Source organism: Macaca thibetana, chromosome 1 (assembly GCF_024542745.1).
Source record: "Macaca thibetana thibetana isolate TM-01 chromosome 1, ASM2454274v1, whole genome shotgun sequence".
In the NCBI taxonomy this organism is placed as follows: Eukaryota; Metazoa; Chordata; class Mammalia; order Primates; family Cercopithecidae; genus Macaca; species Macaca thibetana.
Window position 1 is genome coordinate 176,578,577 of NC_065578.1, and position 72,089 is coordinate 176,650,665.

Sequence of the window (72,089 nt, forward strand, 5' to 3'; positions counted from 1 at the left end):
TCAGCAGTTGAGAAATGAGTTATTTAGTCTCGAAGGGCGATCAGGGCAGTTCTCTACAGCATCTACCACAAACAGCAAGAGTGCCCCAAACAAGCCTTGGCTAAGAGCAGAGATGAACAAATGCATAAAAATTCTTTTCTAAACGCATGCGTGCATGCATGCATGTGTGTGTGTGTGTGTGTGTGTGTGTGTGTGTGTGTGCGCTTTGTCATTCACGTCTGTTTAGTGTTTGGTCTTAGACTTGTATTTTGTTTACTGCTATATTCTTGTAGATACTTACACAGAACAAACCTTTAGACTCAGTATATGACCAATTAATAGATGTTGAATGAATAAATGCATAAATAAATGACAATTAAATTTTAACTTTCTTAAAATATAAAGAATTATTTCAACTATTTGGCCAATATCTGTCAATATTTTTAATGTGTAAATCCTTTGGCTTTATAATTGTATATCTAGAAATTTTGCTATAGTTGTATTCACATAGATGAGCAAAAAAGTGTGACAGAATATTGCTTGCTGCATTACTTATGATATTAAGACTATAAACAATATAAAGTCTATAAAGAGGGAACTAACTAAAGGTTAATCCCTAACTAAAGACTATCTCAAACATATATTTTACAGCGCTAAAAGGACGATACAAAACAGTGGCTATAGTGTCCCCACATTTGATACAAACAGAAAGGATACAAAGATAAAAATAAAAATCAAGTAAGAACATGATAAAAAACAAAGTGAGGATTTCCTGCTAAATTTCTTTGGGTTTATCAAGGATATTGTCATGTTTTTTACCTCACCTATTAAAAGGGTTTCTGATTTTTCACCCTCCCAAAAATCATAGAGCTACATCATATTTACTTCGAGTATGCACTTGCAGTAATCCTTGCTGGTTTTAGGCACTCTTTTAGATATGAGGAAACTTAGGCACACAGAAATTACAGACATTGTCCAAGACATAGCTGTAGTTATACCAGAAACGTGCTAGAATGCCACATATCTGACAGCAATCAGGTATTCCTTCTGGTACAAAATGATCATTTCAGATTTCATCTAGCATGAGTTTTTTTGGTTAGGTGAGACAGCTGAAAAATAAATTTTGACTTGTGAGAATACAACTATTAATAACCTAGTATGAATTTATTTTCAGACACAAAGCAGCTGAAATAATCATCCATTAGGTAAAAGTTTGTTCCTTGGCTAAGTAGGGTGATTTTTTTCAGTGTGAATCTGTATAGTACAAACCTCCTGAGAAAAATTAAGAAAACTTTTCTAATGGAATTCTGTTACATAAATCCTTATTTAAATATTTTTGAACTTTTTTTTCTTAAAATAGCTTATATTTCTGTTTAAAGAGGGTGTTTGAAAGTATATATCTATAAAGCTTTCTCTAAAAATCGATTGCGATCCAAAGCTTATTTTGTAGCAACAAGCTTTTGCCCTTTGCTTTTAGCATGATGGTGAAGCACACAGACTGGTGTTAGACTTCCCTTGCTCAAATCTCAGTTCTTCCACTTAATATATGTGTGACCTTAGTCAATTGCATGATATTTCTGTGCCTCAGTGTCCTTATCTGTAAAATGTGTATGATAATACTACTTATCTCTATTAGTTGTTTTAGAAATTAAACTAGTGAATTGTGGAATATTATAATAGAACCAGTTAGATACCAAGCCTGTGTAAGAGTTATCTATTATTATGCAGAGATATGGCCATGCTCTTAAAGTTTTGCAATAATAGGAGAAATAAATGGTGGTCCAGATCCTTCCTTCCTTCTTTAGTAAAGATTTACTAACTAGTCATTTGGCCGGGCGCAGTGGCTCATGCCTGTAATCCTAGCACTTTGGGAGGCCACGGTGGGAGGATCACCTGCAGTCAGGAGTTCAAGACCAACCTGGTCAACATGGTGAAACCCCGTCTCTACTAAAAAAATACAAAAATTAGCTGGGTGTGGTGGCGGGCACCTGTAATCCCAGCTATTGGGGAGGCTAAAGCAAGGAGAATTGCTTGAACCTGGAGGTGGAGGTTGCCATGAGTGGAGATCCTACCACCGCACTCCAGTTGGCGACTGAGAGAGACTCCACCTCAAAAAAAAAAAAAAAGAAAAAAGATTTACTGAGCACCTAGTTGGTTCAATATACTTATCACCCTTGAGACAAATGTATTTCTATGGGAAAGGACAACCCACCTTGTAATCTTTCTCATTTTCAATATATTTGTACTTTTTACCTGTACTGAGTGCCCTTGGTGGGGCATGAACTGAATTAATTTTTCTAGCATCCATGATAAAATTGTTCAGGGCCACCTTGATTCCCTTTCTCAACACAACTGTGTATTTGTGAAATTGCAAACTTGAAATGGGAATGTAGTTCTCGAATAAGGAACAAAATAGTCTATGACATCTACAGTTTTCACCCCACCATCATAAATCTCTTTGATCCTATTACCCAAACTAAAGCCTAAAACACTGAAATTAAAATGCCACTTTAAAAGAAATCACAAAAATTTGTGTGCACTGCTTTTGTTTAGTTTTAATGTGGCTTTATACTGAGGTTGATTTACAGTGGAGACAACAGAGTTTAACCATCTGTGTCCCCTGTGAAGACAAGAATTTAAGCTCCAGTGCCCCTTGCTTGCACTGGCTGCTTTGAAGGCATTGGGAGAAGCCCTAGCCTTGTAGAACCTGGATGTTGTCTACTCAAAAAACATTTGATGAGTCCTAGCACAAGAAAATTTGATATGGTCCAAAAACCTCATCACTCATTATGAAAGAAACTTGATATTATCAAGTTTCTCTTGAGAAAATAATCTTGATTTTCTCATATTTCATAACAATTCAATCACTTCTCAGTCTTTTGACTAGAATCAATGGTAAAAAATTAGCATGACATTGTCAATAATAAGCTGTGATGCTAAATGAAATCTTTTTAAACTATGAATTTAAAAGTAAAATAAACTGTGATAGAAAAAAAAACTGAACTGTCTTTTTCTCTATAGCAAATGATATTCGAAAAATCAGTGTAAGAGAAAGAAGTGATCAAGAAGTATACAATATGCAACCAAAAACTATAGGAAAAAAAAATATGCCATGTAATTAATGAAATGTGTTCCTTTTTTCTAAGTCTTATGGTGTTGTCACCAGTGAAGGGTGTCCGGATTCTTGGCATTTTGAACAAAGAATTGGACAAAATGCACAAACAAAGCTAGGAAGGAACGAAGGGATTTATTGAAAATGGTAGTACACTCCACAGTGTGGAATGGGCCCAAGCATAGGGGCTCAAGGGCCCCGTTACAGAATTTCGAGGAGTTTAAATACCCTCTAGAGGATTCCATTGGTTATTTGGGCACGCCCTATGTAAATGGAGAGGATGAAGTAAAGTTGCAAAGTTATTTACACGGTATGCCCTATGGAGTTTGCTGTCATAGCTGAAGTGTGAATCGACTTTATGTTCCCTGCCTCCAGACCCTATTTTCCTGCTTCAGTGTGTGTGACATTTTTTGGTATTTTTGTGTGACTCCTTTTCAAATTCTAAGTAAATATTCTCTTTCGGTCTAATTTGATATTTTGTATTATATTTACTTAAAAGAACCATTTTCATTATATAAGCTTTAGGCACCAAAAACTTTATTGTTCAACTTTGTACAGGAAATAAACATTATACACAGTTGAGTATTTATATAGAGAGAGGAGATTTCCTATAAGAAAGTGATATGACTTGGCTGTGAACACACCCAAATCTCATCTTGAATTGTAGCTCTCATAATCTCCACATGTTGTGGGAGGGACCCAGTGGGAGATAATTTAATTATCTGATCTGTTTTCCTATGCTGTTCTTGTGATAGCGAATAAGTCTCACAAGATCTGATGGTTTATAAAGGGCAGTTCCCCTGCATACACTCTCTTGCCTACTGCCATGTAACATGTGCCTCACCTTCCACTATGATTATGAGGCCTCTCCAGCCATGTGGAACTATGAGTCCGTTAAGCCTCTTTCTCTTTATAAATGACCCAGTCTCAGGGATTTCTTCATAGCGGTATGAAAATGGACTAATACAGAAAGCATAATTGAGATCCTCAAACCAATCAACAAAAGGACATTAGAACACATGGGCAGAGTGTCTCATCTAGGGCTTGCATACAGAAAAGAGTAAAATAGATTTCATCTGTGATGAACATTAACAATACCTAAATATATATAAATATCAAATCGCCTAAGATTCACAGAGTGTTGACTATGTACTAGGCACTGTTCTAAGTGTTTCACAGGTATTATATTTTTATCCCTACTAAAGATCAGTGTAATTTAAAATGTTTTATCAACTCTGTGATCGGAAAACTAAGGGACATTGAATTAATCTTTCAATGACTAGGCAACAAGAAATCAGCAGAACCTAACCCAGAGTCCACACCCTTAACCATGCAGGGTCCTACTTCTAGGTAGCTTATTTTGTACAGTTGGGAAACAAACAAACAAACAAAAGCCATGTAAATAATTAAATTTCAACTTTGTAATTAACTTGTTGTATGGCCTTGTTCCTCTCTGAGACCCAGTGTTATTAGTCATAGAAAAGATACTAATATGTATATCAGACCTAGCTTTGTGAAGGTTAAATTACTACTATGAGTCACCTGAAACAGATATTCAATGAATGCTATAATAGAATAAAGGCAGTGGTTCACGCCTGTAATTCCAGCACTTTGGGAGGCCGAGGTGGACGGATCACCTGAGGTAGGAGTTTGAGACCAGCCTGGCCAACATGGTGAAACCCTGTCTCTGCTAAAAACTGTAATAATTAGACATGTGTGGTGGTGGGTGCCTGTAATCCCAGCTACTTGGGAGGCTGAGGCAGGAGAATCGCTTAACCCAGGAGGCAGAGGTTGCAGTGAGCCCAGATCACGCCACTGCACTCCAGCCTGGGCAACAGAGGGAAACTGCATCTCAAAAATAAATAAATAAACAAATAAATAAATAAATAAAATGGCACAGTGTTCATAAAAGCATTGCAATCCTGACTTATTCCTCTAAATTACTTTAAATTTATGGAATACAATAAATATTTGACACTGTATACTTTCCTCTGTTAATTATTGGCTTAGAGAAGAGTAACAACTCTGAAAATAATGAGTAAAATGGTTTCTTCTTTAACCAAACAATACAAAAAAAAAAGGAATGTTTTATGACACAACTTGGCAATCTTAGCTTTCTTTATCTTTTTCTGTGGAACTTTTTACTACAAAGCTCAAAATATTTGTATTGAAACTGCCACATGCAGTATATTTCTTTTATTTTTTTGGAACGGGGTTTTGCTTTTTTTTTTTTTTTTTTTTTTTTGAGATGGAGTTTCACTTCTGTTGCCCAGGCTGGAGTGCAATGGCGCCATCTCGGCTCACTGCAACTTTCACCTCCTGGGTTCAAGTGATTCTCCTGCCTCAGCCTCTCGAGTAGCTGGGATTACAGGCACCTGCCACCATGCCCAGCTAATTTTTTTTTTTTTGTATTTTTAGTAGAGACGAGGTTTCACCATGTAGGTCAGGCTAGTCTCGAATTCCTGACCTCAAGTGATGGTTCATTTATTCACAAAACACCTCATCAGAGAATGAAGGTGTGCTATCATTTTTATAAACAAACCCTCCCTGACCAACCTGTAATTCATAATCACTGAACTTTAGTCCTTGCTTTCATATAACTTACCTCAAATTTTAAATATATCCATTTCGTTCTTACTAGCTTATATTCTGCCTTCCCTTCCATAATAAAACACAGCTCTTATTTTTGATAATCAGTGATAATTGCTAGTCCTGTAATGAAAATATATGACTAAATGAAGGTGGTTCTAAGAATACAGAAGAATAAAAACCAAACACAATCGGTCATTTCTTGAACATCTATTGAGTAATAACTAGAAGCCATGGATTTACAGCTACCCCAGTGGCAGGTTGACTTACAAAATTAGGTCTTCATTGTTTGATTGCTGCTCTGCTTCAAAGCCAAGCTCTGTATTTTGACTCAGACATTAGCTTCTATCCATAGAATACACTTAGTAAATACTTTGAGAAAATAGAGGATGAAAATGTGATTAAGAAACACAAAGAATGAACATTGCATATAATGAAAAAAATATAGATGAGATACAAGATTTAGCTTAATGTATAAGGATTACTTAAAGCTAAATTTTGAAAGTGAGCAATAGTCTAGTAAATATTAAATGTACCCATTACATCATTTTTATCATTTTTTGTTTTATTTTTCCAAGTTTTTTTTTTTTTTGAAAAAAATTGGTGAGAAACTTAAAAGAGGGGGTGGTCATCTTTAAATAAAATTTTCCCCATTTGCTTCTAAAATAAATCACATGCAGCACTTATAAGTGAAAACAACTGATTTACAAAGTAAAGTTTTACTTAAATGTCAAATGAAAAACCTAAATTTAAAAGCAGTATTTGCAACTCTTCAAATAGCACCAGAATGGAATCAAGCTGGACCACAGAAAGAAGACATGTTCTGGACCATTGAATGTTCTATAGGCCCTATGTTCATCTCTGTAGAAGAGAAAATTTTGTGTGATAGCCAACAGCCCAAGGGTTGATTTGAAAACAGCTGAAAGTATAAAATTGAAAACATATAATATAAAATTTAAAATGGAAAAGTGGAAATGAAAAGACAGGTTAAATCTCAACAGCAGAGCACAATAATGACCACGTTGCATTTGAAGTAATGGGTTTCAGGAAGCCTGAATGTATTAGGTTTAGAACTCTTCTGATAACTCAGAGGAGTCCATATATTTTACTTATCTTCATGAGAAGCATGAGTAGATGAAGAAACTGAAGGATAATAAATGTATGTATTTGCCCAAGGTCGTGTGGTCAGTGCCTCAAATTACGTGCTGCTTTCATTGAACTATGTTGGCAATAATGATAGGGTCTTTGATATAAAGAGATTTACATTCTTTTTATAACAAAGAGATATAAAAAATATTTGATAAAAAGAGAGTTAATCTTTGATTAACTCTTTGATATAAAGATAATTCAAATCTCTTTATATCAAATTACATAAAATCAAGTTAGGTGATGTAAGTAAGAAGTACCTGATGAAAGAAGAAAGGAAGAATTTCATTTTATCTATGGGGAAATGATTAATTTTTAGTAGCTAACAGAACACAATCTATTATCTCTTTTTGTTTGCTTTTTTTAGAGGCAGGGTCTCACTCTATCACTTAGACTGATCATAGCTCACTGGAACTCTTGGGTTCAGGTGACCTTTTTACCTCAGCCTCCTGAGTATCTGGGACTATAGGTGCATGCCACCATTGTGTATTTTATGGTATTTCATTTGTAAATAAAATTTTATTAAAATATTTATTTTATATTATAAAAGTAACAAGCATTTATTTAGAAAATATAGAAATACAAATAAGCAAAAGACGAAAATAAAATTGGCCTTTGGTTCCACCAATTAGATAGAGCCGGTCCTAAAAAACATATTAAGAACCTGCTAACTGCCGAATACCACTGCGTCAGACTTCATCTCTCAGCATCCCCTTGATTCTCTTTCCACCAGGCATACTGGCCTGCTTGTTGTTTCTTGAACATTTCCAACAGTGACCATTTTCCCTCCATTACATTTATGTACTTAAAGATGTAAAAAGATGAACAGTTCTTGGCATACAGTTATAATGCAATACATACACACTCTATATAGCATTTATTTTATTATTACATTACTAATTTGCAAGACTTAATGTTCACTTGATTTTATTTGTATTCTCTTGCTTCTTAGTGCAATCTATTTTTTCATAAGAGTACTAAGCAAGTTTTTATTGAATTAGTTGATCATTGCTTTTGCCTGTTTATTTGTGTGCTTGTCATTTTCATGTGTTTTTCTTTAACTTTTATTTTAGGTTTGGGGGTATATGTGAAGGTTTCTTACATAGGTAACATGTGTCATATGGGTCTGTTGTACATGTTATTTCATCATCCAGTACCCAATAGTGATCTTTTCTGCTTCTCTCCCTCTTCCCACCTCAAGTAGACCCCAGTGTCTGTTGTTTCCTTCTTTGTGTTCGTAAGTTTTTACCATTTAGCTCCCACTTTTAAGTGAGAGCATGTGGTATTTGGTTTTATGTTCCCGCATTAGTTTGTTAAGGATAAAAGCCTCTGGCTCCATCAATGTCCCTGCAAAACACACGATCTCATTCTTTTATATGGCTGCATAGTATTCCATGGTGCATATATGCCACATTTTCTCTATCCAATCATCTGTCATTGATGGGCATTTAGGTTGATTCCTTATCTTTGCTCTTGTGAATAGTACTGCAATGAACATTCACCTGAATGTGTCTTTCTGGTAGAATGATTTATTTTCCTCTGGGTGTATACCCAGTAATGAGATTGCTGGGTCAATTGGTAATTCTGCTTTTAGCTCTTTGAGGAATCGACATGCTACTTTCCACAATGGTTGAACTAATTTATACTCCAACCAACAGTGTATAAGTGTTTCCTTTACTCCACAACTTTACCAGCATTTGTTATTTTTTGACGTTTTAATAACAGCCATTCAGACTGGTGTGAGATGGAATCTCATTGTGATTTTGATTTGCATTTCTCTAATGATCAGTGATGCTGAACTTTTCTTCATAAGCTGTTGACTGCATGTATATCTTCTTTTAAGAAGTGTCTGTTCATGCCTTTTGCCCACTTTTTAATGGGGCTTGTTTCTCTCTTATAAATTTTTGTAAGTTTCTTAGAGATGCTGAATATTAAACTTTTGTCAGAGGCATAATTCACAAATATTTTCTCCCATTCTGTAGGTTGTCTGTTTCCACTGTTGTTAGATTCTTTTGTGCAGAAGTTCTTAAGCTTGATCAAATCCCATTTGTCAATTTTTGCATTTGTTGCAATTGCTTTTGGTGCTTTTGTCATGAAATATTTGCCTATTCCTATGTCCAGGATAGTATCGCCTATGTTGTCTTCCAGGGTTTTTATAGTTTGGGGTTTTACATTTAAGTCTTTAATCCATCTTGAGTTCATTTTTGTGTATGGTGTAAGGAAGGGGTCCAGCTTCAATCTTTTGCAAATGCTATCCCAGAACCATTTATTGAATAGGAAGTCTTTTCTCCATTGCTTTGTCAGCTTTGTCGAAAATCAAATGGTTGTAGATACGTGGCCTTATTTCTGGGCTCTGTATTCTGTTCCATTGGTCTATGTGCCTGTTTTTGTACCAGTACCATGCTGTTTTGGTTACTGTAGCCTTGTAATATAATTTGAAGTCAGATAATGTGATGCCTTCAGCTTTTTTCTTTTTTGCTTAGAATTGTCTAGGTTATTCAGACTCTTTTTTGGTATCATATGAATTTTTAAATAGCTTTTTCTAGTTCTTTAAAGAATGGCATTGGTAGTTTGATAGGAATAGAATTGAATCTGTAAATTGGCTTGGGCAGTATAGCCATTTTAATTATATTGATTCTTCCTATTCATGAGCATGGGACGTTTTTCTATTTGTTTGTGTCTTCTCTGACTTCTTTGAACAGTGTTTTGTAATTCTCATTGTAGAGATGTTTCACCTCCTACATCAGCTGTATTTGTTTGCCTTTTTTATTCATTTGGATGTGTTCCTTATTTAGTAAATATTATTTGCCAAATGAATTTCCCTAGCATCATTTTTCTTTTAATTTTTTTATTATAAGCATTTTAAAAACACAGAAATACTGTAAATTTTATCTAATCAATCTTTTTTGGATAACCTTTGTCTTGATCATCACATGCTCTTATTCATTTGTTCAAAAAATACTTTTGAGCACATACCACAAATTAAGTACACATAATAGGTATTGTTCTGGGTGTTAGAGATACACAGGTAAACTGGAGAGACAGGATCATACATCCATGATCAGTACATTTGAAAGAGGGAGCAATAAACAAGCAAGTTAATTTTTAAAATTAGATTTTAAAAAGTAAAATAAAAAAACTAAAAAAGAAAATGTAATGGAGAAAGCACCTGGGAGATACGATATTTGAACTGATATCTGAGAATAAGACAAATTTCAACCATCTAGAGGAAAATCACTCTGGTTGGAGATAACAGTAAGTGGAAGTGCTTTTAGGCAAAAAAAAAAAAAAAAAAAAAAAATAGAGAGAGAGAGAGAGAGATTAAGAAACATAAAAAGCCCAATATGACTAGACCATAATAAAGGAGGAAGACAATTGGGTGAGGAAAAGTTAGAGAGGTAGGTATGGCCTTGTAGGTCATAGAAAAGAGTTTAAATTTTATTTCAAGAGCAATGGGAAGCTGTTAGATTTGACCAATGAAATATGATGGGTAACATCAACTTTTAATAGTACAGTTGACCTTTGAACAATGTTAGGGGCACCAACACCCAATCCCCGCACAGTTGAAAATTAGTGTAATTTTGACTCCCCCAAATCTTGACTATTAATAACCTACTATTGACCAGAAGCCTTAACAGTAACATAAACAGTTGACTAACAGCAGATAGGCTTTGTATGTGATATGTGTTATACTATATTCTTACAATGAAGTAAGCTAGAGAAAAGAAAGTTATTAAGAAAATCATAAAGAAGAGAAAATATATTTACTATTTATTAAGTGGCAATGGATCATCATGAAGGTCTTCATCCTTGTCGGCTTTAACACTGAGTAGGCTGAGGAGGAGGAAGAAGAAGAGGTATTGGATCTTACTGTCTTGAGGGTGGCAGAGGCAGAAGAGGAAAAGGAGGTAAAAGGGGAGGCAGGAGAGGCAGGCACACTCAGTGTGACTCTGTGGAAATACAGTCTAATATTTTTGCTTTTTCATTTCTTTAAAAATATTTCTACATGACACCAATCTTTCTCCCACAATTTGCTTTCGTTTTAGTCCCCATATCATAGAAGAGTCTGCGTTGCAAAATAAGTCAAAAGCAGTCTTTAGTAATCAGAACCCTTCTGCCAGATTGTCTGTCAATTTGTTTTCTGGCACTGATGCTTCTACATCTTCCTCTTTGTCATCTGGCACTGGTTTGGAAGCACTCATCTTCATCCAGTTGTTCCGTTAATTCTTGTGGTGTAGTGTCTATTAGCTCTTGAATTTCTCCAAGATCCATATCTTGAAACCCTTCACTTCCCACCATTTTTGCCAGACTCATGACCTTTTTTGTGATTTCTTTGATTGGCTCTGTCATAAATCCTGGGAAATCATGCAAAACATCTGGACACAGTTTTCTCCAGTCAGAATTCATTGCTTTGGACTTGATGGTTTTCATGGCTTTTTCCATAACAATGATGATAACTTCAACGGTATAATCCTTCCAGGCTTTCATGTTGTTCTCTCTGTCGAGATTACCTTTCATAGCATTGACAGTCTTTTCCCTAAAGTACTATGGGTAATGAATGTTAAAAATCCTTATGACCTCCTGATCTATTAGGCTATTCGACTGTGTTTGGAGATAAGTAGACCACTTCAACACCACAGGACCACTTCAACACCTGTAGTGTTGAACTCATGGAATTCTGGGTAGCCAGGGGCATGATCCAATATCCAAAGAACTTTAAAAGGTAGCCCCTTACTGGCTAGGTACTTCCTGACTTCAAGAACAAAACATTGATGGAACCAATTCAGCAAAGGGGTTCTTGTACAGACCTTGTAGTACAACCGAAAGACTAGAAGCTAGTGTTTTCCTTTTCTTTTCAAGAGTTAAGGGTTAACAACTTTATAGATCAAGGTAGTTCTGATCACAAATGGAACTGCATTTGTGCAAAACAGTAGAGTTAGCCTATTCCTTCCTGTCCTAAATTCTAGAGTTTGATTTTTTTTTTTTTTTTTTTGAGACGGAGTCTTGCTCTGTCACCTAGGCTGGAGTGCAGTGGCATGATCTCAGCTCACTGCAACCTCCGCCTCCCAGGTTCAAGCAATTCTGCTGCCTTAGCCTCCTGAGTAGCTGGGACTACAGGCACGTGCCACCACACCTGGCTAACTTTGTATTTTTAGTAGAGACGGGGTTTCACCATGTTGGCCAGGCTAGTCTCGAACTCCTGACCTCGTGATCTGCCTACCTCAGCCTCCCAAATTGCTGGGAGACAGGTGTGAGCCACTGAACCTGGCCTGCTCCTCTTTCTTACTAATAAATGTCCTCTGTGGCATTGTTTTTTCTAAAATAGAGCACTTTTATCTACACTAAAAACCTGTTCAGGCAGATGTCTTTTCTCCTCAGTGATTTTTTTAATGGTGTCTGCTACCTCTTGGTCCACAGAAGTTGTTTCTCTCGCTGTCTCAACATTTTTTTAAAGCCAGCCTTTCCAAATTTACCAAACCATTCTATGCTGGCATTTAATTCTTCAGCTTTAGATTCTTCACTGTTGTTTTGCTTTACATTGTTGTGTAAAGACTTCATTTTTTACTCAAATAATATTAGAGTCTAACCACAGATATGAATTTTTATAGTAATCCTGCATCCACATAAAAGCTGCATTTTCCATAAAAGATAAAATGACATTTTGCAAAAAGTGCAAGTTTCTCACACCTGCTGGCATGGCTACAGCTATGGCTTCTCGAATTTCCTTTTCTTTTTTTTTTTTTTTTTTTTTACAGTGGTCCTTATGTTGGATTCATATATCTTGAAACCATGGGCAACTGAAGCTGCAGAACTCTATGGTACATATCAAGCAATTCAACTTCTTCTTGTAATGTCATGACTTTTCTCTGCTTTTTGAGATGACTTCCAGCATCATTAATGGCACTTTGTGTGGGTCCCATGGTGTTAGTCAGGGTTTACAGTATTGCACTAAATACAATGAAAAAGACACAAGAGCCATCAGAGATTACTTTTTACTGGGATATACAATTTACTGGAGAGATGAACTACTCAAGTGGAGGTGATTAGCATCACAGGGAGGTGTTTGAAGCAGGTAACCACCACACTTGAGGGCACTACAATAGCAACAGGAGCTGGCTCTGAAATTATTACAATAATACAGTATGTACTACAGTTAATTTCATGCAGCTATAGTCTAATGCTACATCTTTACATTTGTTTATATTACTCTTCATTGCAAATGGCACCATGTATGGTCTGTGTTTTTGTGTCTAGGTTTTGATAAATCTTAATTTTTATTACAGATTTGTATACATTTTATGGTAGTAAGTAATAAACTAGTATCTATGTATATTTCATGAATTGTGACATACCTAACCTTTTCTCTTTTTTTCAGTATTTCTTGGCTAGATTGTGAGATTTTTCAAATTACCAAACATATCTTTAAAAATTTTCCAATATATTTATTGCAAAAACTGCATATAAGTGGATCCATGTAGTTCAAACTGTGTTTTTCAAGGGCCATCTGTATATGTTTAAAAACTAGGAGACCTTAAAATTGACATACATTCAGCCCAACTGCTTATGTGTAGCTGTTGGGACTTATTAAACAATAAATGTATAGGTTGGGCAAGGGCTATGGGAAATTGATCAGGACTCCTTCTCAAAAATACCATCAAAAACTAGGGTTCTTTTTAGCACTTTTTTCTTATTTCATGGTAAATTGACTTGTTCCTCAGGTGCAAGATGGCTGCAACAGCTCCAGTCATCACATCAAGATGACTCCAGCAGTGTCTGCAACAACAATTGCATTTTAAAAAGAGCTTTTTTAGTCTTACTCCTTTACATCTGAAAAAAAAAAAAATTAAGGGCTTCAAAAATGCTGATGTCTCTGATTTTAAAATTATATTTTTAGGAAATAGCTACATGATAAAAAGAAGGTCATCTAATTTTTGAAGTTGATTTCAAAGAAGATAGAGTCACCTATTTATTCAACAAGTATTGAGCACTAGTGTATGCTAGTCATTCTTCTAGGTGCTTGGAATATAGCAGTAAACAAAGCAGACAAAAACTTGACCTTCATGGAATTTACATATTTGGAAGGGGAAGACAGGTAGTAAACAAAATATGAAAGTAAAATGTGTAGCACATTAGATGTTGATGAATACTAATAATAAATCTTGGTGAATTGTGAACCTGTTCATTCCTATGGAAAATATTAAAGGAAAATTATTTTTTGTTAAGAGAATAAGTTGAGTTTTTAGTATGGTCACATGAAAAGATCCAGGGGACAATTTCACAAATGGTTTTGAGCTTCAGGTTAGAGTAAGGGTTAGAGGTAAAGCTTTGGAAGCAAGAAACCCTGAAGTGCTTGTGGAAGCTATTGGGAAAGATGTGAACCTCTGAAACAAGAGAGTAGTGATTCAAGAGAGGAAGAAAGAGGCTCCACATAAATTCCATCTTTGGAAATGAAGGCGGTGAGAGAAGGAATAAATTTTTCAGATGTTTGGAAAGCAATCCTTGTCCTTAGGGTAGAGTGAGGTTTTAGTTAAGAAAGGAAGTAAACTTTCCATGAGTACCTCAATGAGCATCTGACACTATTCAATCTACAGCATTTAACCTTGAAGCGTTTCCCCAATGATTATCAAGAATCAGCAAACAAATATGCATCGCCTTCAGTAAAACAGTCCTGTGGCTCGTGTGGTGGACATCGTTTTCTTACACCACTAATAATAAAATGTAATATCTATAAGAGGTAGAATTAACATGCGAAATGAGTTCATTTGAAGCTCAGTTCAGAGTCACAGCAAAACTGAGCAGAAAGTACAGAGAGTTCCCACAGAACCCCTGTACCTTTCTTTACAAGGCAAGCTCATGTACTATCAGCATTCCTCACCAGAGTGGTACAATTATTATAATCAATGAATCTACATTGACACATCAGTATCACCCAAAGTCCCTAGTTTACATTAGGGATCCTGCTTGGTGTCGTGCAAGCTATGGTTTTGAAAATGTATAACAACATGTATCCACCATTTTTTTTTTTTTTTTTTTTTTTTTTTTTTTTTTTGAGTAGCTGGGACTACCAGTGCCCATCACCACATCTGGTTAATTTTTTTGTATTTTTTTTAGTAGAGACGGGTCTCACCGTGTTAACCAGGATGATCTCGATCTCCTGACCTCATGATCCACCCGCCTCAGCCTCCCAAAGTGCTGGGATTGCAGGCATGAGCCACCGCGCCCGGCCTTATATCCACCATTATAGTATCATAGAGAATAGTTTCACTGCCCTAAAAATCATTTGTGTTCTGCCTTTTCATCCTCACCCCTAACCCCAACTTCTGGCAACCACTACTCCTTTTACTATCTCCATAGCTTTGCCTTTTCCAGAATGTCATATTGTTGGAATCCTACAGTAGGTATCCTTTTTGGATAGGTTTCTTTCACTTAGTAATAAATATTTAAGATTCCTCCATGTCTTTTCATGGATGATACCTCATTTTCTTTTAGTGCTGAGTAATGCTCTACTGACTGAATATATCACAATTAGTTCATTCCCCTTCTGAAGTACATCTGGATTGTTTCCAAGTTTTTGAAATTAAGAATAAAGTTGCCAAAAACATCTGCATGCAGCTTTTGTGTGGACATACTTTTTAGCTCATTTTGGTAAACACCAAGGTGTGTGACTGCTGGATCATATAGTAAGAGTATATTTATTTTTGTAAGAATCTGCCAAGCCAGGCCGGGCACGGTGGCTCAAGCCTGTAATCCCAGCACTTTGGGAGGCCGAGACGGGCAGATCACGAGGTCAGGAGATCGAGACCATCCTGGCTGACACAGTGAAACCCCGTCTCTACTAAAAAATATACAAAAACTAGCCAGGCGAGGTGGCGGGCGCCTGTAGTCCCAGCTACTCGGGAGGCTGAGGCAGGAGGATGGCGTGAACCCGGGAGGCGGAGCTTGCAGTGAGCCAAGATCATGCCACTGCACTCCAGCCTGGGCGGCAGAGCAAGACTCTGTCTCAAAAAAAAAAAAAAAAAAAAAAAAAAAAAGAATCTGCCAAGCCATCCTCCAAAGTGGCTATACTATTTTGCATTTCCATCAGCAATGAATGAATGTTTTGCTTGTTTCATTTCCTCACCAGTATACTGTGTTGACAATGTTCTGGATTTTGGCCATTCCAATAGGTGTGTATTGTCTCATTTTTGTTTTAATTTGCATTTCCCTGAAGACATGTGTTGTGGTAAATATTTTTGTATGCTTGTTTGCCATATATTACATGTGTATTCTTTGGCACTGTGTCTATTCAGGCCTTTGACTTATTTTTTAACTGGATTTTTGTTTTACTATTTTTGAGTTTTAAGCATCTTTGTATATTCTGGATAACAGTATTTTATCTGAAATGTTTTTCGCAAATATTTTCTCCCTGTCTGGGACTTGTCTTCCCATTCTTTTTTGACAGTGTCTTTTGTGAAGCAGATGTTTTTAATTTTACTAAAGTCCAAATTATCAATTACTTTTTTTCATGAATCATGCCCTTGTGTATCTAAAAAAAAAAAAAAAATCATTGCCATACCCAAGGCCATCTAGCTTTCCTTCTATGTTATCATCTAAGACTTTTATAATTTTACATTTAGGTCTATAACCTATTTTGAGTTAACTTTTATTAAAAGTGCAATGTCTGTATTAAGAGTCTTTTTTTTTTTTTTTTTTTTTTTTTTGGCTGTTGATGTTCAGTTTTTCTAGCACCATTTGTTGAAAACGCTATATTTGTTCCATTGTATTGCCATGTATCCTTTGTCAAAAATTAGTTGACTATATTTATGTGGGTCTATTTCTGGACTCTATCTATTCTATTGATCTATTTGTCGATTCTTTTGCAAATACCATGCTGTCTTGATTATTGTGGCTTTACAGTAAGTCTTGAAGTAAGATAGTGTCAGTCCTGCAACTTTGTTCTTCTCCTTCAGTATTCAGTTGGCTATTCTGGGTCTTTTGCCTCCCCACATAAACTTCCTTTTTTTGAGACAGGGTTCTCACTCTATTGCCCAGGCTGAAGAGCAGTGGTGTTGATCACAGCTCATCGCAGCATCAACCTCCTGGGCTCAGGGAATCTTCCCCTCCCAGCCTCCTGAGTAGCTGGGACTATAGGTATGCATCACCAAGCCCAGCTAATTTTTTTTTGTAAACACAGAATTTCACTATGTTGCCCAGGCTGATCTTGAACTCTTAGGCTCAAGCAATCCTCCTGCCTCAGCCTCCCAAAGTACTAGGATAACAGGCATGAGCCACTGTGCCCAGCCTCCATATAAACTTTAGAATAAGTTTGTCAACATCCACAACACAATATGCTGGAATTTTTATTGAAATTATGTTGTATCTATAGATTAATTTAAGAAGAACTGAAATCTTGACAATCACGAGTCTTTCTAGCTCTGAACATGTAATATCTCTCCATTTATTTAGTTCTTCTGATATTTTCATCAGTTTTGTCATTTTTCTCATACAGATCTCATACATATTTAGTTAGATTTATACCTAAATATTTAATGTTGGAGGATGCTAATGTAAATGGTAATGTGTTTTTAATTTCAAATTCCACTTGTTGATTTCTGGTATACAGGAAAGTGATTGACTTTTGTATGTTAACCTTGTATGCTGCAATGTCGCTATAATCACTTCTTGGCTCCAGGAGTTTTTTGGTCAGTTTTTATAAAATTTCTACATAGATGGCCATATCATTTGCAAACAAAAACTGTTTTATTTCTTCCTTCACAATCTGTTTGTTTATTTATTTATTTATTTATTTATTTTTGTCTTATTGCATTGGCTAGGGCTTCCAGTATGATGATGAAAGGGGGTGATGAGTCAGGCACAGTGGATCATGCCTGTCTATAATCCCAGCACTTTGGGAGGCCAAGGTGGGCAGATGGCTACAGGTCAGGAGTTCAAGACCACCATGGCCAACATGGTGAAATCCTACCTCTACTAAAAATACAAAAACTAACCAGGCATGGTGGCACATGCCTGTAATCCCAGCTACTCAATAAAATTGTTTGAACCTGGGAGAAAGAGGTTGCAGTGAGCATCATACCACTGCATTCCAGCCTGTGTGACATAGCGAGACTCTGTCTCAAAAAACAAAAAATAAATAAATAAAAAAGAAAAAGAATGGTGAGAAAGAACAAAATTGTGTCACTTCTGGTATTAGTAAGAAAGCTTCTAGTCCCCCATCATTAATTACAGTGTTAGCTATAAGTTTTTTGTAGATGTTCATCATCAACTTGAGGAAACTTCCCTCTATTTCTACTTTGTTGTTTGTTTTTATTACGATGGGTATTGGACTTTGTCAAATGCTTTTTTCTGCACTATTGATATAATTGTGTGATTTTTCTTCTTTAGTCTGTTCATGTGAGAGATTGTAAATTAAATGCTCAATGTTAAACCAGTCTTGCATACTGGGACAAATCTGACTTGGTCATGGTGCATAATTATTTGTGTATATTGTTTGATTGGATTACCGGTATTTCATTGCGTGGTTTTGCATATATGTTCATGAGAGATATTAGTATGTTATTGTACATTCTTGTAATGCCTTTACAATCTATGAGGTAATGCTGACCTCATAGAATGAGTTAGAAAATATTCTTTCTGCTTCTATCCTCTGAAAGTGATTACAAAGAATTAGTATAATGTTTTCTTAAATGTCTAGTAGTACTCACCAGTGAACTTATATGAGCTTGATTCTTTCTGTTTTGGAAGGCTATCAATTATTATTTCAAATTTTTAATAGAGATAGGCCAATTCAGACTGTCAATTTTTTATTGTGTGAATTTTGGCAGATCCTATCTTCTAGAAATTCATCTAGGTCATCAAATCTGTGGTCAAAAGTTGTTCATAGCATTCCTTTATTATCCTCTCAATGTCCATGGGATCTGTAGTGATGTCTCCTCTATTATTTCTAGTTTTAAAAAAAAATTAGATACAAGGTCTCCTCTGGTACCCAGGCTGGAGTGCAGTGGTATAATCATAGTTCACCAACTTCGAACTCCTGGACTCAGGCAATCCTCTTGCTTTGACCTCCAAAAGTGCCAGGATTACAGGCATGAGCCACCACAGTGGAGTTCTCATTTGTGATACTAATAATTTGTGTCTTCTCTTTTTTTCCTTAGCCTGACTAATCTAATTTATGTCTTTTAAAAGAACCAGTTTTTTGGTTTTACCCATTTTCTTTTTTGATTTTCTGTTTCTGATTTGATTGATATCTATTTTAATTTTTTATGATTTATTTTCCTCTGCTTACTTTGAATTTAATTACTTTTCTTTTTGTAGTCTCCTAAAATGGAAACTTATATTATTTATTTTAGATCTTTCTTGTTTTCTAATACCTCTCAATGCTATACATTTCCCTCTAAGCATTGCTTTCCTGCATCATACAATATTTCAACTCTATTGTTATTTAGCTCAAAAGAGGTTCTTAATTTCTATTGTGATTTCTCTTTGTGTTATTCAGAAGTGTTCTGTGTGATCTCCAAATATTTGGGAGTTTTCCAGCTATCTTTCTATTATTCATTTCTAGTTTAATTATATTATGGCCTGACAGCATATATTGTATGATTTATATTCTTGTAAACGTGTTAAGGTATGTTTTATGGCCCAGAATGTGGTTTATCTTGATGTATCTTCCTTAGAAAATAATGTATGTTCTGCTGTTATTGGATAAAGTAGCCTAAAGGTGTCAGTTACATCCAGTTGATTAATGATGCTGTTGAGTTCAGCTATGTCCTAAATGATTTTCTGTCTGCTGTATCTGTCTATTTCTGACACAGGGCTGTTGAAGTCTCCAACCATAATAATGAATTAATCTATTTTTCTTTGCAGTTTTATCAGTTTTGTCTCATATATATTGATGCTCTATTGTTTGGCACATACACATTAAGAATTGTTGTATCTTCTTGGAGAATTTACCTTTCCATCACATGTAACATTTCCCTTTATTCCTGATAATTTTTCTTGCTCGTAAATTTGCCCTGTTGGAAATTAGCAGAACTACTCCGGCTTTATTTGATTAGTGTTAGCATGCTCTCTCTTCCTCTATTCTTACTATTTTAATCTATACTTGACTTTGTATTTAAAGTGGGGTTCTTATAGAAAACATATACTTGGTAGGGATGGCCAGGTGGGAAATAAAATAAAAATAAATACTTGGGTATTGGTTTGATCCACTCTGACAATCTCTATCTTTTAATTGATGTATTTAGACCATTGACACTTTTTTCTCATCCCTGTGATTACCCGGAGAGCTGCTTAAATTGCTTACTGATATAGTCAAATTAATAATTAATATCTACCATGTTTGTTAGTGTTTTCTATTTTTCATTGCCCTTATTTCTGCTCTTGTTTGCTCCTTTTTCTGTTATTTTAGGTTTTCATTGAGTATTTTTTATCATTCTATTTTCTCTCCCTTCTTAGCATATGAATTATCTTTCTTTTTGACTTTTTTAGTGACTGCTCTGAAGGTTGCAATGTACATTTACAACCAGTCCAATTCTCCTTTCAAAAAACATAATACTGTTTCATGGGTAGTGCAAGCACCTAATAATAATAAGTCATTCCTAATTTCTTTCTCTCATTCTTTGTGTCTTTACTGTTATTCATTTCACTTGCATGTAAGCTGTAATCTTTCAATACATTATTGCTATTATTATTTCAAAAAATATTATCTATTACATCAATTTAAAATAAGAAAAATAGGCCAGGTGTGGTGGCTCACTCATGTAATCCCAGCACTTTGGGAGGCTGATGAATTGCTCAAGCTCAGGAATTTGAGACCAGTCTGGGCAACATAGTGAAATCCTGTCTCTACTAAAAAAAAAAAAAAAAAAAAAAAAAAAAAAATAGCTGGACATGGTGGCATGGGCCTGTGGTCACAGCTACTCAGGAGGCTGAGGTGGGAGGATTGCTTGAGCCTGGGAGGTAGAGGTGGCAGTGAACTGAAATCAAGCTACTGCACTCCAGCCTAGCTGACAGAGTGAGACCCTGTCTCAAAAAAATGAAAAAGAAATATTTTTATTTATCTTCACTTATTTCTTCTCTAATGCTTTTTTTTTCTTTAATATGTAGATCCAAGTTTCTAACTCATATCATTTTTCTTATCTCAATAACTTCTTTTAACTTTTCTTACAAAATAGATCTACTGGCCACAGATTGTCTCAGTTTTCATTTGTCTGAGAAAACCTTATTTCTCCTTCACTTTTGAAAGATAATTTTGTAGGGTAGAGAATTCTAGGATGGTGGGTTGTTTCCTCTCAATGTGAATTAATTCATTCCACTCTTTTCTTCTTTGTATGGTATCTGAGAAGAAGTCAGATGTAATTCTTATCATTATTACTTAAAAGATTGCTTCTGTTCCTTTCTCTCTTCTCCTTCTATTCTTTCCTTCTATGTATATTACACCTTTTACGGTTGCTCAGTGTTTCTTGGAGATTATGTTTTGGTTTTGTTCAGTGTTTTTTTCTTTGATTCTCAGTTTTAGAAGTCTCTAGTTATATATCTGCAGTTGCAGGGATTCTTTCTTTCACCATGTCCGGTCTATTAATGAGCCCTTACAGACATTCTTGACTTCTTTTCCAGTGTTTTTGATTCTAGCATTTCTCTGATTACTTCTTAGAATTGCCATCTGTCTATTTACATTACCAACCTATTCTTGTGTGTTGTCTTAGCATAGTAATTGCAGTTGTTTTAAATTCATAGTTATTGTAATTTCAACATCTCTGCCATATTTGACATTGATTCTGATACTTGGTCTGTCTTTTCAAGCTGTATTTTTGTCTTTTAGTGTGCCTTCTAATTTTTTGTTGAATGCCAGCATGATGCACTGAGTGAAAGAAACTCAATAAATAGTAATGTGATGATAAGAGTTAAGGGGGAGTGAAGCATTCTATAGTCCTATATCAGGTCTCAGTCTTTTAGTGAGCCTGTGCCTTTGAACAGTGACTTTCACAAGTGTTTTTCATTCCACTCCTTTCCTCTCCTTAAGTGGGACAAGATCACTGGAGGGGGCTGGAATTGGATATTTCCCTTCTCCAATGTAGAAGCTAAAGAGAGGGCTGGAGTTGGGTGTTTTTCTTCCCCACGTATGGAAGCCTAGAGCCAGTTAAATTTGGGTATTTTCCTTCTTCTAGTTCAGTTAGGCTCTGACAAAATCCCAATAGTTTAGGCTCTAATATTATAAAACAGTTTCTCTTGAGTATAGGCTTTGTTAAGAACACTGTACTCTGATGGAGCTGAGGGGGAGTTTTCTCTGATATTCACTGTGAGAACCTAGTAGAGCTCCAGGAAGCAAAACTCACAAAACTGTGGGAGTCTTCCAGAGTTTTTCCTTCGCAGAATTATCTGCGCTGAACCTCCAGCAATTCATCAATTACAGTTTGGGTTTTCCTACCCAGGTACTGGTTTTCACGGAGGTTTCTGCCTGTGCATTTCTGCTCCGGTAAGTTGTTCTTCTTGTATGGCCTGTCTTTCAAAATTTTTAAGTAGGATTTTGACCTCCTCACCTCACTTCTGTGACACTTCTAAGAGTGTTGATTTTTCAGTTTGCTTAGATTTTACTTGTTTTTAGGATGAAGTCACAATTTCCAAGCTCCTTCCTGACATGCCAGATCAGAAACTGAAAGTCCTAAGCCTCATATTCTGTGGGTGAGTATGTTCACATCCTGCCTGCTCCAGTGCACCCGCCTCACACTCTATTTCCCTTCCTTGTCCCTCTGTGAGATTTCTAGGTCCAATACAAAGACTGCGTTCAACTACTTTGGCTCATTTGAGTATTATAATAAACAATCACAAAAAAAAATGAAGTAAAAGAAAAATCCATCAAAGAATTGAGATATTTGAGAGAAAGACAGGAGATCAGTGTTTTATAAAACTTAGAAATAGATTTTTTAAGTGTTTCTTCATTGACTTCTGTGAAAGGACTTTTATTAATTTAGCAAATTACATGCTTTTGTTTATAGCCTCAAAACTATCTTGTGTAGCTAAGAATGGGTAAATAATCGGGCTTTACTAAAGCACTAAAGTAGAATCTTCTATAAGTAGCATTTCTGCCACTCAAGGAAGAGATCTACTTCATGGCATAGCCTTGCCACAGTATGTTAAGAATAACCCTGACACCAGACAACAAAGCTCTTTTTTCAGCCAACATGCCATGAAAGAAAAAAGACAAGGGGCGATCCCACTCTCTAAGTGAACCACTAAACCCACCAAATAAGAAGTGAGGGAAATAGAAAGAAGACCCTTGCCTGAGATAATGGATCTATCTGTCTGAGTAGTAGAACCCTGCTCAAAGTACAAGAAAGGGAAAAAAAAAGTTAGCTTATTTGGAATTTTGGACATTAAGAGTCTTTATTGTTCATTTTCTTTTAACTCACATGAATGGCTTATCGCTTCAATTAATAAATATTTCATTTCTTTTCAATATATTCATGAAACTTAAATCTGAAATGAACAGTGCAACATGTGAATGTTTAGAACATTATAAAATTAAACACAAAATCTGTCTGGCGATCTTCCCAGTATCTTAGGAAAAAAGTTGATAAAAATTCAAGCAGCAGAAGGGGGCAGTAAAACTCAACAGAATGCTCTGGAAGATTTTTAAGATTCTTCCTTATTTTCTCTTCATGTAGAGTATTTCCCAACAAATTTCAGAGGCTAATAAAAATTTTGTACGACAGATCCATATATTTGCCTAAAATAGACACAGAAACACTGAATATATACAAACACGAGAACTGTAAGTTTTACATAATCAAACCTTTTTCTTTTATGGTACACAAGAGTCACAGTACTTTTCCATATAAAACAGGTTTAGTTGTCTTAATTTAGTTTGTCACATTTAATATACTCCCATGACCAGCATCCCAAATGTACCTATCCACTTTATTTTATTGTCTCAGAATTGTCAAAGTTATTTAATAGATTATGTCATTTTTTTCCTTATGCTCAGATTTGCACTTCTTTCTAAAACTCTGCCCATCCTTAAAGTCTCAGATTCTCCTTGAACCTTTTTTTGACTTTCCAGGTACATGGAACTCTCTTCACTCTATCCTGCTATGTAAGTGACAGAATTTCCACTATGAGATAAATGGAGTACAATTCTTTTGAGTTTAAAGTAATCTAAATATGATTATTCTTTATGCCCTGTTTTTCCTTCACTTTTGTATTCAAAATCTCTTTTCAGACAACAGAACACACTTCTATACATACTAGCTATACAATTAATGTCTGATAAGGAATACAGTGATAATGATCACTTCAAAATGAATTCAGGATTGTAATATAAAATTTTAGTACACTCTCACAGTATGGATTCTAACATGGTTTCTAACCCAAACTAACATTAGTAGCTCTAACTATAAACTTCAAATTTCAGTAGATGCACCCTACTCCTTTAAAATGAAACAGAAAGTTGAAATTATTAAATTATCAAAAAGAAAATGATCTATGCTCTTAGTTGAAATTTCATGTAAGATTCCATGTAATAAATGGGAGTGCCATAAACGCAATGATTAAATATGACGAGAGGAGGAGAAAGGCTTCCTAGATGAGATGGAATTTTAGTCATTTGTGTCTCATGTAGAATCAGATGTGTACATTAAGCAAAACGGTTAAAAAAAAAACTCCAAGTGAGTTTCTTCTTTATTTTTTTCTTATAAGACTTCTACGAATTGAGGTATCTGGTGTAGTTTTATTTCAGGTTTTATGCTGTCCTTTTCCTGAAATGCTAAGGATTTAGGACATAACTGAATTTTCTATTTTCCACGTCTTTTCTGGTATATATATATATATAGAGAGAGAGAGAGAGAGATAGATATATATTTTAGTATCTCACCCTCACATACTCCTCCCTGAGCACTACCCATGCTAGATGTTAAACAAAAGCAAAGATGAAATTCCAACTGTCAAAATCTTCCTTCCCTCTAATTAATTCCTCATCCAACTATGTTCCAAAACGAGAATAGAAAATTAGCCCAGACAACTGAAAAGTAAATGCTGTGTTGTACTTTGATCCATGGTCACAACTCATAATCTTGGAAAAGTGGACAGAAAAGACAAAAGAGTGAACTTTAAACCTCGAATTTATTTTACCGGTATCTCCTATGAAGGGCTAGTAACCAAAATAATCCACGCATCAGTGAGAGAAATGCTTTAACGCAGACGTTTTGGATATTTAGCGCCCCTGCAAATTCTGGCCATCGCCTCTTCCTTTGTCCATCAGAAGGCAGGAAATTTTATATCAGTGACCCGTGGAGCTCACATTAACTATTTACAGGGTAACTGCTTAGGAGCAGTATTATGAGGAGTATTTACCTTTCCCCGCCCCCGCCCCCTTTCCAAGAAACAAGGAGGGGGTGAAGGTTCGGAGAACAGTATTTCTTCTGTTAAAAGCAACTTAGCTACAAAGATAAATTACAGCTATGTACACTGAGGGTAGCTATTTCATTCCACAAAATAAGAGTTTTTTAAAAAGCTATGTATGTATGTGCTGCATATACAGCAGATATACAGCCTATTAAGCGTCGCCACTAAAACGTAAAACATGTCAGCCTCTCTTAACCTTATTCGCTCCAGTCTCTCCCGACGTGACTTCCTCGACCCCCTAAAGACGTACAGACCAGACACGGCGGCGGCAGCGGGCGAGGGGATTCCCTGCGCCCCCGGACCTCAGGGCCGCTCGGATTCCTGAAGAGGAAGCCAAGTGTCCTTCTGCCCTCCCCCGGTATCCCATCCAAGGCGATCAGTCCAGGACTGGCTCTCAGAAGCGCTCGGGCAAAGACTGGGAGGAAGAAAAGACATCTGGCGGAAACCTGTGCGCCTGGGGCGGTGGAACTCGGGGAGGAGAGGGAGGGATCAGAGAGGAGATGGGGACTACCCTCTCTGCTCCCAAATTGGGGCAGCTTCCTGGGTTTCCGATTTTCTCATTTGCGTGGGTAAAAAACCCTGCCCCCACCCGGGCTTACGCAATTTTTTTAAGGGGAGAGGAGGGAAAATTTTGTGGGGGGTACGAAAAGGCGGAAAGAAATAGTCATTTCGTCACATGGGCTTGGTTTTCAGGCTTATATAAAGGAAGGTTCTCTCTGTTGGCGACCAGTTGTCAAACGACTTGCAGTGAGCGTCACGAGCACGCCCAGGAACTCCTCAGCAGCGCCTCCTTCAGCTCCACAGCCAGACGCGCTCAGACAGCAAAGCCTCCGCCCGCGCCGCGCCCTGCCCACCGCCGCGATGCTCGCCCGCGCCCTGCTGCTGTGCGCAGTCCTGGCACTCGGCCACGCAGGTGAGTACCTGGCGCCGCGCACCGGGGACTCCGGTTCCACGCACCCGGGCAGAGTTTCCGCTCTGACCTCCTGGGTCTATCCCAGTACTCTAACTTCTCTCCGAATAGAGAAGCTACGTGACTTGGGAAAGAACTTGGACCGCTAGAGTCCGAAAGAACTCGGTGGATATTCCAGCTTTCCCACAAGCCCTGATCATTATGAGCCAGTTACTTAACCGATCTGAGACACTCTCACCTGCTAAATAGGGATAGATGATGCTAATTTGCAGGTTGTCATTGTAAGATAGGATCTGATCAATATATGTGAATTGTTTTTATTTGGAACCTCTTTTTATTGAGTGGAAGAAGTTGTTTTAAATACTCTAGTCAGTTCTTTCCTGCCCCCAGGAAAGCCCGGATTATGTTTTAGGATAAGCAAAAGTAAGTAAGCTGTTTTACTTTGAATTTTTCTCTAAATGTTGATTAGTGTACTAGATCCATTTTAATTTGGAAAGCAAAGTGCTACTTACTTGAACTTCTTAAAAATGCTAATTTTCACATCTAAAGAGTTAACTAACAAAAGCTTAGTAACATGATGTACCAAGTTGAATATGCTGTTATCCTTATTTAGAATAGAAAATTGGTATTTCTACGTTTTATCCATTCTAAGTCAGGTTAAAAAATTATATTTTCATGGCTACCTATATATTTCTTGAATTTATTATTGTAAAGTTGATTCATAGTAAAACAATTAAATGTTTAAATTAAGATTAAGACACTAGAGAATTATTTATTTGCTGTTCTTTAATTGTAGCAAATCCTTGCTGTTCCTACCCATGTCAAAACCGAGGTGTATGTATGAGTGTGGGATTTGACCAATATAAGTGCGATTGTACCCGGACAGGATTCTATGGTGAAAACTGCTCAACACGTAAGTTTGTCCTTTGGTTGCCTCATTAGGAGTGGGACTGGATACAGTTATAATTGTAGAGATTTGTGTCTTATAATGAGTCCCATTAATTTCTCCCTCCCTTTCTTCCTCTTCTTAAAGCGGAATTTCTGACAAGAATAAAATTACTTCTGAAACCCACTCCAAACACAGTGCACTACATACTTACCCACTTCAAGGGATTTTGGAACGTTGTGAATAACATTCCCTTCCTTCGAAATGCAATTATGAGTTATGTGTTGACGTGTAAGTACAAGTGTCTTTCTAAGGTTTTAGTTTTCTCAAAGAAAAATATGCTTTATAATACTGTAAGCCTAATCTAAAAACATATTTCCTAGTTTATCAAAATGAATTTTAAGATACCTTTTAAGATTGCCTTCCATCTTAACGGCCAAAACTATTGACATTTAGTCCCATCCAGTTTATACAGTCTACTCACAACTCTGTATACGTCTTCCAACTTTTACTATTTGGTCAGTTTGTGGAGGTAGCACGGTCCAGCTGTTTATTAAATGCCCATGGGTCACAGAATTGTTCTGAACATGTAGCACCCATTAAAATAAATTTATATTTGGATCAGCAAGAAAATAACTTTCCATGATTCTAAAGTAGGTTCCATGCTCAGCCATTCCCTTCATAGGCCTCTTGGACAGGGAGCAGATGGCTACCTGAAAAATCAATATTGTCAGATTATAATGTGCAGAGTATATGTATTTTATTAAAGATGCATTTCAAATGGCCATTAGATTTTAAAGTGTAGTTGTTTTAAACTAGATTATTTTTGATTTTTGGAGTTAAATTCAACATCTAGTGCCACTTTCCACATTTTACAATAAAAATAATGGTTGATTTACTTAGCAAATGAGAATAAATACAACTTTTTTTCTTTGAAAATTTCAGCCAGATCACATTTGATTGACAGTCCACCAACTTACAATGCTGACTATGGCTACAAAAGCTGGGAAGCCTTCTCTAACCTCTCCTATTATACCAGAGCCCTTCCTCCTGTGCCTGATGACTGCCCAACTCCCTTGGGTGTGAAAGGTGACTAGTAAGAATCCTTAGAGATGTATTAACTATAAGACAGGCTGCATTGCTGCCAAAAAAATTTTGACCTTAGACTACCATTTATTTATTAACAAAAGCAGTTTTTACTTTTATCATGGATATCTATGGGTATTTTTTAAAGTATGAGTCTATGTAAACTCTTCTGTAAAAGCAAATGAGCATCTTGGTATAATGTCTTAATAATTTCAAATTATTTCATTAGAAATTAAATAATTCTAATTAAAATAGATAAAATCGTTCAGTAAGAAGTTGTTCCCCCATATCTTAGAACTATTGTTTATATTACGATCCTATTCACAATTGTAATTCTCTTATAAATGAAGAATTCCTGGTAGATTGACAGTCACTATCTGCTTTCTTGAATACATAGATGGATTCTTATCTTAGCTTTCTCATTTTTCAGGTAAGAAGCAGCTTCCTGATTCAAATGAGATTGTGGAAAAATTTCTTCTAAGAAGAAAGTTCATCCCTGATCCCCAGGGCACAAACATGATGTTTGCATTCTTTGCCCAGCACTTCACGCATCAGTTTTTCAAGACAGATCATAAGCGAGGGCCAGCTTTCACCAAAGGGCTGGGCCATGGGGTAAGATAGAGTTAATATCCTAGAGTTAGTAAAATTATACCAAATCATAGTCAAGGGCTAACATTAAAGGAGATAAACAGATAGATAGATCCAAATAACTTACCCACTTTTTTTAAAAAAAAGTCTTATCTATAAAATTTTTTTTTTTTTTTTTTTTTTTTGAGATGGAGTCTCACTCTGTCCCCCTTGCTGGAGTGCAGTGGTCGGATCTCAGCTCACTGCAAGCTCCGCCTCCCGGGTTCAGGCCATTCTCCTGCCTCAGCCTCCCGAGTAGCTGGGACTACAGGCGCCCGCCACCTTGCCTGGCTAGTTTTTTTGTATTTTTTAGTAGAAACGGGGTTTCACTGTGTTAGCCAGGATGGTCTCGATCTCCTGACCTCGTGATCCACCCGTCTCGGCCTCCCAAAGTGCTGGGATTACAGGCTTGAGCCACCGCGCCCGGCCAATCTATAAAATTCTTAAGAGAATTTTCCATTTACTTCTCTGGTCTAGTAAAATTATACGCACACAGACATGCACACACATATAGAAACATTCACACACATACATATGTACAGGTATTATTATTTGTAATTTGACCCTTGTATTTTTTAAGTTTAAAATGTTAGTACTGCAAAATGTTGTGTCCTCAAAAACACATTGTACCCTGATTATGCTGCTTTCAATATTGTAAGGTGAGGTTTCTGCCTCATTATTCTCTTTTGGATTTCAATAGCATAGCTTCAAGTTATTCATAAGAATTTTTTATAAATAACACATTTTTATACTTTTTTAGAATTACCATATCATAGTGAAGTATGTAATATATATGATATAAGCTCCTTATAGTATGTTAAGTCCATTAAACACAAAGACATATCAATTTGTAGCTTTGGTGGATAAACAAATTAATGTAGCAATTTGTGGCTATGAAAAAAATGTCTATTTTATTTAAAAATGTTAAAGAAAGCTAAATCATCAAATTATTTAATGATGAATTATATGATAGACACTTTAAGAAAAACTTCAACAGCAACAAATTAAATTTTTTCATCATTTTATAGGTGGACTTAAATCATATTTATGGTGAAACTCTGGATAGACAGCATAAACTGCGCCTTTTCAAGGATGGAAAAATGAAATATCAGGTATGCTTCCTTTGACTATTAAGACTTCGTTATTACTTACCACTTACACCCATATTTTAAAATCCCTAAAAATGTGTTCCTTAACTTTTTAACTAATGTTTATTTACTACTGTTATTTTTTAGATAATTGATGGAGAGATGTATCCTCCCACAGTCAAAGATACTCAGGCAGAGATGATCTACCCTCCTCAAGTCCCTGAGCATCTGCGGTTTGCTGTGGGGCAGGAGGTCTTTGGTCTGGTGCCTGGTCTGATGATGTATGCCACAATCTGGCTGCGAGAACACAACAGAGTGTGCGATGTGCTTAAACAGGAGCATCCGGAATGGGGTGATGAGCAGTTGTTCCAGACAAGCAGGCTAATACTGATAGGTAAACAAGAAAATGATTTATATAAAACCCTCTTCCCCGGGGAAAACTAATGTGTTACTTTTGTTATGTTTTGAGTAACTGACAAGATGTGGTAAAAGAAAACTCACACACTCTATATTCATTAAATATGTAAGCATGACTGATCATATAGCTATCTTTTGATATTGACAAGGAAGAAAACAGAAATTAAGGAGTAGCAAATTTTAAAAATTGCATTCCAATTGCTTGAAAGCTTGTGATCAGAAAAATAAATGTTTTTATTCTTTATGCAAATAGGAGAGACTATTAAGATTGTGATTGAAGATTATGTACAACACTTGAGTGGCTATCACTTCAAACTGAAATTTGACCCAGAACTACTTTTCAACAAACAATTCCAGTACCAAAATCGTATTGCTGCTGAGTTTAACACCCTCTATCACTGGCATCCCCTTCTGCCTGACAACTTTCAAATTCATGACCAGAAATACAACTATCAACAGTTTATCTACAACAACTCTATATTACTGGAACATGGAATTACCCAGTTTGTTGAATCATTCACCAGGCAAATTGCTGGCAGGGTAAGCATTATTATTGAAAACCAAAACAAAGGACTAGTCAGTAACTTTAGAATTTCTGCCACAGAAATTATTTTTCTTAAACTTACTAAAAGAGTAGTTAGTTATATTGCTAGTAAAATTATTTTATTGATATAAGAAGCCTAACTTTGTTTGAAAAGTCTAAACTTTTAGTCTACAGTTGTCAAACAAATAGCAAATTGTACCCCTACCTTAAAAATAGATATTTTCAAAAAGTATCTATAATCTTACAGGAATAAATATTTTAGGCTTGAATACTAGTTTCATTTTTGAAATTTAAAAAGGCCAATTAGTTCTAGACTGGTGTCCCATTGAATTTTAAGCAGAGCTCCTGTTGAAATGTATGTAAGCATCTTTCCAGCAAATAAAAATTGTCTCAGCTGGGAGTTTCAGTCTTACCTGGTTTATACCTAAGGCAAGCTGAATACAAACAGCAAATATGCCTAAAATTCTTGTTTTACAACTAATTTTACTTTCCACAGGTTGCTGGTGGTAGGAATGTTCCACCCGCAGTACAAAAAGTATCACAGGCTTCCATTGACCAGAGCAGGCAGATGAAATACCAGTCTTTTAATGAGTACCGCAAACGCTTTATGCTGAAGCCCTATGAATCATTTGAAGAACTTACAGGTAAGAAACAGTTTCTAACCTTCTTTGTTTTTGTTTGTTTCTTTGTTTGTTTTTTGTTTTCCTTTTTTTTTTTTTTTTTTGAGATGGAGCCGTGCTCTGTCACCCAGGCTATAGTGCAGTGGCGCCATCTCGGCTCACTGTAACCTCCGCCTCCTGGGTTCAAGCAATTTTCTTGCCTCAGCCTCCCAAGTAGCTGGGACTATAGGCACACGCTGCACGCCTGAATGATTTTTTTGTATTTTTATTATAGACCGGGTTTCACTGTGTTAGGCTGGTCTCAAACTCCTGACCTAGTGATCCGCCTGCCTCGGCCTCCCAAAGTGCTGGGATTATAGGTGTGAGCCACCGTGCCTGGCCCCTAAGCTTCTTAAAAGAATCAGGGGTCAAATGGAAACAGAGAAGTTGGCAGCAAATTGAGCAAAAGAATCAAATTGTGTTTTATTTTGTGAAGTTTGACATTGGTTGTATCTCTGTCTTCATTGCCTTCACAGGAGAAAAGGAAATGTCTGCAGAGTTGGAAGCACTCTATGGTGACATCGATGCTGTGGAGCTGTATCCTGCCCTTCTGGTAGAAAAGCCTCGTCCAGATGCCATCTTTGGTGAGACCATGGTAGAAGTTGGAGCACCGTTCTCCTTGAAAGGACTTATGGGTAATGTTATATGTTCTCCTGCCTACTGGAAGCCAAGCACTTTTGGTGGAGAAGTGGGTTTTCAAATCATCAACACTGCCTCAATTCAGTCTCTCATCTGCAATAACGTGAAGGGCTGTCCCTTTACTTCATTCAGTGTTCCAGATCCAGAGCTCATCAAAACAGTTACCATCAATGCAAGTTCTTCTCGCTCCAGACTAGATGATATCAATCCCACAGTACTACTAAAAGAACGTTCAACTGAACTGTAGAAGTCTAATGATCATATTTATTTATTTATATGAACCATGTCTATTAATTTAATTATTTAATAATATTTATATTAAACTCCTTATGTTACTTAACATCTTCTGTAACAGAAGTCAGTACTCCTGTTGCGGAGAAAGGAGTCATACTTGTGAAGACTTTTATGTCACTACTCTAAAGATTTTGCTGTTGTTGTTAAGTTTGGAAAACAGTTTTCATTCTCTTTTATAAACCAGAGAGAAATGAGTTTTGATGCCTTTTTACTTGAATTTCAACTTATATTATAAGAACAAAAGTAAAGATGTTTGAATACTTAAACGCTGTCACAAGATGGCAAAATGCTGAAAGTTTTTACACTGTCGATGTTTCCAATGCATCTTCCATGATGCATTAGAAGAAACTAATGTCTGAAATTTTAAAGTACTTTTCGACATTTTTCTGTCATCAAACTAACAAAAACAGGTACCAGTGCATTGCTAAATGAATATTTAAATTAGACATTACTAGTAATTTCATGTCTCCTTTTTTAAATCAGTAATGAAACAATAATTTGAAATTTCTAAATTCACAAGGTAGAATCACTTATAAAGGCTTGTTTTATTTCTTAACGTTATTAAATTTGTACATATACCAAAAAGAAGCTGTCTTGGATTTAAATCTGTAAAATCAGTAGAAATTATACTAGAATCGCTTGTTAAAATATTGTATAAGTGATATTCCTTTTTCACCAAGAGTGTAAATCTTTTTAATGTGACTGTTACAACTTCCTTTTAAATCAAAATGCCAAATGTGTTAAGGTGGTGGAGCCACGCACTGTTATCTTACAATAAGAATATTTGTTGAGATATTCCAGAATTTGTTTATATGGCTGGTTACATGTAAAATCTATAGCAGCCAAAGAGTCTACCTTTAAAATAAGCAATAACAAAGAAGAAAAACAAATTATAGTTCAACTTTAGGTTTAAACTTTTGAAGGAAACTTTTTCTTATCCTTGTGTACTGCAGGCCTGGTACTCAGATTTTGCTGTGAGGTTAATAAAGTACCAAGTTGTGCTTGGATAATGATATGTTTCTCAGATTTTCTGTTGCACAGTTTCATTTAGCAGTCCATATCAATTGCAAAAGGTAGCAATGACCTCATAAAATACCTCTTCAAAATGCTTCAATTCATTTCACACATTAATTTTTTCTCAGTCTTGAAGCCAGTTCAGTAGGTGCATTGGAATCAAGCCTGGCTACCTGCATGCTGTTCCTTTTCTTTTCTTCTTTTAGCCATTTTGCTAAGAGACACTGTCTTCTCATCACTTTATTTCTCCTATTTTGCTTCACTGGTTTTAAGATCAGAGTTCACTTTCTTTGGACTCTGCCTGTATTTTCTTACCTGAACTTTTGCAAGTTTTCAGGGAAACCTCAGATCAGGACTGTATTTTGCTCCTCTTAAGAAGATTAAAAGAAAAACAAAAGGACCCTTTTAAAAGTAGTAAACACTTGTTTTAAGTGAAAAGCAGAGAATTTTATTTATAGCTAATTTTAGCTATCTGTAATCAAGATGCCTGCAAAGAGGCTAGTGCCTCAGAGAGAACTGTACAGGGTTCGTGACTGGAAAAATGTTACATTCCCATTCTAATTAATGCCCTTTCTTGTTTAAAAACAAAACCAAACAATATCTAAGTAGTTTTCAGCAATAATAGTAATGATGATAATACTTCTTTTCCACATCTCATTGTTACTGACATTTAATGGTACTGTATATTACTTAATTTATTGAAGATTATTATTTATGTCTTATTAGGACACTAGTGTTATAAACTGTGTTTAAGCCTACAATCATTGATTTTTTTTTCGTTATGTCACAATCAGTATATTTTCTTTGGGGTTACCTCTCTGAATTATCATGTAAACAATCCAAAGAAATGATTGTATTGAGATTTGTGAATAAATTTTTAGAAATCTTACTGGTGTATTGAGATATTTAAGGTTGAATGTTTGTCCTTAGGATAGGCCTGTGTGCTAGCCCACAAAGAATATTGTCTCATTAGCCTGAAGGTGCCATAAGACTGACCTTTTAAAATGTTTTGAGGCATCTGTGGATGCTTCATTAATTTGTTCAGCCACAGTTTATTGAGAAAATATTCTGGGTCAAGCACTGTGGGTTTTAATATTTTTAAATCAAACACTGATTACAGATAATATTAGTATTTACATAAATGATTGAAAAAAATTGTCTTTTAGGAAGAGGGAGAAAATGAAATAAATATCATTAAAGATAAATAACTCAGGAGAATCTTCTTTACGATTTTATGTTTAGAAGGTTTAAGGTTAAGAAAGAAAGAGTCAATATGCTTGTATAAAACACTGTTCACTGATTTTTTTTTAAACTTGATTTGTTATTAATATTGATCTGCTGACCAAACCTGGGAATTTGGGTTGTGTATGTGAATGTTTCAGTGCCTCAGACAAATGTGTATTTAACTTATGTAAAAGATAAGTCTGGAAACAAATGTCTGTTTATTTTTGTACTATTTAAAAATTGACAGATCTTTTCTGAAAATAAACTTTGATTGTTTCTATATATCTTTGTCATATGACATATGATTTCTCTGAAGCATTATTCTTAAACCATTATCTTGCGTTCTCCACCTATTCAAAACTAGGGCTGGCCCTTCATGAAATGGTTTTGTCCTCAGTTATATAGAGGCTTCCTAGAGTCACTATTTAAATCTCATAATCTCTTATTCACTACGACATTGTGTTGGAAAATGTCTAGTTTGTGTATCTTTATAGAAGACGGCAAACAAGCTTATTTTCATTGCCTAGTCTAGAAGAAGAAGAAAAAAATACACAATAAGACAAAGAACTAGACAAATATTATGAAGGAGGCACAAAATAAAGCAGTTCAAAGAGGAGTAAATTATACAAAGTTGGGCAAATCATTGATATAAAAGCTCATAGGCTTTTGTTGTACCTCTATCCTTGACATCTTGGTAATTTCAACAACTACATGGACCACATATTTAGCATCTTCCCTGGCCTCTCCTCTTTGGCCTTCTCCCTTCCAGGGATGCCTTCCTCCACCACATTTTCCCAAATCATATATATCTTGATATTATTATTATTAATTACAGCACCACTTCCAAAATCTTGATTCCAAGCATCTTCCAGCTCACCTCTTTTAGTGTTTACACTCTAACATCTAACTCTCAGTCTCATTGAACCTACTCATCTACCAACCTCATCACTTCACTATTTATCACTTCTTTTATCTTTCCATTTACTTCTATATGCATCTAGCTCAGATTTTATCGTCCATCATTCTAATCACTCCCTTCCACTCTGTATACTCTCCCTCTACTGTGCTGAATTGGCACAACTTGATTAAATCCAGCCATTCTCCTAATCTGTTTTTTTTTTTTTTTTTTTTTTTGTTTTTTTGAGACGGAGTCTGGCTCTGTCACCCAGGCTGGAGTGCAGTGGCGCGATCTCGGCTCACTGCAAGCTCCGCCTCCCGGGTTTACGCCATTCTCCTGCCTCAGCCTCCCGAGTAGCTGGGACTACAGGCGCCCGCCACCTCGCCCGGCTAGTTTTTTGTATTTTTTAGTAGAGACGGGGTTTCACCGTGTTAGCCAGGATGGTCTCGATCTCCTGACCTCGTGATCCGCCCGTCTCGGCCTCCCAAAGTGCTGGGATTACAGGCTTGAGCCACCGCGCCCGGCCCCTAATCTGTTTTTTATTTGGCTTCCCAGTAGCATTCAACACAAATAGCTATAGTCTCTTTACTGAACGTATCCCTGTCCCCACCTTGGCTTCATGGTTTGATACTCTCCTGGTCTTTCTCTACATTTCTCAGAGCACTACTACTCAGTCTTCTCTCTCTCTTTTTTTAAGCTCTTTCTCTTCTACTGTATCTATAAGTTGAAGTGTCTTGATATCTTCTCTGTCTGCATTCCTCCAGATTAATCACATTCAAGCTCATTATTTGAAATAATAAGCAGTCACAAATTTATGTCTCCAGGACCAACATCTAATTGTCAATTGACAACGTCTCCACTCAAAGTCATCAATTTAATTGCTTCTTTTACATTATTCCCTCCCAGCACCATATATCCCAAATAATAATTGTCCAATGTTAAAGACACCACCATACTCTTTCCTTCACTTGCATAGCCAATCCAACAGCAATCCTGTTGACTACAACCCACAAATAAATCCTAAATCTGTCACCTTTTTTCCAACTTCACTACTACCAACCTAGCAGTGTAATAGTCTATTAATTGGTGTTCTCTTGTCTATTCTTTCCTCAGCCCAAACCATTCTCCTTATGGTAGTGGCAGTAAATATATATATATATATATATAATACTTTAAGTTCTGGGATACATGTGCAGAACATGCAGATTTGTTACATAGGTATACATGTGCCATGGTGGTTTGCTGCACCCATCAACTGGTCATCTACATTAGGTATTTCTCCTAATGCTATCCCTTCCCTAGTCCCCCACCCTCTGACAAACCCCAGTGTATGATGTCCCCCTCCCTGTGTCCGTGTGGTCTCATTGTTCAACTCCTACTTATGAGTGAGAACATTCGGTGTTTGGTTTTCTTTTCCTGTGTTAGTTTGCTGAGAATGATGGTTTCCAGCTTCAACCATGTCCCTACAAAGTACATGAATTCATCCTTTTTGATGGCTGCATAGTATTCCATGGTGTATATGTTCCACATTTTCTTTATTCAGTCTATCATTGATGGGCATTTGGGTTGGTTCCAAGTCTTTGCTATTGTGAACAGTGCCACAATGAACATATGTGTGCATGCGTCTTTATAATAGAACGATGTATAATCATTTGGGAATATACCCAGTAAAGAGATTGCTGGGTCAAATGGTATCTCTGGTTCAAGATCTTTGAGGAATCTCCACACTGTTTTCCACAATGATTGAACTACTTTACAATCCCAACAGTGTAAAAGCGTTCTTATTTCTCCACATCCTCTCCAGCATCAGTTGTTTTCTGACTTTTTAATGATCGCCATTCTAACTGGCATGAGATGGTATCTCATTGTGGTTTTGATTTGCATTTCTCTAATGACCAGTGATGAGCTTTTTTTCATGTTTGTTGGCTACATAAATATCTTCTTTTGAGAAGTGTCTGTTCATATCCTTCTTCCACTTTTTGATGGGGTTGTTTGTTTGTTTCTTGCAAAAGTGTTTAAGTTCTTTGTAGATTCTTAGATATTAGCCCTTTGTCAGATGCATAGATTTTAAAAATTTTCTCCCATTCTGTAGGTTGCCTTTTCACTCTGATGATAGTTTCTTTTGCTGTGCAGAAGCTCTTTAGTTTAATTAGATCCCATTTGTCAATTTTGCCTTTTGTTGCCATTACTTTTGGTGTTTTAATCTTGAAGTCTTTGCCCAATGTCTATGTCCTGAATGGTATTGCCTAGGTTTTCTCCTATGATTTTTATGGTTTTGGTCTTACATTTAAGTCTTTAATTATTCAATGCAGAAAAGGCCTTCAATAAACACCCCTTCATGCTAAAAACTCTCAATAAATTAGGTATTGATGGAACATATCTCAAAATAATAAGAGTTATTTATGACAAACACATAGCCAATATCATACCGAATGGGCAAAAGGTGGAAGTGTTCCCTTTGAAAACTGACACATGACAAGGATGCCCTCTATCACCACTCCTATTCAACATAGTATTGGAAGTTATGGCCAGGGCAATCAGGCAAGAGAAAGAAGTAAAACGTATTCACATAGGAAGAGAAGAAGTCAAATTGTCTCTCTTTGCAGATGATGATTGTATATTTAGAAAACCCCATCATTTGAGCCCAAAATCTCCTTAAGCTGATAAGCAACTTCAACAAAGTCTCAGGATACAAAATCAATGTGCAAAAGTCACAATCATTCCTATACACCAATAATAGGCAGAGAGCCAAATCATGAGTGAACTCCCATTCACAATTGCTACAAAGAGAATAAAATACCAAGGAATCCAACTTACAAGGGATGTGAAGGACCTCTCAAGGAGAACTACAAACCACTGCTCAAAGAAATAAGAAAAGACACAAACAAATGGAAAAACATTCCATGCTCATGGACAAGAAGAATCAGTATCTTGAAAATGGCCATACTGCCCAAAGTAATTTATAGATTCACTGATATCCATTGACTTTCCATTAAACTACCATTGACTTTCTTCACAGAATTAGAAAAAAACTACTTTAAATTTCATATGGAACCAAAAAAGAGCCCATATAGCCAAGACAATCCTAAGCAAAAAGAACAAAGCTGAAGGAATCACACTACCTGACTTCAAGCTATACTACAAGCCTACAGTAAGCAAAACAGCATGGTACTGGTACCAAAACAGAGATATAGACCAATGGAATAGAACAGAGGCCTCAGAAATAACACCACACGTCTACAACCATCTGATCTTTGACAGTCCTGACAAAAACAAGCAATGGGGAAAGGATTCCCTATTTAATAAATGGTGTTGGGAAGACTGGCTAACCATACGTAGAAAACTGAAACTGGACCCCTTCCTTACACCTTATATAGGCAGTAATTATTTTTTAACATAAATCATATCATGCCTTTCCCATGTTTAAAATCTTCCAGTGGCTTCCTACTACACAATGGATAAATATAAGCTGCTTGTCCTACCCTGTGAGGATCTCAATGGTCTATTCCCTGCCTATCTGAGCTAATCTATTAAAATTCCACACTCTTATTCATTATGCTCCAGACACAGTGGCTTTCTTGTGATTTCCTCAGTAGCTGTGATTCTCAGGTGTTGTCCCTATTTTGAATATTTCATATGCGGATTTTCACATCCTTCTCAACATTCAGATCTCAGCTCAAATTTCCCCTCTTTAGAAAGGGCTTCTCCAACCACCAAACTAAAGCAACTACTAAGGCTGTTTCATTTTCTTTATACCATTTATTTCTATCTGATATTATCTTGTTTGTGTGTTTACTATCTGAGTCCCCTTTCTGGAATTTTGTGTCTGTGAAAGCAAGGATCCTACCTGTATTATTCACAGGTTCCAGAACAGTGCCCGAAATTAAAAAGACACTCAAAAATATATGATTAATAAATCATAACAGGCTTCATGAAAGAAGTAGAATATGTGGTGATTCTTAAAGACATAGTAAGATCTCAGAGAGCAGAGACATCCACAATGAAAAAGTTTGGTAATTTCTTCTTGAACTAAAAATTCACTTACTTACATGTAATGACTTTCTGCTTATGTTATTAACAAAATATTGCAAAATTATAAGCTAAAACAGCACAAATTTATTATCTAAAGTTCTGGAGGTTAGAAGTTAGAAATAGGTCTTACAAACTAAAATCAAGATGTCAGCAGGGCTGTGTTTCTTCTGAAAGCTCTAGGGGAATCTATTCCTTGTCTTTTCCAGCTTCTAAAGGCTGCCTTGGCTCATAATTTATTTCTCCATCATCAAAGCCAACAGGGTAGCATCTTCCAAAGCTTCTAACTCAGATTGTTTTACCTTCCCTTGTCATAATGACCCTTCTGATTACCCTGGGGCCCATGCAGATAATCTAGGAAATTCTCTCCTGCTCAAGATCCTTAATTTCTTCACATTAACAAAGTCCTTTCTGTCATGTAAGATAACATTCACAGGTTCTTGGGATTAAGGCATGGACATTTTGGGGGAGCCATTATTTTGTTTACCATACCACACAACCCAATTGTATTTGCACTCTTGGCCAATTATCCAAGAATTGTACTCCTTGGCATTTACCCCCCAAAAATAAAAATCTATGTTCATGCAAAAACATGAAAGTTGTAGCATATTTATTCATGATAACCAAAAACTGGAAACAACCCAAAGTCCATCAATAGGTGAATGATTAAACTAACCGTAGCAAGCTGTGGTATCTCCATACAATGAAATACTATACAGCAAAAGGAAAAAAAGCCTACTGATACACACAGCACTTTGGATGGAACTCAAGGGAATTATGTGTAAATTATGCTGAATAAAAAAAGCCAGTGTTAAAAAGTTCCATGTGTAATTCCATTTATGTAACATTCTTGATATAACAAAATTATAGGGATGAAGAAAATATAGTGGTTGCAAGATTAGCAATTGGTGGGAGGATTAGAAGCTATAAAAGAGTAGTGTAAGGGAAATGTGTGCTGATTGAACAGTTCTTTACTTTGATTAAGGTAGTAGTTACACAAATCTATATATATATGGGGTAATGGCATAGAACTATACACACACAAAAAAATGTAAATGCATATATAAATTGTGAAACGTGAATATGTTCTGTGGATTGTACCAAGGTCAGTCTCCTGGTTCTGATATTGTACTATAATTATGCAAGATGTCAACATTGGGGGGAGGTATTATGAAGTTTGCATCTTTCCTCCTTATACATTTCTTTGCAACTTTCTATGAATTTATAGATATTTCAAAATAAAAAGTTTTGTTGTTGTTGTTGTTGTTGTTGTTGTTTTGAGACAGAGTCTCGCTCTGTCGCCCAGGCTGGAGTGCAAGAAAGGAAAAGATCCAAGGTTCTTCTGCCAGAACGAATTATCCCAGAATGAACACTCAACCCAAGCTAGAAAAAAAAAATTCCTTCTCTTAGGAGTTTGGCAATTAGGATGAAGAACCTAGTTCAGACTGACAATTTTACAGTTGACAATGATGACTATGCAATCTGATTGGTAAAACAAAATCTCTTTTCAGTAAATAGTATAGGAAATACTGAACATTCACACCAATAGAAAGAACCTTAATTCTATCTCACAACACTCACGAGTTAATTCAAATTGTTCGTATATCTACATGTAAAAGCTGGACCTATAAAGCTCCTGGAAAAAAATATTGTATATCTTTATAAGCCTGGGGTAAGCAAAGAATTTTAGATAGGATCCAGAAGGTACTAATTATAAAAGAAAAAATTAACAAAATGGACTTCATAAAATTAATAAAATTGCTCATCGAAAGACTATATTAGGGGCCGGACACAGTGACGTACACCTGTAAACTCAGTACTTTGGGAGGCCAGGGCAGGCAGATCACTTGAGGTCAGGAGTTCAAGAACAGCCTGGCCAATATGGTGAAACCCTGTCTTTACTAAAAATACAAAAATTAACCTGGCATGATGGCAGGTGCCTGTAATCCCAGCTACTTGGGAGGCTGAGACACGAGCATCGCTTGAAACTGGGAAGTGAAAGTAGAGGCTGCAGTGAGCCAAGATTTATCACTGCACTCCAGCCTGGGCAACAGAGTGAGACCCTGTTTAAAAAAAAGAAAGGCTATATCAGGAAAATAAATATACAAACCACAGACATATAGAAAATAATTGCAGTATGCATATAGAACAAAGGATTTGAATATAGAACATATAAATACCTTCTTCAACTCAATAGCAAAAAAGACAAATAATAAAAATAAACAAAAGACTTAAGAAGGAACTTTACAAAGGAAAACATAAGAATGCTCAATAAGTAAATTAAAATGTTCAACACCATCAGTCACCAATACAATGCAAATTAAAACAACAGTAAGATACTACTACACACCCACTAGAGTCATTAAAGTTTAAAAGACCTACTGTGATAGTTAATTTTGTGTGTAAATTTAACTAGGCTTTGATATCTATTTGTGTGGTAAAACACCAGTCTAGATGTTGCTGTGAAGATATTTTTTTAATATATAATTAACATTTACATCTGTAGACTTTGAGTAAAACTTATTTCTTTACATAATATGATGAGCCTTGACCAATCAGTTGAAGCCCTTAAAAGCAAAGAGTAAGGTTCCCCAAAGGAGAAGAAATTCTCCTTACGATTGTGCTCTGGTTTAAATGATGGTGCCCTCTCCAAAATTCATGTTGAAACTCAATGCCCAATGCAACAAATAGTATTAAGAGCTGTGTTCTTTGGGAGGTGATTAAGTCATGAGGGCTCTATGCTCACAAATAGGATTAGCACTCTTATAAAAGGGCTGTGGGAGTGAATTCCCTTCTGCTCTTCTGCCATCTTAGCATGCAGTAAGAACACTCTCACAAGACATGTAATCTGCCAGCAACTTGATTTTAGAATATGAGCCTCTAGAATTGTGAGAAATAAATATCTGATGTTTATAAATTACCCAGGCTGTGGTATTTTGTTATAGCAGCTCATATGGACTAAGACTGACTGGAACATAAAAACCCTACCTGAGGGCCGGGCACGGTGCCTCATGTTTATAATCCCAGCACTTTGGGAGTCCAAGGCAGGTGGATCACGAGGTCAGGAGTTTGAGACCAACCTGGCCAATATGGTGAAACCCCATCTATACTAAAAATATAAAAATTAGCCAGGTGTGGTGGCAGGCACCTGTAATCCCAGCTACTTGGGAGGCTGAGGCAGGAGAATTGTTTGAACCCAGGTGGTAGAGGTGATCTCATCAGTGAACTGAGATCACATCACTATATTCCAGCCTGGGTGACAGAGCAAGACTCTGTCAAAAAAAAAAAGAAAAAAAAAAAAAATCTCTGCCTGAGTTTCCAACCTGCTGCCCTACAGAATTCTGACTCAAAACTATATTAACTCCTACTTGAATTGTCAGTCTGCTGGCCTGCCCTACAGATTTCAGACAGTCCATAAGCCATAAGCCATAAGCCAATTCCTTAAAGTCACTCTTTTTATCTCTCTTTTTCTTAGCACACACACACAAACTCACATCTATACACACACACACCCCCACACACACATCCCATTGTCAAAATCCTGCCCCAGAGTGGTACATTGGTTACAATTGATGAATCTATGCTGATACAGCATAATTATCCAAAAGCCATAGTTTACATTAGAGTTCACCGTTGGAGTTGTACATTCTATAGGTTTGGACAAATGTATAATGACATGTATGCATCATTATAACAGTACACAAAGTGTTTTCACTTTCCTAAAAATTCTCTTTACTCTACCTCTCCAACCCTCCTACTGCCACCCACCAATTCCTGGCAAACACTGATCTTTTTATTAATACTATATCCACAATTTTGCCTTTTCCAGTATATTAGATAGTCAAAATTCTGCAGTATGTAGCCTTTTCAGATGACTTCTTTCACTTAGTAATATGCATTTATGATTTCTCCTTGTCTTTTCATGGATTGATACCTTATTTCTTTTAGTGCTGAATGGTATTTCATTGCCTAGGTATACCACAATTTATCATCCATTCATCTACTGAAGGACATATTGTCTGTCCTTCAAGTTTTGGCAATTATTAATAAATGTGTTAGAAACATCTCTGTGCAGGTTTTTGTATGAACCTAACTTTTCAGCTCCTTTGGAAAAATAGCATCTGTTACAGGACCACCAGTTGTGTATGGGTGCTGTGCAGTAATAGACCAATACACTGAGACAGCAGTGTTTGCAGCGGAGAAAGAGTTTATCACAGGATAGCTGAGTGAGGAAATGGAAGAAACCCTCAAATCTGTCTCCCTGAGCTGTTCTGGGCTGAGATTTTTAAGGGGATCATGGAGAGCGAAAGGTTGGAATATTAGGGATGTTGTTTGATCACAGCAAGGGAGATAAATTAATCAGAACATAGAAAGTGCATTCTTTGGTGAGTATGCTTCTCATGGGGTCCTTTAGACCAGCTGATGCCAGTGGGGCCCTTCAAACCAGCTGGTATCAGCAGTTTCACCAGCATGCAGGACCTGGAAGAATATCTCAAATGGAAAACTTAATGTTTCACAATGTTTAAATTGCTATCTATAAGAGCAGTTAAGACAGCTGCTATCTTGTGACAGGGTTTATGTGATTCAAGGGCAATAGACAAACAACTATCAGGAAGCAGGTCAGAGAGCAAGCTGATCTGAAGATTACTGCTGAGTGTACTGCAAACTTGTTTTATTTTTGTTTCTTCCCCTTTCTTGATAAATTTTATAAAGTTTATAGCAATGGTTTCACAAGGAATACAATTGCTGAACTACATGGTAAGAGCATGTTCAGGCTATAGTAACCAAAACAGCATTGTACTAGTACAAGAGCAGACACACAGACCAATGGAACAGAATAGAGAACTCAGAAATAGGACTGCACACCTACAACCATCTGATCTTTGACAAATCTGACGAAAACAAGCAATGGGTAAAGGATTCCCTATTTAATAAATGCTGCTGGAAGAACTGCTTAGCCATATGCAGAAAATTGAAACTGGACCCTTTCTTACACCTTATACAAAAATTAACTCAAGATAGATTAAAAACTTAAATGTAAAACTCAAAACTATGAAAACCTTAAAAGAAAATCTAGGCAATACCATTCAGGACATAGGCATGGACAAAGATTTCATGACAAAAACACCAAAAGCAATGGCAGCAAAAGCAAAAATTGACAAATGGGATCTAATTAAACTAATGAGCTTTTGCACAGCAAAAGAAACTATCATCAGAGTGAACCGACAATCTACAAAATGGGAGAAAATGTTTGCAATCTATTCATCTGACAAAGGTCTAATACCCAGAGTCTACAAGAAACTTAAACAAATTTACAAGAGAAAAACAAACAACCCCATTAAAAAGTGGGGAAAGGACATGAACAGACACTTCTCAAAAGAAGACATACTTGCAACCAACAAACATATGAAAAAAAGCTCATCATCACTGATCATTAGAGAAATGCAAATCAAAACCACAGTGAGATACTATCTCATGCCAATCGGAATGGCTATTACTAAAACTTCAAGAAACAACAAACGCTGGTGATGTTGCAGAGAAAAAGGAACGCTTTTACATTGTTATTGAGAGTGTAAATTAGTTCAACCACTGTGGAAGACAGTGTGGCAATTCCTCAGAGATGTAGCAGCAGCAGTACCATTGACCTAGCAATCCCAATACTGAGTATATACCCAAAGGAGTTTAAATCATTCTATTATAAAGATACTTCCATGCTTATGTTCATTACAGCACTATTCACAATAGCAATGACATGGAATCAACCCAAATGTCCATCAACGATAGACTGGATAAAGAAAATATGGTACATATACACCATGGAATATGTAGCCATAAAAAGGAACAAGATCATGTTTTTTGCAGGTACATGGATGAAGTTGGAAGCCATTATCCTCAGCAAACTAACGCAGGAATAGAAAACCAAACAATTGCACATTGCACATTGCACAACCAAACACTGCATATTCTCACTTCTAAGTAGGAGCTGAATAATGAGAACACATGGACACATCGAGGGAAACAACACACATGGGGACCTGTTGGGAGGGACGGGGAAAGGAGAGAATCAGGAAGAATAGTTAATGGACACTGGCTTAATATCTAGGTGATGGGCTGATTGCACAGCAAACCACCTTGGCACACATATACCTATGTAACAAACCTGCACATCCTGCACATGTACCCCAGAACTTAAAATAAATGTTGAATAAAAAAAACAAAAGAACAAAGATCAAAGTTCCCTGAAGGAGAAGAAATTCTTCTTAAGACTACAACACAAAATCCATGTCTATGTTTTCTGCCTGTTGCCCTAGTTCACCTTTTTACTTACTGTGAAGGTAAAGTTATGACTTCTAAGCTTCACATATGTGAAACCAGAAACTGGAAGTCCGATAATAATATTTTATCCAATTAATATTACAAACTTTAGAGACTCTGAGCTGCTTTTTTTCCTTAAGTTTCAGCAAAGTTGAGCCTTAAAAATAAGATTTAAAAATCACAATTGTTCCTCAACTCCACCTTCAATTTGAATATAGTGTTTTGTTTGTTCATTCGTTCATTTGTTTGTTTTAGAGACAAGGTCTCACTCCGTCACCTAGGCTGGGCAAGGTGGCTCACACCTGTAATCTTGGTGCTCTAGAAAAACCAAGGCAGGAGGATTGCTTGAGCCCAGGAGTTCAAGACCAACCTAGGCTTTAAGACCAACACCGGCTGGTATGATCATGGTTCGCCGCAGTTTCAAACCCCTGGGCTCAATTAGTCCTTTCACCTCAGCTTCCTAAGGAACTGGAACTACAGGTGGATGCCACCACACCCAGCTAATTTTTGTATTTTTTGTAGAGATGGGGTGCTGCCATGTTGCCTAGGCTGGTCTTGAACTACTGAGCTCAAGCGATCCGCCCACCCCGGCCTCCCAAAGTGCTGAGATTATAGGCGTGAGCCAACGCATCCAGTATCTTTTTTTAATTTTTATTTTTAGTACAGACGAGGTCTCTCTATGTTGCCCAGGTTGGTGGCAAACTTTTGGGCTCAAGCAATCCTGCTGCCTCAGTCTCCTGCGTAGTTAGGAAGGACAACAGGCATGCACCACTGCACCCAGCTAATTTTCCTTTTTCTTTTTTTTTTTTTTTTTTTTTTTTGGTAGAAACAAGGTCCCACTATGTTGCCTAGGTTGGTCATGAACTCTTGGTCCCAAGAATCCTCCCGCTTTGGCCTCCTAAGGCACTGAGATTACAGGCATAAGCCACCTTGCTCAGCCTTTCACTAAGTCTTTATAGCTGAATCATGGTATTCATTTTTCTAATAATAACATGAAACTCAGTACTAGAAACATCCAGAATACTCTTCATTGGTTTTTGATTGAGTGGATAAACCACATTTAGCATAAAAAGAGAGTTGTGAATGAAAAGGCTGTCACTCTGGTAGTATGCAGAAAGTTACTGCTTAGTGGATGGACCCTTTTGCTATCATAGACTACTTTAAGAATCTGATAAAAGCTATAAACCTAAAGAAGAAAACAAGCAACAGGAACACCAAAAATACCACAAAACTTCTAATAGCTCTTTTAAGCCCTTAAACATGATCCAATTTAAGAACCTAGGGTTGTGCATTCTCTTGCAATGAAAGGAAACCAGTAACTTGGAAAAGACTTAAGTGAACTCTACAAGGAGAGAAGATAGTAATGTAATAGAAAGAGCTTTTAGCTTTGAATCAAGTAACTAAGAGTTCCAGTTTTGCCATGAATTCTCTTTGTCAAGTTATTTAAAAGATTTTAGGAAAACCAAGAGATGTTAGGTCTCTTTTAATCCTGAATTTCTGTCATTCTGACTGATCTATTTCTACTTCATAAAGTTATGATATTGGTGCTATGGACTGAATGTTTGTGTCCTCCTAATATTCATATGGTGAATCTCTAATCACCAGTATGCCTATACTGAGATATGCAGCATCTAAGGAAATAATTAAGCTTAAATGAAGTAATAAGTTTCAGGCCCTGATTCAATAGGTTTAGGTCTTTAAGAAGAAACACTGAAGAGCTTGCTCTCTCTCACATGTGCTCTCTCCCCCCCTCCCTCTCTCTCTCTATCCCTGAATGTGCTATGGTTTGAATGTATCTCCCCAAAATTCATGTATTAGAAACTTGATCCCCAATGCAGCAATGTTGAGAGGTATCATCTTTGGGAGGTGATTGGGTTATGAGGGCTTTGCCCTCATGAATGGATTAATCTATCCATGGATTAAGGGTTAATGGATTATTAAGGGAGTAGGTTAGTGATCGTGACAGTGGGTTTGTTTTAAAGGCCAGTTTGGCTGCCTCTCATGAGCACTTTCCCTGTGTGATACCCTGCACTGCTTCAGAACTCTGCAGAGAGTCCCCTACCAGCAAAAAGGCCCTCACCATATGTAGCACGTAGACTTTGACTTCCCAGTCTCCACAACTGTAAAAAATAAACTTATTTACTTTATAAATTATCCTCTCTCTGATATTCAGTTATAACAACAGAAAACAAACTAAGACACACAAAGAAGAGATCATGTGAGCACACAGTGAGAAGGCAGCCTTATACAAGCTAGGAAAGAAGTCTTCACTAGAGACTAAATTTGCTGGCACCTTGATCTTGAACTTCTCTGCCTCTAGGACTGCAAGAAATAAATTTGTGTTGTTTAAGCCACCCAATATGTTTTATTTTGTTGTGGCAGCCCAAGCTGGTAGCTAGATTAAATAATCGCTATGGTTCTACTACCATTTCTATTTACATAATGTCATGAATCTATAATTAATCCTATTTGGGGGCAAGGCATTAGAAAAACCAACTATAGACAGGCATCCTTTGCATCTTTTGTAAAATGATTTCTTGGTGTATTGCACATTAGTTTGTCTGTATTTGGTAGACTTTACTATCTCTTAATGTGCTCTTACCAATGAGAAAATAGTATGTGCTAGATTAGTTAAAGATAATAATTTAAGGGAGAAAGATTCATCATTTAAAACGCCTTTCAACATGTTGCTATTACACATTGTTCTAAACATAACAATATAAATCACTGTAACTCCTTGGTATTTGTGAACTAAAGGTTGAAGAGCAGAAGAGAAGTATTCTTGTGTGAGTAGTTAGGGCTAGATTAAGATATTCTAATGCCCTAAATCAAGTCAAATATGATAGACTGGTATAAAGATTATTTTTATAGAATATGCACCAATAAAATGAACAAGCTTAACAGATATTGTTTTTTGAGGGTTTTCTTTTCTAGACAGTCTGGTAAGCATCTTAAATTTTTTTAATTTTCACATTATAAGGTATTACATCTAAAAATAAAGATTTTTTTAAATTATAAAACTACTTAAAACACATCCTTTACGACAACAACTTTAGTCATAAAATGTCTTTAAAAATTCATATATTTTCTCTGCTGTATATTTTTTAAACTCTAGATATGAAACTTTCATTTAAAATGTCCAATCCAATAATAAAAACTATCCAGCTTCCCCCAAAAAAGCAGCAAACCTGAAATATGTGTCAATGAAAAGAGTCAAACTCTGTAAAATATTTGAAGAGACTTATTCTGAGCCAAATATGAGTGACCAATGGCCTGTGATACAGCCCCAAGCAATCCTGAGAATATGTGGCCAAGGTGGTCAGACTACAACTTGGTTTTACACATTTTAGGGAGACACAAAACATCAATCAACGCATGTAAGATGTAAGATGTATGATATACACTTGTTTAGTCTGGAAAGGCAGGACAACTCCAAGTGGGGGGCTCCAGGTCATGGGTAGATTCAAAGACATTCTGATTGGCAATTGGTTGAAAGAGTTAAGTTATTGTCTAAAAACCTAGAATCAATAGAAGGGAATGTCTGGACTAAGATAAGGGGTTCTGGAGACCAAGGTTCTCATTATGAAGAAGAAGAAGCTTCCAGATAAAAGACTTCAGAGAAAATCCATTGTAAATGTTTCTTATCAGGGTAGATTCTCTGCTGGATCAGGGAAATGTATATTTCCTGTAAAATGTAAATATTTTATTTACATTTAGTGAATGTACATTTCCCTGATCTAGGAGAGAGTATACATTTCCTGAATGTAGATTCAGAATGAAGATTTTCCCCATAAGAGATAGCTTTGCAGAACTATTGCACGATATGGCAAAGAAATATAATTTGGGTAAAATGCTTTGATTTCTTTCAGGACCTGCTACCTATCACATGATGCTATGTTAGAGTCAGGTGGAATTTGGTATCCCATTGCTACAAAGAGTCTACTTTGTCAGTCTAAAGATCTGTTTTAATGTTAATGGTGGTCAGCTGTGCCTGAACTCCAACAGAGGGGAGGGAATAATGAGGCATGTTCACCCCCGCTGCCTTCCCATCATGGCTTGAATTAGTTTTTCAGGTTAACTTTGGAATGCCCTTAGCCAAGCGAAGGGTCCATCAGTTGGTTGGGGCTTAGAATTTTATTTTTGGTTTACCTATGTCTATATGCCTGGGTATTCACTATATCACTCAAAATAAAACATTTTGTTTATCATTACCTTATAGGGTAAGACACTGATAATTTTATAGTGTCTATTGTCTTACATGAATATAAGAAAAAGAACATAATTTCTACACTAATTATAAAATCAGATTTATAAGAATAAATATAAAAATTATGCCAAATATTCCATTACTTAAGAGTTGTAACTAACTGTGTACAAAAATAATTTTTGAGAAAAGTAAAAAGGGACACATAGTACTTATGGTCTAGTGGCAGAAAACACACATTAAGTTTGTTGGTAAGATTCACAAAATGTTAACTGTGTTCACATATGCAATTTTATTCACAAGTATTCATTACAATTTACTTTTTTTAAGAAAAATCAGTTTAGACTTTATCTTGTACTACTACAATAGTTCCATTACACATTATATGATGTATAAATTTATACTTGCTGTATCCAGTCTTTTTTATAGTCTATGTTGATCTAAACCCAATTATTAGAGATAGAAAGAAAAAACAGGTATTTTTTTACTCTCACACACCACTTAACACATTTCTGAGACTAGATTCTTCTGCAGACACCAATGAGTATCTTATAATTTAATTCGATTCTAATAGTATCTACCTGCAGATAGTGTCAGATACCAAATGCTAAAGGCTCAGTCTCAAAAGACTGTTTCCCAATTCAGACACCAATTGCAAGCCTCATATTGTGAATCTGTTCTCCTGACCAACCAGCTATAAATTGGGGTCCCCACAACCTCCTGCTTAGGTTTAATTAATTTGCTAGAACATCTCATGGAACTCAAGGAAATATTTTATTTACATTTACTCATTCATTACAAAGGATAATTTAAAGGATACAAATAAACAGGCAGATGAAGAAATCCATAGGGCAAGATTTGAAAGGGTCCTGAGTGCAGGAGCTTCTGACCCCATGGGGTTGGGAGGTGCCACTCTCCTGGTAACTGGATATGTTCTTGTTTACCAACCTAGAAGTTCTCCAAACCCTATCCTTTGGGGTTTTTAAGGAGGCCTCACATCATAGACATGATGCCATCATTGGCCATTGGTGATCAACTCAACTTTTAGCCTCTTTTTCCTACCTGGAGGTTGGAAAGTGGAGCTGAAAATCCCAATCCTCTAATCATGTCTTGGTCTTTCTGAAGTCCAGCCTCCATCCTGAAGTTATCTAGCAGCCCCCAAACCCCAGTCATCTCATTAACATACTAAAGACTTTTCTCATTCCCAGTATTCCAAGGGTTTTAGGAGCTATGTGCTAAGAACCAGGAACTGAGACTGAATATATATCTCTTATTATATCACAGTATCACACCCAACATGCTCCCAAAGATAATTTTATATTGATTACAACAGTTAGAATGGATAACATTTTTTCAAAAATAATAAACAAATAAACACCAAATAAAACAAGTCTAACAAGAACCAAGAAAAGAAAAAAGAGAAAAGGAACAAAAAAAGTTGAGCTAACCCTAATGTTTGACAGGCATTTTTCAGAATATTATCTATTAAGGTATCTTGAACAAACTAATTTGTGTTGGCCTGGAGAACAGTTTGACAAAATACAGAGATATTTTCCAGAGATGGCTGTTTCTTACAAAAGTTCTGAATAAAAATCATCCACATAATATTCAATATATTTCTGTTAAGACATGTCTATCCAGAGCTAACATTGTATGATTCACACACATAGATAAATCTCCAAGAATAAATATGTCTAACAATGTCCATCTTTCTTAATAAAATGGAAAAGGGCTCAAACTAGAAAAGGATTCTGAATGCCTTTAATGACATATGAAGTTTCTATAACATATAAACCTTTAACAAATAAATATGCCTACAATTCTTGGTGAGAGATACCAATGGCCTTACTCCTATAAAGCAGTGATAAGGGCTGGGTGCGGTGACTCATGCCTGTAATCCCAGCACCTTGGGAGGCCTAGGCGGGTGGATCACCTGAGGTCGGGAGTTTGAGACCGGCCTGACCAATGAGGAGAAACTCCATCTCTACTAAAAATACAAAATTAGCCATGTGTGGTGGCACATGCCTGTAATCCCAGCTACTAGGGAGGCTGAGGAGGAGAATCGCTTGAACCTGGGAGGCAGAGGTTGTGGTGAGCCAAGATCACACCATTGCACTCCAGCCTGGGCAACAAGAGCCAAACTCTGTCTCAAAAAAAAAAAAAAAAAAAAAAAAAAAAAGCAGTGATACGGTTTGGCTATGTTCCACCCAAATGTCACCTTGAATTGTAATAATCCCCATATGTCAAAGGAGGGGTCAGGCAGAGATTACTAAATTATGGGGGTGGTTTCTGCCATACTGTTCTCATGGCATTCAATAAGTCTCATGAGATCTAATGGTTTTATAAATGGGAGTTCTCCTGCACAAGCTCTCTTGCCTGCCATCATGTAAGATGTGCCTTTGCTTCTCCTTTGCCTTCCACCATGATTGTGAGACCTCCCCAGCCATATGGAATTGTGAGTTCATTAAACTTCTTTTCTTTTATAAGTTACCCAGTCTTGGGTATGTCTTTATTAGCATCATGGGAACAGACTTATAAAAGCAGCAAGCATATAACAACAATTAAGTATAATCCAAGGTTTTTGTTTTGTTTTGTTTTGTTTATTTTTTTGAGATAGAGTTTTGCTCTTGTTGCCCAGGCTGGAGTGCAAGGGCATGATCTCCACTTACCACAACCTCCACCTCCCTGATTAGAGCAATCCCCCTGCCTCAGCCTCCCAAGTAGCTGGGATTACAGGCATGTGTCACCACACCCAGCTAATTTTGTATTTTTAGTAGAGACAGGGTTTCTCCATGTTGATCAGGCTGGTCTCAAACTCCTGACCTCAGGTGATCCACCTGCTTCGGTCTTCCAAAATGCTGGGATTATAGGCATGAGCTCAATCCAAAGTTTTATAAGTGAAATTTATATCCTTTCTAATGCCCTAACAATTTTAAGAACAAGGGTACTGAAAAGATATCCAAGTACCAGTAATAAAAGCTATCTTCTAATAACTACCATATTTCATAAAACCTATGATGCTACTGATTCTAAGCTACACCATTGTTTTATGTACAGCTAAGAAAATGAAAACAAATGAATTAATTGTAAGATGACATCAAGCATAAGATACATATAGTTTCTTTTATGTTAAAATGTAAACATAAAATGTGCATCTAAGAATCTATGAAATACTGCTATAAAGTTAATATTTATTGTTTAAAATTCATGACCTGCAGAAATCAGTTAAAAGACAAGAAAGCAAGGGTCTAGAATCACAAAATATGACTAAATGTGAAAGAAACCTATGGCCTAATTGATGATTCTAAATCACTGAAGAGACTATGTTAACTGAAGAAATATATTCTGTCATCCTGAAAGAGGTGACATAACAAAATTATGTCCATGTGTCTGCAATATTGTTGGCACAGTTTTAGGATTAAATAGAACTATGTCCCACTGGAATATTAGATTCCCAAAGCACCAGGTTCATGTAAGTAAATTCCCCTGAAACTGTGAATCTATTAAGAAACTTAAATCTGCATATTATCAAGGAGAAAAATGAAGTTACAATATTGAAAGGATACCAGAAGACTATTAAGTCTAATTTGCAGACACTAAAAATTACCCTTACAAAAAGTACATGGTGTGTGTGCATGCATGTGTATTACATACGAAAGTCAGTCTGAGTCTTCATTCATTTACGGAAATAGATGTCAGCAGAACTGAAAGCGTTCTGGCAGCAAAAGGTCTCCCTTGGATGTTTTCTTAGCTTCAAGTAGTTAATTCAACTCTCTCAAACCATATGGCTTCCTGGATTCTATGAAGGAGAATCTAATGTTTACAAAATATTATAGGACTTTGGAGTCAGAAGAAGAAATAAATTTTGGGATCAAGGAAGTTGTATATTAGCAGGATTGTTTTTATTATTTTCACTGCAAGTTTTGGAAGGAAAAAAAATAGTCCTAGAATCTGCACTAATCACTGACACTGATCATAAACATAGGACCACCCACGAACAGCCAGAATATGTTTATTTTTATTATAATTGTTTTTGTGTGTGCCGGGGGGAGGAGGAAGGAGTGTGAATGGTTTAGGTAAAGGGTGGGAGTGGAAATGTTTATTAAAAAACATAAATAAATTTTGTTCTTAAGTAACTTCCTCTGAATGAATCTGACTAATCTTGCCAGTGTTTTCTTGGCTTCCACGCAATCTTTATCAAACCAGGAAGTAGGTCAGCCAGACCTGGGGCAAGACAAGACAATTGGTTGGTATGTAAATAGCTAAAAGCTTTCTCCTATAAATCAGTAGGGGATTTGTAAAATTTCTATACTTAAAATGTTGCTAGTCATCTCAGAGGCTCTCCCCACCTTTTCATCTTCCTTCACCCTAAATTCACTGACACAATTATGTATGCACACAAATTAAGAGGTAGAAATATTCAGAAAAGTCAATTTAATAAGAAAGCAGAGATTTTTAACACTACAGAACATGTCTACTACGTAGATAAAGCTAAACAGAGGAGAAACACCATTACATTAAATACAACATAAAGATTCTTTGTTAAAAATATGATTTCTCCTAGATTGATCCTAAGAGCTATCATTTATGAATAGAAAGTTTTAGTTACAGGAGAATACGATTGCATATGTCTCAGAATAAAGTAGCAACTCTTAGAGGTGTGGTCTATAGACTCCTTAGTCCATACTATCCTTGAACAATCTATAATTAGACATTGAGGGTTTTGACACCTGGCTCAGAGTCTTGCATCTTTCCATAACTCTTGCCCACCTTTTAGAAGGTTTCAGGGGCTGTGTAGATACCCCATTCAGTGATTTTCAGTTCAATGATTTTCAGTTCTACTCCATTCAGTCACCATCCACCCCTTTCCAAGTCCACCTTTATCATCATTCAGCACCATCCCATCTCCTAAAGTTTAACCCAGTCTTTCACCTGACTCTTAGATCAACAATTCTCTCCTGTCTTAGCTTATGCCACATTACACTCTCACTTCATGTAGGCCTAGTCCCATATCCCTCTATTTTATTTTACTCAACCAGTCTTCTTTTGAGTTTTCTTTCTTCTCCATCATATATTCTCATTGTCTAGTGATAATTATTCCTATCTTAGCTTATGCCACATTACACTCTCACTTCATGTAGGCCTAGTCTCATATTCCTCTATTTTATTTCACTTAACTAGTCTTCTTTTCAGTTTTCTTTCTTCTCCATCATATATTCTCATTGTCTAGTGATAATTATTCCTAATATTTTGAAAAATAAGAACATTAAAATGTTCTAACTTGAATAGAAATCTTACTTTTTATATAGTTATAACTATATATAAAAACTACTATATATATAAACATTTTTCTAGCTTTATTGAGATATAATTGATAAAAACTGTATATATTATGGTGTGCAATATGTTTTCATGTATGTATACATTGTGAAATGCTTACCACAATAAAACTAATTAACATGTCTATCATCTCACATAGTTTTGTGTGTGTGTAGTGAGAACATTTAAAATCTACTTTTAGCAATGTTCAAGTATACAGTACTTTATCATTAGCTAAATGCTGTACAATAGACTTACAGAATGTATTCATCCTGTCTAACTGAAACTTTTATTTTTGTAATTTTAAAATCTTGTTAAAATACCACTTACTTTAAAGTCTACATTGTATTCTACTAATTTTATAGTTTTAAGTTTCACAGTTGGGTTTTAATCCATCAGGAGTTCACCTTCGTAAAAGTGGAGTAGGAGTGAAAACTCGAGGACCTCAGATCCGAGAAGCATCAGGGAGTGCCGTTGGCGTGGATTATGCAGGTGAGCTAAGGACATGAGACTTCCCTACTGTCTGCAGCCAGGCACTATACACCCAGCCCTTACTTCCCAGGCAGGAAACCATAGGCCTACTCACAGAAGAAGTTACACTAGATGGATTTTGGACTCCAGACAGCAGAGGAAAGGGGTAAAGAGCTGCAGGAAGAGGTAAAAGTATTTGTCAAAATAGAAGGAATAAGTGAATCTCTACATACTAAATAGTAAGATTCCCAGCTAATCCCCTTGTTCAGAACAAATATACACCCTCTAAACAAGAGATTGGAACCTTCTTTCCTCAAGACAATAGACGGCACTAGGGAGAAGTTTTCCAGATACAATGAAGTAGTGGTAAATACTATAAAGAAAATAACTTTGAGAGGCCAAGGCGGACGGATCACCTGAGTTCGGGAGTTTGAGACCAGTCTGATCAACATGGAAAAACACCGTCTCTACTAAAAATACAAAAAAAAGTGGCAGGGTGTGGTGACACATGCCTGTAATCTCAGCTACTCAGGAGGCTGAGGCAGGAGAATCGCTTGAACCTGGGAGGTGGCAGTTGCAGTGAGCTGAGATCTCATCAATGCACTCCAGCCTGGGCAACAAGAGCAAAACTCCATCTCAAAAAAAAAAAAAAAAAAGAAAAAGAAAAAGAAAACAGCATATGAACTGGGGTAGATTATTTTATTTGGAAAGGCCAGTGGTGGCCTCAATGATTAGGTGACATCTGAGCAGATACTTGAAACAAGTGGGAAAGCCATGAGGGTGATATTGTTTGGATCTGTGTCTCTGCCCAATCTCATGTCAAATTGTAATCCCCAGTGTTGGAGATGCGTCCTGGTGGGAGGTGATTGGACCTTGGGGGTGGTTTCTCATGAGTAGTTTTTTTTTACATGTCTTTGATTTTATTTTGAGAGAGCTAATATTAATATGCCTTACATAATTATAAACAAAAGTACATGCATTCCCTCTTTCCATCCCTGCTCTGAGTTTTACTGCAAAGTTTTCCTGAGTTGACAGACAACAAAGAGTGCTATGCTCAAACTATTTTTTTTATGATTGTGGAGTGGCTTCCCCATGTGGAAAGAAAGATGATTGATGGAATTTCCTGATAATATACTTCCATCTCCAAGACCCAAAAGAGAAATCCTCTTCTCTAGTTTCAATAAAACTCCAAAAGGAAAGCTTCTGGTTGGCCTAGCTGTGATCACATGTTCATCCTTGGCTTAATTACTGTGGCTAGAGGAATGAATGAGTCACTCTGACAGGCCAGGTCCAGCTCAGGTGCCCTTCCCAGCCCTGAGGAGAAAGTGCTATGATGGATAGCTTAGCAGGAAGAGGAGGAGAGACAAGGCATACAAAAAAATACAAGCATCTAATATAAATGACATACAAAACCTTTGACAATCTGATGACCACCTACTTCTCCAGCCCTTATCTTGTTCCACTCATTAATTTGAACTTTGTGTTCCAGAAATGACCAGAGTAGTTCAGAGTATGACCTTTGAGGTTAGCATATCTAGGTTTGCATTAGAAATTTACAATTTACTCATTACATTACCTTGAATAATTTTTTAACCTCTCTAGTGCTTGTTTCTTAATTTCTTAAATATGATAAATAATAGAACTAAAGGAAATGATGCAAGTAAAACATGTGGCATAGGGTGGCAAGTGTGAGATTTTAGGAAGTTTATAAACAGCACCCCTCTTTTCCTCCTCCATGTTTGTTTAATTTAGAGATACACCCAGCAATCAGGAGAATGAAAATACCTTTAAAACCTGTCAGGTCATGCCTTTCTGCTCAAAACTGTGCAGGGGTTTCTCATCTCACACAGAAAAAAAAGTCAAAGTCATTATAGGCCCACAAGGCCCTGTAATCATCTTCACCACTCCCCAAATCTCAGTTACCTTTTATCCTCATCCCCTGTGATTTTCTCCTTCATGACATTACACAGCCACACTAGCCTCATTACCTTGCATCAAACATTTAGAAAAGCTCTCACCTCAGGTCCTTTGCCCTTGCTTTTCCCACTGCCAAAAAGACTCTAGGCTCATGCATGTACCTGGCTACTCCCCACTGAGGGAAGGAAATAGACATAATCTTTGCCCTCATTGAGCTGACAGTCTAGAAGGGAGATGGGCGTTAAATGCATAAACAAACAAGACTGATACGACTATAATACGAAATGTCTATACTCTCGGGGAAAATAATAGGATGGAAGTACTGAATTCTGAATGGTGGACAAGGGCAGGGCCTCACAAGGAAACATCATGAAAGTAAGAGTGGTATGAAAATAACATAGGCAGCTCACGTCTGTAATCCCAGCACTTTGGGAGGCTGAGGTGGGCAGATCACAAGGTCAGAAAGTCGAGACCATCTTGGCTAACATGGTGAAACCCCGTCTCTACTAAAAACACAAAAAAATTAGCCGGGTATAGTGGCATTTGCCTGTTGTCCCAGCTACTTGGGAGACTGAGGCAGGAGAATTGCTTGAACCCGGGAGGTTGAGGTTGCAGTGAGCCAGGATCACACCAATGCACTCCAGCCTGGATGACAGAGTGAGACTCTGTCTCAAAAAAAGAAAAAAAAAAAAAGAAAAAAGAAAATAACATAATTGGAGAGTATAGACCATGTCCAAGACCCATTATCTAACCTATCAGAGATAGAATGATAATGAACAGTCACCTGAGAGTCAGGCAGGGAAGAAGTCAGCCTGTGGAATGTTCAGACGCACCCAGTCACTGGTAGATTGGAGGTCAAGAAAAGGAAATTCAGTGTATGTGGGAATCCAATTAAAAGGGAACTAGTCTAGTAAGATCAGAGCATAACCAAAAATGAGACTGATTCAGTGCTTTATTGAGAACTAATCGGTGGGCCTTCTTACAAACAATCTTTCTTAGAGAAAATTGTTCTTGGAACAAAATGGGGCTCGCTCTTTACCTCTCCACTAAAATGCAAATAAGTAAGGATAACATTATTTGAGGGGTAATCTTGGCTCTTTTCAAAATAATTTTTTATTTTAAATAATTGTACACTCAGAGAAAGTCACAGAAAAACAGTATGCAGAGTCCTCTGTGCCCTTTGCCTAACTCCTCCTAATACTAATACTGACATTGTGTGTAAACGTCATATGATATCAAAACCAGGAAACTGGCATTGGCACAATATTGCTAACTTGACCACAGACCTTATCCAGTTTTCACATGCAGTCATTTGTGTGTGTCTGTGCGTGTGTGTGTGTGTATGTGTATACTCCAATGCAATTTGATAGTATATTCAGATTCATGTAGCCACCATCACAATCAAGATACAAAACTGTTTCATCATCATAAAGAAACTCCTCGCACTCCTCTTACGTAGTCAGTCACCCTCCCACCCCAATCCTGATCCCTGGCAACCACTAATCTGTTCCTTACATTTACAGTTTTGTCATTTTTAAGAATCCTATACTAGGAAACTTTTTGAGATTGGCTTTTTTTTTTTTTTTTCCGGAGAGTCATCCAAGTTATTCATGTATCAATAGTTCATTCTTTTTAAATTGTTGAGTGGTTCTCCATTATATGGATGTACCAATGTTGGCATAACCATGCACACACTGAAAGACATTTCAGTTGTTTCCACTCTATTTTTACCTTTAAAATTTGCAAACTTCAGGTCTTTCACATTTACAAAGAACTTTTAATCTACCTCAGTAGTGATTGGTATGGACGGAGAGTTGTGGAGCAAGGTGAATGCAGTTGGAGGTGACAGCAGGTAGATCATGAAAGCTGCTACCATTTATAATGAGTATCACATAGGCTGTCACTCTGTGTAAACATGACTTTGTAAGGGTGACTTTTCAAATTATCTGAACACGAATTAACTGATAGCTTAATTCTAAATTGGGTCAAGTCTTAGGTGGCTGTCGGAGGAGGGAACCAGAGATGGTGAGCATGAGGCAAAGAGGGTTGGTCTACTGGAAATGTTACATAAGCATAAAGAGGAGGGATGACGGGGGAAATGGTGTGGGAATGAGTAGAACATACCTTTCCTGTGGTTCTGAAACAGGAAAGATGAGCACATATGCATCACTTCCACTTCCCATTTCCCTCAGATCATCACTGGCTGGGCTGCCACTCTCATCTCAGTACCACGCCTGCCCCTTTGTGCCTGCACTTTATGCCTCATAATAAACATTCGATTACCAATTTTACAAAGCTACATATAGAAAGAAGACAAAAAAATGGCAATGTTCTGTGTTAGAACAAATTCAGAAGAGTTGTTTGTTTGTTTGTTTGTTTTGAGACAGAGTCTCGTTCTGTGGCCCAGGCTGGAGTGCAGTGGCACCATCTCAGCTCACTGCAACCTTTGGCTCACTGCAAACTCTGCCTCCTAGATTCAAGGGATTCTCCTGCCTCAGCCTCCAGCCCAGCCTGAATGTGTTCTTTTTTAAATCAACTAAGTTTGTATGTATTTGAAGTTAGCTTTAGTCCACTTTGGGTAAAGAATTTACCCTATCTTAACATCAGTTACTATACCTGTCAAGCAGAAGAATCACTTTCTCTTCCTGAAGACAATAAAACAGGTAAAAATAAAACTCCTTGAACTGCTACTTTTCTTATTTCATTAAAATAGTATTCTGCCAAAATATTCTATGAAAAAGAGAAAGTCCCCAGGTGAACAAATATAAATTTTAGATACAGTCTCTGCTCTCAGTGGGCTCACAATTTAACTGTAGAAAGCCAGAGTTGAATGTATAAAACATAAAATATATACAAATGGAATTATTCTAGCAATTAAAAATAAATATTTCTGCCGGAAACGGTGGCTCACTCCTGTAATCCCAGCACTTCAGGAGGTCAAGGTAGGCTGATCACCTGAGTTCAAGAATTTGAGAGCAGCCTGGAGAACATGATGAAACCCTGTCTCTACTAAAATACAAAAAAATTAGCTGAGCATGATGGCACTCGCCTGTAATCCCAGCTACTTGTGGAGCCGAGGCAGGAAAATTGCTTAAACCTGAGATTATGCCACTGCACTCCAGCCTGGGTGACAGAGTGAGACTCTGTCTCAAAAAAAAAGGAAGAAAATAAAATAAATAAATAAATATTTCTTGGTTCCTTGACATCCTCTTCCTCATTCTACCTTAGTTGGCCATTCTCACGGTCATCACTGAAACAGAGCCATCACACTATTAAATCACACATCCTGCTCTGTGACCATTTCCTCTTATCCTTCCATATTGCTTGCTGAAACTCCTTGTGGGATCATGCCTGGGCATGATCCTCTCCAGTCCTTTACATGTCTGCTGTGTCTCTCTTCTTTCTTTTTCTTTTTTTTTTTTTTTTTTTTGAGATGGAGTCTCACTCTGTTGCCAGGCTGAAGTGCAGTGGTGCACTCTCAGCTCACTGTAACCTCCACCTCCCAGGTTCAAACGATTCTTCTGCCTCAGCCTCCTGAGTAGCTGGAACTACAGGTGCACGCCACCACACACAGCTAATTTTTGTATTTTTAGTACAGACGGGGTTTCACCATGTTCAGGATGGTCTCGATCTCTTGACCTTGTGATCCGCCTGCCTCGGCCTCCCAAAGTGCTGGGATTACAGGCATGAGCCACCGTGCCTGGCCTGTGTCTCTCTTTTCTTTAGCTCCCTTCAGTCATTTGTTCTCTTCCTTTCCAGAATAAAGACAATGTGCTATCCCCTCAATAGTTCTTTTGCCTAAACCTTCAAGTCCCTTGTCACTCTCCTTATCTCTTTTTTTATGGTAAAATCTCTGGAAGAAACTATCTACTTTCTCAATGCTTTCTTCACATTTTCTCCACAATTTCTTCATACTTTCTGTATACTCATGCACCAGAATTTAAGTGAAAAAGTCACACAAGAGAGAAAGCTGGTACCTTTTTTTTTTAAAGATACTTTTGTTTGGTTTTGTTTTTTAGAGATGAAATTTCACTATGTTGCCCAAGGTGGCCTCAAACTCCTGGCCTCAAGCAATTCTCCTGCCTTGGCCTCCCAGAGTATTGGGATTGCAGTCAAGGGTCACTGTGCCTGGCTTGGTACCCTTATGATTACTAAGTTCAAATATGCCTTCAGTACTCCTAGTAATCCCACTGTGCTTCTCTGGGCAACTCCTCCTCTCCTTTCCAAGAAGGCTTTTTCACACCCTGTCTCTCCTCAAACTTCTGCCCTTGCCCCATTCTTAACTCTTGCTCCCTGAAAATGACCTATCTGTAACTTCATAGAGAAAATGGAAGCAGCAGAGATGGACGCCAGCATGTTCCTCCTGTCATACCTAGAAAATGTTCCTGCTCCTGGACCCATGACAACCACCTTCCCTCCTGTTTCAGAAAATGTGTCCCTCCTCCTATTCAAGGCCTAGCCTCAACCTGGGCTCCTAGTCTCTTTTGAACCCAGCGCCACCCATTGCACCTTCTTTCTCTGGTCTCTTTACTACTTCCCCTCTAATCAGTCCTTCCCATCAGCACTTAAACATGCGTGTTTATCTCAGAACGCAGAGTTCCTCCCTTAATCTCACTTCCTCCTTCAGTTACCATTATCCCTCCTTCCTTCCCTAGTTTACCATGAAAAAATAAAAAGCTGTTTGCTACAATGACTATAGTTTATGCCCCATAGCTATCCACTAGTGCCATCCTCCCTGCCTATCCCTTTTCTAGTAAATGACCACACCCTCTACTACAGAAATGAACACATGCCCCAAGCCTAACCAATCATGGTCATTCTCTGACCTCAGAAATTGGTGATTGGTCCTGCAAACTTTTTAACTCCACAGAAATCACTCGGAGTTTTTCAAAGAGAGGAATTAATCCAGAGAGGTTTTTCTACAAGTTTGGAAGGTCAAAAGAGCAAAAAGGAAATTAACAACTGCAGAAAGCAGCCATTATTCCCTAGGGTTGGAGACACCAAAGAAAAAGGGTGAGGATAGTGACGTAGGAACTCACTGGAGTGGGTCCTGTAGACCTGGTACTCCAAGCTGTAGCAGGAAGCTCTCCACATGTGGCTTATGGATAACTGAGAAGACTTGGCGGAGCAGATGTTTGGACAGCCCAGGAGCTGCCGCCAAGCAACTACACTTCCAACTGTATAGAGGTTGAAGCCTGGCAGTTGCTGGTTCCTCTAAGGAGCATAATAGAGGAGATGCTCATGAAGCAGTCTTATTTTCTAGGGTCAATACCCGAGGTTCACAGTCTGGCGCCAAGAAGATTAAGGACGTGGACACACACAAGGAGTGAGTTTAGGAGCAGAGATTTAATAGGCAAAAGAAAGAGAAAGGAGGCCAGGTATGGTGGCTCACGCCTATAATCCCAGAACTTTGGGAGACTGAGGCGGACCAGCCTGTACAACATGGTGAAACTGTCTCTACTAAAAATACAAAAATTAGCCGGGTGTATGGCATGCATCTGTAATCCTAGCTACTCGGGAGACTGAGGCACGAGAATCACTTGAACTCAGGAGGTGGAGGTTGCAGTGAGCCAAGAGCGTGCCATTTCACTTCAGCCTGGGCAACAGAGTGAGACTCTGTCAAAAAAAAGAAAAGAAAAAGAAAAAAACAGAGAAAGAGAGAGAGAGAGAGACAGAGGGAGGGAGGGAGAGAGAAAGGAGAACAGTTCTCTCTCTTGCGACAGAGAGGTGTGCCTGAATGGGAATTCTGCTCAAAGTGGAGTGCACCAGATTTTACAGACAGATTTGAGGAGTGGGTGTCTGCTTTACATAGGGCCCAGAGATTGGTTGGATCAGGTGTGACATTTACATAGCACACAGGGAAGCTAGGGGCCCCACCCTAATTTTATTATGCAAATGAAGTCTTTGCCTGGCCCGCACGCTGTTGCCTGCTCCTTACTGCACACGTGGCTGGCAAAGAGAAGGGAAGATGGAGCCGCCATTTTGAACATGCCTAATCCCAGCTAGCCTTCTCCTGTTGGCACAATTGCCGGCATTCATCAGTGCAAGCTTCCAGCTTGCTTGTCTGTGTTTGCAGCTCCATTTTACAGGCTGCTCTTTGTTAGAAAAGAAAATGATTTGGGGGTTGGTTTTCATTAAAAGGAAACCCTTACGGGGGACTCCCATACCCTCACTATCTGCCTAAGTAACTTTTTCTTAACGTATATTACTAAAAGTTCAGAAAGAAGATGGAAACTAGAGTTACATTTATGTTGCTGCTGGAGTAATAAGGTAGGAACTGAAAAATGAGGAAGAAATTCCTTCCTGCCCACCTCTTCCCTGCTAATCCTCCGCTACTGCTTCCCATTGATAAAACCTAATAAGAAACTAAATTACAAAGGAGTCTGAGAAATATTAGCTGAGTCCCAACCCCAGCATCACACAGCAGAGTATAAAAGTTGAAACTTACAAATGGGTCAATAGGTAAAATCCTGGTATATGATCCAAGCTGGATTTCACTTGGAAATCCAGATCAATAGGAATCTTTTTCTCCTCTCAACCCATACTGTGGTGAGGATTGATCGAAGTCCAGGCAGCCATGTCCCAAGCACAAGAAAAACCCTGACCAAAGACAACACCAGAAATAAACAGGAGTAAGAGTCATAGCACTATCATTGCCCAGCTTCTAAGACTCTGACATTCCAAGGAAAAAGGAATGGGATCTCCAACAATATCTGCCCAGGGGTAGAGGAAATTTTTTTTTTTTTTTTTTTTTTTTTGAGATGTAGTCCTGTTGCCCAGGCTGGAGTGCAGTGTTGCGATCACTGCTCACTGCAAGCTCTGCCTCCCAGGTTCAGACCATTCTCCTGCCTCAGCCTCCCTAGTAGCTGGAACCACAGGTGCCCACGACCACACCCGGCTAATTTTTTGTATTTTTAGTAGAGACGGGGTTTCACCGTGTTAGCCAGGATGGTCTCAATCTCCTGACCTCGTGAACCGCCTGCCTCCGCCTCTCAAAGTGCTGGGATTACTGGCGTGAGCTACCGCATCCGGCCAGGGGAGAGGGATTTTAAAGGATTTTTTTCTTTAACTGGCTCAGGTTTGAGCATTGAAAGTAGGATCTTTTCATGACAAATGTTATGTTTTGTCAATAAGTACATGTTCAGTGTAACAGTTACTCCAACATTTTTGAAGAGGAGTTTGGAGAAGGAAAAACCAGGAGAAGAGGCAGAGAAGCTTTTGCCAGAGAGTCAAAGGAGATCAGAACAATGTCCCAGAAGTCAAAGGCAGAGAGAATTTCAAGAACTGTGCAGTAACCTTCAATGCCATCAAATGAATTACCTAGAGTGAATGATTAGGATGATGACTTGTTAGTCGCCCCAGGTTAAACGTTTGTAACTAATGATTCATTTTATAAATACCCCCACACCCAAGAAATCCTTTCAATAATTTGTTTCTAAATTCCTGATTTATAGTTTACAGAATTTATTTTAGTCTTCTTTATAAAAAATCAAGTAATTAAAGCAGTAGTATCTAATAGATGACAGATTCATGCTAATGCCCAGAAAATGCACAGAAAACAATAATATGGCTTAGCTCCTTTTCTGAAGGAACCTATGGGTCAGTCAGGGAGAACCTTCTGATTTAAATTGAGGAACTCTGGATCTTCTGCCAACTTCAGGAGAAAGTCGTGACTTTTATCATCTACCGCAGATGTATTGGAACAATTCTTTTAACTATCAGAAAACACTGGGTCATATTTCACACCTGTGTATTACTTTTATATTGCTACCATAACAAAATACAACAAAGTTTGGTGGCTTAAATAGAATTTTTTTTTTTTTTTTTTTTTTTTTTTTTTTACAGTTCTGGAAGTCAGAATTTCAGGATCAAGGTGTTGGCAGGTTTGGTGTTTTCTGAGGCCCCTCTTCTTGGCTGGTGGCTGGCTGCCTCCTCACTGTGTGCTCCGTGTTGTTATTGTTGTTGTTTGACAGGGAGTCTCGCCCTGTTGCTCAGACTGGAGTGCAGTGGTTTAATCTCAGCTCGCTGCAACCTCCGCCCCGCAGGTTCAAGCGACTCCCCTGCCTCAGCGTCCTGAGTAGCTGGGATTACAAACTGCCACCACCACACCCAGCTAATTTTTGTACTTTTAGTAGAGACGGAGTTTCACCATATTGGTCAGGCTGGTTTCGAACTCCTGACCTCAAGTGATCCACTCACAGGGGCCTCACGTGGTTTTCCTCTGTGCTCATATGTGTCAGCGTCATAATCTCCTCTTTTTATAAGGACCCCAACCGTATTGGATTAGGACCCACCCTAATGACTTTATTTATCTTCATTACTTCTTTAAAGGCCCAATCTCTGTTTTGTTATTGTTTTTGTTTTTTATTTTGTTTTGTTTTGTTTTTTCTTTTTTTTTTTTTTTTTTTTTTTTGAGATGTAGTTTCACTCTTTCACCCAGGCAGGAATGCAATGGTGCATTCTCGGCTCACTGCAACCTCCGCCTCCCAGGTTCAAGCGATTCTCCTGCCTCAGCCTCCTGAGTAGCTGGGATTACAAGTGTGTGCCACCACACCCAGCTAATTTTTGTGTTTTCAGTAGAGATGGGGTTTCACTATGTTGGCCAGGCTGATCTTGAACTCCTGACCTCAGGTGAGCCACCCACCTCGGCCTCCCAAAGTGCTGGGATTACAGGCGTGAGTCACTGCACCAGGCCTAAAGGCCCAATCTTTGAAAACAGTCACATTCTGAAGTTCTGGGGTTTAGGTCTACAATATATGAATTTGGAGGGGGGAAGCATATTTCAACCCATCACACTCTGAAAATCAATTCCACACAATGTAATGATTTATGCAGCCAAGTTAGTATGATCCATAAAAAGTGGTGGATATTCTACATGGATGAAATTGTTTTCTAATTCACCAGACAACTTATTTTTAAAGAAATTGGAAAAAGATCACATTATTTCAAGCCAAACCATTTCCAAACTTACCTAGGAAGAAATGTCATCTACCTAATAAATATTAGCACTTACAAGGGAACGCTTTCAACTTTCAGTCAAACTGCATATTGGCATGAGTTTCTGGGCTTAGGTCAGTTCCTCTGCTTTACATGGCAACAGTTGGCTATGATATGTGCTGTTCTCATTCTAACTCAGGGTCTTTAAAGAAAAGTCCTTGAATGTATATACTGTTTACTTTTTACAGCCTTCATGGCAACAGGATTTGGTATCTTCCCTCATTTAAAAAGCTCTTGTCCACACCCCTCACCAGGTCCTCTAGGAGAAAAACATTTTCCACATATTCTGCTTATGTTTCTTAGTAGCTGATTATACCTATATGTTTGTTTCCAAAATACTGCCCGTTACAACTTGCATAACTTGGAAACAACCATATCATTATGCAAAAGTCTATATTTACATGAAAATTTGTCTCCTTTTCCTGCAGGCGTTAAGTTGCAGTGACCTGCCCTTCTGAACCATTCATAGGTTTTGGAAGGGCAGAGCACACACTTACGCATCATTGCCTTGGCTGAAGAACTAGCGGGTCTTAATGCTCCCCAGGGGGAATTATGTGTCTTCTATTAGAAGGCAGGGAGGGAAATCCTACATCTCTTACTCCAAGAAATTCCTTAGGAGAACTGGGTGATGCTGTAACCTGCCACATGGGATAAAATCCTGCCTAGAAACAGTGAAAGTCAAACAATAGTGTAAACAAAAATCTTCTTTATTAATGGCAAATCATTACACTAATTAACATCAAAAGTGAATGAGTAGGCCGGGCGTGGTGGCTCACGCCTGTAATCCCAGCACTTTGGGAGGCCGAGGTGGGCGGATCACCTGAGGTCAGGAGTTTGAGACCACCCTGGCCAACATGGCAAAACCCAGTCTCTACTAAAAATACAAAAAAATTAGCCAGGCGTGGTGGCAGGCACCTGTAATCCCAGCTACTCGGGAGGCTGATGCAAGAGAATCCCTTGAACCCGGGAGGCAGAGGTTGCAGTGAGCAGAGATCGTGCCACTGCACTCCAACCTGGGTGACAGAGCAAGACTCTGTCTTAAACAAATAAATAAATAAATAAATAAATAAATAAATAGAAAAGTGATCAAGTATGTAAAAATTAACTCCAAATCTAAGAAATCTATCCTAATGTCTAACTAAAGTGATAAATTTAGTATTTTAGAATTTTGACCTAGAAAAAGTGTTTTTCCTTCAGAGGAACTAAGAGGTACCCTTTTTCCTGGTAATGCAAACTATATTTTTTCAATCATGATGCCCTGGCTGGCAGGTAAACCCCAGAGTGTTTACGAGTATGCCCAAACACTGATTCTTTCCGCCCTCAGGTTAGCTGGAACCCAGGATAAATAATTTTTCCTATATTCCTTAAAATAATTACATTATTCTGTCTGTGTTGTGATATAATAAGAAGAAGCCTTGTTGTAACTAATCATATTTTCCTTTTTATTTTCTTGTATATCAGGAAGCTTTGAAACAACTGTAAAGTTCAACTACATATAATATCATAAATTATGTGTATTTTTAATTTTCTTTTCTCCCTTTTCTCTGATTTTCTGTTTTGGTATTCTTGGACATGTTTTGTGCATATAAATCAAATCCTTTCGAAAAATAATTAAGACAAAAATTTCTGTTAGCAATATTAGAAAAGTTAAAATATTAAATGTAATCGTACAAACATTTCACTACCTGCTTGTTTAAAGTTAAAATATTAAATATAATCGTACAAACATTGCACAAATAAAAGTGATGGTCATCCTAACAAGAGAAGTGACCTTTCATGAAAGTCCTAAAGTAGACTGCAGTTAAAGACATGCATTCAAATCGAATTCACAATTGTCTCTTCCACGTGGTCATTCACTACATTTTTCAAAAAATGTATATTTAGCCGGGTGCAGGTGGCTCACGCCTATAATCCCAGGATTTTAGGAGGCCGAGGCAGGTGGATCACTTGAGGTCAGGAATTCGAGACCAGCCTGGCCAACATGGTGAAACCCTGTCTCTACTAAAAATACAAAAATTAATTTGGCGTGGTAGTGCACGCTTGTAATCCCAGCTACTCAGGAGGCTGAGGCAGGAGACTCGCTTGAGCCTGGGAGGCGGAGGTTGCAGGTTGCAGTAAGGTGATTAGCACTATGTAGATGCAGTGAGCCAAGATCGCATCACTGCACTCCAGCCTGGGTGACAGAGTGAGACTCTGACTCAAAAAAAAGAAAAAAAAAAAAGTATATTTAGTGAGTCTTCCATAAGTCAAAAATATTCAGTTGATATGTGAAATGCATTATTGAATGCAATCACATAGTTAATATGTAATGGTACACAGCAGCAGAGGGGATGGCCATATAGGTAGCTCTTAAGATGAAAAACTTGAAATCCATAATTCAGTCTCTTTAAAAATAAGTCCGTCAATTTTATTATGCCTTCTAAGAATATCTATTTCGCACCACAGTTTATTACGGGTAGCATTACTAACCAAAGTCTTGATATCCAAGAAATAATGGTTAGAAATAGTTCTACCAGGGTCTAGAGTATTACAATTTTCCATGACTTCATTTCTCCTATTACTGGTGCCCCAAAATACTGGGACACTATTAAATTTGCCCAAATGCTATAAAATAGAATGAAAGAAAAACAGAAACATAATCAGCAATGTAAGTCATTGTTCATAGGAGCTGAATAAACCTCAAATGAAGAGAAGCCAAACTATTCCTGGTTTTGAGTTCATAAATGAACCACACACTGTAAGGTGGTGCAATAAAAAAGAAATATTCTGCTAATATATATTTTTAGTTTCTTAGAGACAGGGTCTCACTGTCATGCAAGCTGCAGTGCAGTAGTGCTATCCTAGCTCACCACAACCTCGAATTCCTCGGCTTAAGCGCTCCTTTCACCTTAGCCCCTTGAGTAGCTAAGACTACAGGTGCATGTCACAATGTCTGGTTAATTTTTCTTTTTTTTCTTTCTTTTTTTTTTTTTGTAGAAATAGAGTCTCATTATGTTGCCCATGCTGGTCTCAAACTCCTGGCCTCAAATGATCTTTTCACCTTGGCTTCCCAAAGTACTGATATTATAGACATGAGCCTCCACACCCAGTCAGGTCCTTTTAATATGCCATAATATCTTAACCCCATCTACAGGTAAGTGTGGCTCAACAATGTCTAAAATTTGACTTCAATCAGATTAGCATTCCCTTGGACAGTTAATATTTCTCTGGAAGAAGGAACAAGAGATTCTCCTTTACTTTGTTTCTCAACCAGTAGTTAAATAACTCTTTAAGCCTATAAGTTAAAGAGAAATGAAATGCAACTTTCCAATACATCCAGAAAGCATAATCACTCAAGAATGTTTTAAAAATAATAATAGAATTTTGAGCTCTTGACTTTTAAGCACTCTAGGAAATCATGTTTTTGTGAACTAGCTAAAAAGGCCCAACATTTCTGGGGGAAAAAAAAATCCCTTCCTGGATCCAAGAACTGTGGATAATATACAGGAAATGATTTTTTAAGACCTTAATTTCTAGTTTAATCAACAAAATGTAGTGATTAGTCATCAACAAATATTTCTATATGCACGAAGATATAAACCCTTTCTGGCGGCTTCAAAATCCAAAAGAAAGTGGAAAAATAAAATGTTTTTTGTTTTGTCTGTGTGGGTGTGAAGTCAGCATAATGATCCTTGACCAGTAACTAAGTCTGTAAAGATAATGAACAACCAAGTAGAAAAATATTCTCTAAAGCGTAGCCATAATTGACAATTCTCTAAAACATAGCCATAATTGGCAATTTTACTCTAATCTTTTTTTGTTTTGAATGTTAAATATATTTTCAAAAGTTCTGTAGACTGCAAGACAAAGTACCAGAAAGACTATCCCAAGATTTTCCTTATTTAATAAGGAAACAATTTTCTTATTTAACAGAAAACAAGAAGACAAAATGAATAGAACTGAACCTTTGTTACCAACCATGGGTTCCTAGGCTCTCAGGCAACGGAAATTGACAGGAGGCTGAGAAAGTTTCCCAGACAAGGCTTTGTTGGGGCTTATGCTTGAGCGCAAGGGATATAGCATAGGAGCAAGAGTTCCCTGGCTGGCTCCCGAAAGGCAGGTCTTTATGATGCTTTAAGAAGAATGACATGAAGAAACAAGAGGTATGCGAGTGTCATTACAGGTGCGGAGTGGAGCACAGAGTGTGCAGATGCAGTGAGAAATCATGTTAGTAGGTACATTACATAATCAATAAATGGCAGACAAAGCCCTCCCCAGGCAGGGATTTTAGTTGTAGACTGAGGTAGGGGTCAGAATTGGTCATTCCCCTGGTCTTGCCTGCACGTGGGTAATAGAGTTAACTTCCTTAGGTAAGATTTGGTGCAATGCTGCTTACCTTAGGTTCCTCACATAGTTTGCAAGGTCTTTAGTCTTTGAGTACGGCACCAGTGGGAGTGGTGGTTAGAGGGTATGTATGGGAAAACTTACCTGTTCCCGGAATTGGGGCTGAGGCCCGTTCCTCCTCTGTCTCACTTTTGTGCCCATTTTTGAATTAGTCTTTGTTGTGGTTGAATTGTAGCAATTGTGAGGGTTTGACAGATTTCTAGAAATATTAGTTACACTTCAATTTTTGGTTTTCCAAAGTTTTTATTTTTGTTTTTTTGTTTTTGGTTTTGGTTTTGAGGCAGAGTCTCGCTATGTCACCCAGACTGGGGTGCAATGGTGCAATCTTGGCTCACTGCAACCTCCACCTCCTGGGTTCAAGCTATTCCGGTGCCTCAATCTCCTGAGTAGCTGGGACTACAGGCGCCCGTGACCACATCCGGCTAATTTTTGTATTTTTAATAGGGACAGGGTTTCACCATGTTGGCCAGCCTGGTCTCGAGCTCCTGACCTCAAGTGATCTGCCTGCCTCAGCCTCCCAAAGTGCTGGGATTACAGACATGAGCCACCACACCTGGCTACTTTATTATTTTTTATTTATAACAGATTTTATTTCATAGAGCAGTTTTCAGTTCACAGCAAAACTGAGTGGAAGGTACAGAGATTTTTCCATCTACCCACTGCCCACACCCAGGTATAACTCCCCTGTTAACAACATTCCCCACCAGAGTGGCATATTTGCTACAAACATATACATAAATATTTATTATAAATTTTCCAGACCCATAGAATGCACAACACCAAGTGTTAACCCTAATGTATACTATGGATTCTAGTGATAATGTGTCAATGTAGGTTCATCAATTGTTCAGATAGTTTTAAATCATAAAAGAAAAATAAAATTGTCTCAGACTCCCTCATTCATTTATCTGTTCAAGACATGACCCTCAAAATACACAGTCTATAA

The 72,089-nt window shown here is 37.3% G+C and overlaps 1 protein-coding gene across 1 annotated transcript; it reads left to right on the forward strand.

Annotated features, from left to right (window-relative positions):
- Nucleotides 1–25,618: 25,618 nt before the first annotated feature.
- On the forward strand, nucleotides 25,619–34,850 carry PTGS2 (prostaglandin-endoperoxide synthase 2). The gene is made up of 11 exons (XM_050783295.1): nucleotides 25,619–25,670; nucleotides 25,916–26,135; nucleotides 26,929–27,045; nucleotides 27,166–27,309; nucleotides 27,964–28,107; nucleotides 28,535–28,716; nucleotides 29,760–29,843; nucleotides 29,967–30,213; nucleotides 30,490–30,776; nucleotides 31,277–31,424; nucleotides 31,916–34,850. Exons 2-11 carry the CDS (start codon nucleotides 26,084–26,086, stop codon nucleotides 32,323–32,325), a joined length of 1,815 nt encoding a protein of 604 aa, XP_050639252.1. The 5' UTR covers nucleotides 25,619–25,670; nucleotides 25,916–26,083; the 3' UTR covers nucleotides 32,326–34,850.
- Nucleotides 34,851–72,089: the final 37,239 nt, after the last annotated feature.

Bases quoted from the DNA above. Each gene is read 5' to 3' on its own strand.
- PTGS2 (XM_050783295.1), top strand. From the start codon at position 26,084: ATGCTCGCCCGCGCCCTGCTGCTGTGCGCAGTCCTGGCACTCGGCCAC. The intron at 28,108-28,534 runs GTGACTAGTAAG...CTCATTTTTCAG, and splicing joins AACTCCCTTGGGTGTGAAAG to GTAAGAAGCAGCTTCCTGAT. The intron at 29,844-29,966 runs GTATGCTTCCTT...GTTATTTTTTAG, and splicing joins ATGGAAAAATGAAATATCAG to ATAATTGATGGAGAGATGTA.